Source organism: Coloeus monedula (genome assembly GCF_965178545.1).
Source record: "Coloeus monedula genome assembly, chromosome: 4".
NCBI lineage: Eukaryota > Metazoa > Chordata > Aves > Passeriformes > Corvidae > Coloeus > Coloeus monedula.
Genome location: NC_138784.1, coordinates 66,124,722 through 66,196,810, shown reverse-complemented (window position 1 = coordinate 66,196,810; position 72,089 = coordinate 66,124,722).

Genomic DNA, 72,089 nt, shown 5'->3' with positions numbered 1-72,089 from the left:
TATAGTTACCCACTTCTTGCAATTTCTGTCTCTGTTAGTTGGAAAGAATTTTGATTAAGCTTTGCTGAGTACTGAATAATGACCGTGTACAGAGAAGTTCTGCTAAGCACTTGTCCATTTCTTTGTCTTATCCAGAAAGAATAAAAATAAGTAATTAACTCTGCTTGGTGGACTCTCATTAGATTTTATTCTAGTAACACCTAAACAACTGTAATTAACCATATTTTACAGTTCATGCGGTGATCATACCTAGCAGATTTTACTGTTGTGAAACATTCATCTAATGAGTGAAGTAAAGCAATCATTGATACAATTTTCTTTTAAGAAAATAATTTTTTAAAGATTAAAAAAAAAAAGACAAAGCAAACCCTAGTTTACAAATCACCAGAGATGCTTTGGGGTTCTTTAGAATTAGAGATTATAAAGTTAACCATAGACCACCTCCATACATCAGAGCAAAGAGGATATATTTCAAGTCTGCAAGTTGTTACAATAATTGTACTTATTTCTCTTGCCATAAACACTTTAGGACTAAAATTCATAGCTTCTTCATCTAATTTTTTTTAATATCTCCCTATAATTAACAGTCCCACAAAAGCATGGCCAAGAGCAGGAAAAAACTCCTCCTATTAATGACTGTTAAGAAATACTTAGTCAAATTCTCAGAATTTACTCAAAAGATTGAGAACAAATGTGTATTTTAACAGAGTATCAGACAAACTGTAACATCAAAGGCTCTGGAGATTAATATGCAATAATTCATTAATGATCAGAGCCTTACTGTCTGTGGCACACATGGAATTAAAGGAATAGACACATCTGGATTAGTTTAATCATTTCTCAGTTATACCAGGGAATAAAGGAGACAGCTAAGTTCATTTTTGTTGTTAATGAACATCTGGGGTTCCTGACTGTTCTAACTGTAAATATTATCTGATCCAAAATATTTCACATTCTGCATATTAAAATAATATATCCAAAGATCTAAACAGAATAACTAAGGGGCAATAGCAATAAAACACAGTGACATTAGGAAAGAATTAACTGCTAAACAAGAAATGAGCCTAGCTTCCTGCCCTGTTCAAGATGAATGTAGTCAAAGGGCATTTATGATAACAGAGATGCTGACAAGACTGGTTAAAAATTGTTCACCCAGGAGATTTGCACTGTTTCTTAGTAGAAATCTGAGGTTTTGATTATGAATATTTCTGTGGGATTCCCCATAAATATGAAAGTTTATTTCCCTTTTTTTTTACCTTCCAAGAAAAGCTAAACTTTTCTACTGAAGAAAATGTCAATTAGCTGTAATAATATTCTGAACTGCATGAACATTCGGAAGATTAACACATTTAAACTCCTGAATGATTGGGATGGTCAGTGATTTGCTGCTAGAATATTTTTAAATGTAAAACTATTTAGGACTGGTTCTCTTCATGTTTTCTGCCATACATCTCCCTACAAACAGGATCTAAACTAAACTCCAGGTATCAGCATGAAGAGCTCCAAAATTCCCGCTCCCTACTATGTCTTTATTGTCTTCATTTAGGATCACTGAAGTTTTGGTATCTTCTTATTTTTCCCTAAGACATCTTCTTGAACATAGACATAAACTTACTGCTGTTAGTTTTGAACTTGTCATGTTCTATCTTCCTTGACAACAATTCAAAGAATATTTAATATTTTCCATTGTTTGTGCCGAGGATATATTCCATACATATTATGCCACAGTTTGGTAGGAAATTTTCAGTGGGGTATAATGACATTATGACCTAGGTATAGTGGTTCTATTTAAAAATATATGTGGAAAAAAGGTTTTGGCTTGGGTTTTTTGGGTTTTTTGTTTAGTTGTTTCTTGGTTTTTTTGTTGGGGGGAGGGGAGATTAGCAGAAAAAAAGACTCATGGATGTTTTTCCTTCAGGGGAAAATAAAAAGGATAAAGGAGGAAATCGGCACAAGCTGAAGTAAGAGAAATTCTGGCTAGATATAAGGAAACTTTCACAATGAAGCTGCTCAAACATCAGAACAGGTTGCCCAAAATATCTGAAAATTTATTATTCTTGTGGAAATAACATAACTCAAACCCTATCTGGATAGAACCCCAAGTAAGCTGATCTAACTTGGAAGCTGGTACCACTTTGAGTGGAAGAAGTGGGTTTGGACCAGATGATCTACAGAAATAAGTTCCAAGCTGGATTTCCTTTTGATTGTCATCCTAGTTTTCTTACTCTTGCCAAGGGGAGGGAAGTTGCCAGCGGCCAGCACTGTGGAATCTGCCCCTCTTCCACTAATGCCTGTCCCTTCTGTCCCTCAGGAGAACCAAGTCCAAGTGGCAAGCCCAGCCAAGTGCGTGTGTGTGAGTGTTGAACTGAAGGGAGCCAAGCCAAGCCCCACCGTGTCTGTGTGCCACAGGTGCCCATGCTGCAAGGGGCTGTGGGGACTGGGCTGGAGAGGCACGGAGCAGATGATCCATATTTTGGGGGTTTGTCCATCTTTTTTTTTTTTTGTTAGTTTTCTCAGGCTTGGGGAATGGGAATGCCAGCTGCAGTGGCACTTTCTCCTTTGTTTGGGAGGCTGCGTGGCACCAGCTGTGATAATGTCCACCATTTTGTCTTTGCCTTGGTGGCCAGGTGGAGCTGGGTCATGGGATGAGCATGTTTTTGTGTGTAAACCACCCTCTCTTTTTTACACTTTTTTTGTTAATGTTGTTGCTGTTTCTGTTCATTGCTTATCCCATGGAGGTTTGTTTTAAAGGAATAGTTATCTCACCAGAGGGGGCAGAGGGAAGGGGAGTGGCTTGTTTGGAGTTTAATTCTCAGCTGGTTTAAACCAAAACATTTATGATTCAGCTCAATTTATCTTTAAGGCCAAGTTGGATGGAGCCCTGAGCAGCCTGGTCTAGTGAAAGATGTCCCTGTCCATGGCACAGAGGTTGGAACTAGATGATCTTTAACATCCCTTCCAACATGGGCCATTCTATGACTCTATGATCTTTAATGTGTCACTAAGCAAACCCATTTACAAGTAAATGTCATTACAATAATAATATTTTGCAATTTGCTAAAAACATTAAAGCGCTTTCTTATGATATTTTTTTTTTTTCTGCTTTAGCTCTCACCTCCTCTGTAGAATGCTGTACCAAAGTTTGAACATGAGCTTAACCATGGCAAAGCCCAGACCAGGTAATTTTTGTTAAATAAATAACTGAATTTACAAACTATGTAATTAGACCCTTTCCCTGAGGTAAGTTATAAGGAGAATCGGACAAACACTTTGCTATTATATTATTTCACTATTCAATTTTTTAAAAATTGCTGATATCATAGTCTCATGTAGATGAAAAAGTCATAAATATAACATGAAATAATTTCAACAAAAAAGGATGTCCTAAACACTTATGAAATAGAAATGAAAATTCTTGCACAAGCAATTCCATTATTAATTTTTGATGGAATTCATGAAAGTACATTGAAAATTTGAAAGATTATTTTAGCCAAAAGATCTCACTGAAGTTACTAGCACTGAATTAATACTTATCAGTACCTAATGATTAATCAAAAAATCCTATTTTCCTTTTTTTAATCTTTTATGCAGTGTGAAGAAAGAATAAAAATTTCGATAATTTAGTGAGCTTCTCAAGTGTAGAGTGTTTCTACAAAAGGTCACATTATTCTCTTTTATGAATAAATAAATTCTCCATACTTTCCTGTCCACCATATAGTTACATAAATGAATGTAAGTAAAGTCTCTCTAATGTAGTAATTTCCATGACTGTGTAACCTACTTCTAGACTCAGTAATTTCTTTTTTTTTTTGTTTCTTTACGTGGCCTTCCCCCTCCCTCTGTATAAAGTTTTGATATATTTAAGCTATACTACTTCTCTTAAGCCTGCTTTTAAAAGGATTTATTTATTCCATCCTCTGCTAGAACCATATGTTGATTTAACATGTGTTGTGCAATTACTTTACAAAGGCAGTCCCAAATCCCTCTCTGTACCCTCGATAACTGCCTGGTATTTAGTGCTCCCTCTCGTATTGTATTTCAGTAAACCTAATGTATTTGCAGCTGGTTTCCCTGTCTGTATCCTTTATGCAGATGAGAAACATCAAAAGATTTGGAGTCATGACACCTGTTGGATTTCCTTCTGTATTTATTTGCAGATTGGAACGTTTCTGTTTGATATGCAATCTGCTTTCTGTTTCAAAATAGTTTCCTTTCCATTGACACATATGCTCCTGAATAATTCCCTCCCTATCTCTATTTTCTGGATCAGAAAGCACCGCCCACAACAAAGACACAGAAAGAACATGTATAAAAACTTCTGACAGGATGTATGACAGATTTACAGCCTTCAGAGGAATGTGCAAAAGAAGTCACAATGATAGTACTCACTGTGCCTGTCTCCAATTTTATATACATTTGTACTGTGCTGAAACCAAGACAATTATCATTACAATTATCATCTATGTTGTGATTATTGTTACTGTGACAGTCAATAACAATCCTATCCTTCCCTGTTGCGCAGCTCCCTAAGGTTTATATAGACCATTGAATTTTACTTATTTTCTTTCGACAACAAAAAATATTCCATTCCTTGATAGATAAAATGATTTTATGTAAATTTGAGTTGCAGAAAATGTGCCTCTGTCTACAGTTTTAGACGGAAGACGGATCATGAAACCTTAAAGGCCACATTTTCTACCAAACCCATGCTATTTAAGTGGTGGATTGCCTTGGGCTTGGCCCCTCTCCTAAAGACAATGCATGTCACATTATATAACTTCTTCTACTCCATTTAGAATGTGGTCAAGTATTTGCTTCAGCAAAATGCTTGGTTGATGTTAAACCTTTCACAGTTTGTAAAGTAATGCAAAGCTCCTCTTCTGGTTGGGGCATTCTTTAGATGTGAATTATTTCAAGAAATTGCATAAATACTCCTAAATTTTATATTATGCTTTCACCTGGTTATATTAGCTCTGAAGAATACAAGAAAGCAAATAAATATAAGGGGACAGAAGCCTTAAGAGTACATTATATTGTATATAACATCAAATAATGCTTACTTAGTAATTTGTTGTCTTAAAACAATCTTATTGAGTGCATATATGTGCACATAATTCAACAAAATTTGGGCCCAAGTAGTCACAAGACAGCAGAGAATTTCATCCACTCTAATCTGCCTCAACTTTTCTTGTCCTTTTTCGCATTATATTAGGAATTAATTTCAGATGCAATGAGCTGTTTACTCTGACAAACTCAGTGCCAAAGAGGCTTCATCTAAAAATACATCTGAGACTATAGTGTCTATTAATAGGATGCAAGTGTGATATGCAACGTAAAACATTTAGATTCTTCCTAATGCAACACAGATTTTAAACGATATTGCTGGTACCCTTTGGATGTCCATCACAATAAGCAAATATTTTTTAAAAGTCCTTGGGTGCTTGACTTCAGTGAGGTTGCATGGGGTATAAGTCAGAACAGTACAGGCCCCAGGAGTTTTATGAGGCATGGCTTCTATAAATTTCTATGTTTTTTATAATTCCACTGTTTTTTGACTACATTAAATAAAAATTAGTTTCAAAAAAGCCAATTCCTGTTTTCCAACACAGATCTACAGCCAGAAATAAAATATTAGACTACTTTTTTTTGTGCTCACTTAACCACAATTGATTTCTTCTGTATAAAATGGAATTTAAAACACATTTTAGGGATTACCAAAGATATGAAGACTTAAAAGAATTTTTCATAAAATCATCCAATTCAATTAAGCAATTATAAAGGCATTTTTTCGATTAAATAAAATATTTTTTAAAAAAATGAAAATATATTCATATTCTTTTATTTCATGAATGACACTTATTTATAGGTATTGAATTGGTATTTTTGTCTATTTCAAATAAGCCTAGTTAAATTACTAGAAACTATGTAGAATTGAAAGAAAATGCCTTCTATTCAAGAAAAATGGTCTTGACTAACAGGGTTTTGCACTGAAACCACTGTAGTTATGTTGATCTACATCAGCCAGGGATCTTGGTCTTATAAACAATTTGGGTCTTGCTTTTACTAATGGTATATATGCTCAGTTTCGAAAGGGATACTCACACTTGACGTGAAACATATGTGGAAATATTTGAGATATAAAAATAGCAATAGACAAAATCACTTTAGAATGTGATATAAATGGTCAGATTCTGGAAATATGTTGGGATTCTTTGCACCTAATAAACAGACGATAGACACTCCATGCTGCCACACTGGCCATTCCATTCTCTTAAACTGGAAAACAAGCAGCTGCTAGTTTTTCTGATGAAGCAGAAAAAGAATATCTCTGGCACTACTGAAAAAGTGTAATAAAGGAAATAATTGCCACATAAGAAATGATGACATCGCTGGAGTGCTGTGAGATTCTGTGATTAAATAAACAGATGTTTGATGAATTATGTGCCAGCCTATGTAGAGTAACTGGAAATTTGGGTTCTTGATACTGATCTTATTGTTAATGTCACATGTTATTTATAAACTAATGAAAAAGTTCAACATAAACTTAGGTTAATATTAATTAGCTTTCTTTTCCCCTGTAATAAGAATATTCCTGGGGCACATTCTTCTGACACATTGACCTGGCCTTTTGCTTTCTGGCTTTCTAGTTTTACTGAATTATACTCAGTCCTTTCATAAATCCTGTCTTCATTCAGTTTTTGATTTTAGAGGGTGAATAAAATGCTTCAACTTTAGTTGATAGAACTAGATCTCCATTTCAAGATAGTAATCCTTTCTGCCACTATTCCACTGTGAACTGATTTCTTCCAGAGGGTGTCTTGCTAGCAGTTTGTGGAGAATTCTGTTCTGGATGAGACTGGGGAGATCTTTGTAGAATGACTTCACAGGAATAGATACACTGGAAGAAAGGATTTGTGTAGTTGGGTGGCCATTCCCTTCTCTGTTCAACCACATGACCAGGACATCAAATCCTGCTTCACATCTTCCACACAATTCAGATAGCACTTGAATAATGGAGATTTTTTTTGTCTATGTGACTATGTCAGAGACTGAAATATTATAGTTTATGACTTAAACATTTTCTTAAGGGACTTTTAAAACTGTATTACTGAAGCTGCAGAGAAGACTCCCACACCCTGAATGGAGCCCTGACTGAGGCCTTACACCACTGATGAAGATAAGATAAAGTAACAGCTCAGGGCTGGGGACATTCACAAAGCACGGGCTTAACACCTCCAAGGTGGAGACTACAGCCCCAGGGCTATCAGCTGCCAGGCTCACACAGACCCTCGCACCAAGGGTGGAGGGAGGAGAGGCTTTGGGTATCTGGGAAAAGCCTCTGGTCAGAGGTGCAGTGACTGCCCATCCTCCACTGTGCAGAGGAGCCCAGCTGAGGGGTCCTCACCGGGAGGGGGAAGCTTCTCCACAGCAGGAGGGGGTGACATGGCCCATCACAGGGGCCCCCTCAAAGGGGTCCCCAGACCCTGCACCAGAGCCCCTGAGATGATGCAGCAGACCCTCAGTGTTGCAAGGGACAGTGTGTCAAGCCAGCCCCTGCAAGGGAGACACGTGGGCGTTCCCACCTGGCCCAAAGTGCATATTAATCCACAGCATTCTGTACTCTGGTGTGTGGTGTGGTGGTGTGTGACCCTCACCACGAGCAGAGCAGATGGAGGGGAGCAACGAGACGTCGTTGGGACCCTCGGTTGGGTGATCTGCTTCCATCTGACCCCTGTCACCTCTCCCTGTGCCCCCACCACCCCCCCCACACACACACTTTTTCTTTCTTTCTTTCTTTCTTTCTTTCTTTCTTTCTTTCTTTCTTTCTTTCTTTCTTTCTTTCTTTCTTTCTTTCTTTCTTTCTTTCTTTCTTTCTTTCTTTCTTTCTTTCTTTCTTTCTTTCTTTCTTTCTTTCTTTCTTTCTTTCTTTCTCTTTGCCTCTCTACTATTAAATAAAATACATCTTTTTTTGTCATCAACATCTAACCTCCTTTGGTTTTAATCTCTTTTCTGGGAATATTTTGAACCTTCTTAGTTCCTTCCGGTTAACACACAGAGACTTAGCTTTCTTTGCTTTTCTGGGTTTAAACCAGATCGTAACAGGCTGTGCCTACATTAGCGAGTAAATCAAGAGAGTGGTTTTACAGTTAGTGCTGTTAGTGCAGTGCCCACACCACATGCATTTCAAGAGTTATATTCCAGAATCCCTCTCATCTGGTTTCATGCCCTCAATATGCTGATTGAAGCACTTCATCATCTTTAAGGAATTTCTCTTCTGGATTCATTTGCTCTGTAAGGAATCCAGTTTTCATGCTTTGAGGCCATTTTCTGCTGCCAACCACAGCACTATAATTGAGGCAGCCAGGATATTTCCTTCAAAAATATGTTACTGATAGTGATTAGAATGAGAATACTAGATACACCCTTCATTTTCATTTTCTACACTAAACTACTGGAGTCTTGGTAGCATCAGAATTGACATGATGTTATACAGTGTAGAATAAGCCATATGGGACAATTCTGAAACATAAAAGTCATGATGCTGAACCATTAAGGTATTGCTGGTGGTTTGAATTAAAATTAATAATGAATACAGTTTGGAGTAGAAATATGTGAGCAGCACTTTTTTTTTTTCTTTTTTGCTTACTAAAATGTGATGACTTTCTTGATTTGCTTGTAAAAATAGAGAATTCAACTTTGAATTAGTTCTTTATTCCTCTTTTCATACCATCAACATCTATTGGTCAGCACAGTAGGAATAGAAGAATAGATGATGGAATGTTTGTCCAAAGGACATATGCAACTCCTTAAGAAGTATATTTAGGTCTATACTGTATTATTTAGACACAACCCATATGTAGGGTGTGGTATGGATCTGGACAAGATTGCAGTTTCTTGGCACCTAAAATACTTGGTTTACATTGGCCCTATACAGTTTCCAGATTTCTTGGAAGTTCTCCTGGAGTTCATACTGATCTGGATGAGGAAGAACATATGGACATATTAATCCATGCACTCATGAGAGCTTCATGACTGAAAACATAGCTACATGCCTGCTTCCTCAGGGAAGAGCTGGTATATTTTGGTGCTTACTGGAAACCCAGTTCTTGGTCTTTCATCATAAACCATGTTTCTGGTCCTAAAAACCGCTATGCAAGCACTTCTCTCAAATGTTCCTTCCCTTGGAGGACCATTAAGGTATACCTCTGCCCATTCAGCAGCCCAGTATGGTCATCCTAGCTCAGGAGATGCCTCCAATGAAAAACAGTGAAGTAGATAATACTGTAGGGCCTTAAAATATTTTGGATATTGATTTTCAGATAATTTTATTGCTCTTGTATCTTCTATTGGGGTAGTTTTTAAAGTGCAGTGAGTACATTGAGCAAAATATCTTTATGTGATCTGTGTGTGCTCTATGGGTCACATTGTTTAAGCTTTTTAGCCTCTACTTTCAGCAGAACAGTGGAAATATTCATAAAACTTGGGCCATAACATGTGCCAATCCTTTACGCATTCTGTACTGGCCTATAATTGGGGAAGAGGGGGTATGGGCACAGAGAGCTCCTGCCAAATTATTTAGGAATTCCCAAATTTAACTTCAAAATTTTCTGTCACCCATGAGGCCCTAAACCCAGCAATCAATAAGCCAGATTCTTCTCTCAATTATAAGTAACTTCTGTAAGATTGAAATTTATTACTTCAGTTGAGCTCTGTGGTCAACAGCCAGCATGTCCTGTATAAGTCCAGTATGTTTCTATCTAAGTTTTTGGTCTATATTTGTACACAGGTCTACTTGCCATATATTGTAATTGACTATTACCCTCTTGTAGTCTATGACAACAAAGACTGTAAATCCTACTATATTTCCAGTAAATAATATTCTTGCATTTTTGAGTGCTGCTGATTTATAGGTTCTCTGATTTTGGTGTTGTGAAAGCCACAAAAAAGTGTGAAACTGACATTGCCTTGGAAATAAAATGGAAGAGACATCCCATTCCAGTTGAAGGGAGACTGATGTGTGTGAAGATCTGTATCTACCTTCAAAAGATAAACACTGAAACTTGCAGCATGCTCACTGATGAAGGGTCATTGTTAAGCATTTGAGCAATGATTGTTGCTAAATAAATTAAACATAGAACTCAGTGAAACAAGATTATGCACAAAGTACTTACAGTAGGTTTACTTGTGCTCAGAGTTTTCCAGAACAATGAAGTTTGTTGTTACAAGACTATAAATGACCCAAGTCATCATTCCTTACAAGAAATGGGAGCTAGCTGTCATGTCTAAGACCCATCTTTCAGACAACAGTGCTTTTTTTGCCAGGAATTATGCACTGAATAACGTAATAATGTACTAAATTGATGAAACTTTGATTGATTCCTCTTTTTTTTTTTTTTCCTAATTACACAACCTTCTAGTCAGCTATGACTCCACATTAACAAAATCAGCTCTTGTCATTTACATATCCCTGGTGAATGAAAAGAGTTTTAGAGAGAAAAAGTATCACATACATGAGCCAGCTACCTTTTTTATGCATCATCCTTGCTGCATGAGTTTGTTCAATTCATTTTTAAGTAAATCTATATATCAATATTAATACAGCTCTGTTTAAAAGATTCATGGAGTTTGAAGGCAGGGGTTACCTACAGATCAAGTCTGAAAAATCTCACCTAGTAATTTTGTGTGGAATCTATAACTGTAGTCTGAGCTATCTATTAGAAAGATCCAGTTTCTTTCCCAGAAAGTATCGAGTTTCAATTCTATATGGAGAACCTTCAACATTGCAGAATACATACTGTCCATGGGAAATTGCCTTTTTTCAAAAATATTATCCTTATTTTAGTTCAGAATAGATTTTTTAATAAAAAGGAAACACAGACATAATTTTCTGGAATACAAACAACAAACTAAAAACTCAACCAATACAAAACCTTCTATTTCATTGCATAATAGAGATTTGCATGCTTAATTTCCTTCTTCTGTGACAAAATACAAGCATATGATACTATCACATCTCATAATTAAACACAAAAGACTCACATTTTCACCTCTGCTCAATGCTTGAGTATACAGTTACTGTGCAAATTGGACCTATGACCTTTCCTTACTGCCTTGAGCACACCCCTCTTGGGCTTCTGGCTGTTAGGTATTGCTTAGCTTAATACAGACTCACACAACTCTTTGCTAAATCTGGGTCATGGTACCAAGGATCATTTTCTGAGCAGATCTATCTCAACTTCAAACCCTTCAGTCTGCTCCCTTTGGCCAGATAGCTTCCTTCAAGTTAAATATCATGTATTTAGAAGAAAACTCTAACTCAAAACTATTTCAGCAGACTGTGGAAATTTTCAAACTATAAGATATGATGCCTTCCAAGCTGGTACCCAACAAACCAGTTGCCTACAGCCTCTTCCAGTTTGTGCAGTCATTTGACCTGGTAGGGCAGCCTTTGAAACAAGAATGTTTTCAGCTACACAGAAAAAGAGGCAAAGTCTAATTTGGTGCTTTATCTTCCAGGCATGTTTTTGACAAAGTCTTGGCAGTCAGTGTTAATATGTTTATTCGTGATGATTTCATGCACAACATCTGTAAAAAAAAAAATCTCAAAAATCATTATAAATGAATCTGAAGTCACACAAAAAAATAGCTAACAAGGCTTCATACCATCACATTGCTGCCATGGCACACCTCACGTGCTGTGTCCATAAAACTGTGCTTAGTGATACTTGGAATATTCCTCTGGAAGAGCTCCCATCTGTTGCACACCAAGATGCCTGTTGTTACCTACATTAAAAGCTGATCTATGTGATCACATTTTATGAAAAGGTTACCTTCCTAGAACACCTAGACTCATATAACAATCTGTTGATGCTTCAGCTGTCTACAGCAGGGATATTTAAAAATTATAGTCTTAAGACCACTTCCAACATGCAAAGCTTTTTGTTTTCTAAGGAAAATTTAAGATCTTTCTCTTGAATATAAAGGTATTCCAGTATACCTAAGTTTTGTGCAGTTGCCATGGCCTGAAATTCTGATCTTATTTAGTAGCTCAACAAAGCAACTGATTTTGAAAAATGCGAAGAAAATAATTCCCATTTAAAAAGAAAAAAACTCCACCAAAACTGTTTTAACTATGTAAAGAAGCAAATAACAGGGTGTACATACATGTTATACTGTAACAGTCATGGAAACATAAAGGGGTAGAAGACCTAGTTTCCAATATATACCTATGAACTTAGGCTATACTTGCTGTGCTAAAAGGCAACTGTGTAGGCTGGAAGGAGATCAGGATGTTTTCTGACAGATTAATCTAGCCAGGAACAACCAGGTTGTAAACCAGGGACCAGACCATTCTGAGAATACCTTTAGAAACAATGTAAGGTAATTTTTAGATGCTGAATTCAATGGACATGGCTACCTTCAAGACCTGAAATTTCTTCTTAGCTCTTGGAGGCTGAGAAAGAAACAGTCATAAAGGATGCACTGAGTTTCTCAGACATAAGAAAACTATGGTTATTTGCCATTTTTACCTGATATTGACATAAATATATGTATAATGAATCTTAATGGAAGTAATGGACTGTTTTATTTAAAAATGGACTGTGTAACTTGCCATAAATATTCTTTAGCCAATTTGAACATTACAAGTTGGGATTTGTGAACACTTCATATTTAGACAGTCCTATTCAGACATGCCAAAATGCATGCTTACTTGCTGGCAATGTGTTTTTACTTTCTGTCAAAATATGAGCTCTTACAGAGGTAAGAAAGCACTTTCCTATGTGTCAGAAGTCTTTTGAAGATTTTTAGAACTCCTGGGCCTTATTTCCCTTTTGCAAACAATGGAGTAAAACAGGCAGAACTCCATGGCAACGGGTGGAGAAGAGGCAGCTCCATTTGGACATGCGGAAATGGATGTGATTGCAATAGCAATGCAAAACTGCTGGACTTAACTAATGTCAAAAAGAAAAAGCTGCCAGTAACTTCTCAAACTTGATGACTCTCCATTAACATTTCTTCTCTCTCTACTTATTCACTGCTATCTCTCTCCCTGGAAAGGTTTGAGAGAGCACAGAATGGTCAGATAATTTGAAAACCAACAGTTCTTGTATATGTACTCATAGAATGAAGTACAGACAGACAAATAACAAAATCCATCTCCGCAATCACCTGAGACCTACACCATTATGGTTTCATTGTATCTAATGATTTATTAATGATATAGGTGATGTGATAAAAAACCCATATCTATAATTTGGGACTCACTGTGAAGTTTAGAGAAAGGCCTAGGGGCCAATGTCAGTAAGGACTTAATGTCTCCAAGATCCAGATCTGAAAACCTCCAAAACTTTTGAGCTTCTAGTCAAATGCAGATGATAAAAGCCAAGCTTAATATCTGGAAATCCATGTGCTGCAAGGGATCTGAACAGGTATCAAAATTGCAAAGAGACTTGTTTATGAGACTGTGGTGCTTTCACAGGCTCCATTACCTCACAAACCCACAATGGCACATACAGCATTTTCTGTCTAAATGCAGTCATTACATTGCTACACTTCTTTGGCTGTGTCTTAGGTTACAGTGTAAGGTGTAACCAAAAGTATGTATTCTATCACCATCTTCATGAGCTGTTAAAACCAGGTCGGGCAGTGTTCTTTGTCTCTTCCATGACACATCCCTGATAACTCCCTCCAGAAGGACGTCTTCTATTAATGGGCTATCAAACCTCACTTCATGACTCATAAAATTACACCATCCCATTGGGAGATGCTCTGCCCAGGGGGAGGAACCAAGCATTCCTACCTGGCTGTAATCTGAGGTTTGGAACACCACACTCAGCCCTTACCTATTGCATTCCCAGAGGACAAGAGCTACGTAACCACCACTGGACCTTCAGAGGAAGACCAGATCCTTCTACAGGATCACTGCTTCAACAGAACCTCATCTATCACTTCAGTAGGACTGCAGGCACCATTTAATGGGACTGCTACCACCACCCTGCCTGACAGGGTATCAGGTTGTACCCTGACTCTGTCAGTATTTCTGTACTACTGCATTTAATTTTTCTGTTAAATTTTAATTCTGACTTGGAGTCTCTCACTGGTTTGTTTTCAGACTAGCACAGGCTGTTATTAGAGGTACCTTTTACAGCTTCCACAAAATTTTTTGTATATGGTTTCTAGTTGAGTATGTTTTAGGAATTGTGAAAGTGCAGCCTATGGTCTTTTTTGCTGATTGTATATCTTCAACTAATTATAAGAAAGTTGATTTGTGATTGAGAGTCAAAATATAACTAGAAAAGTATCATCTCATTTCACACTTTGGATTGTGACAGATATTCAAATTAATCAAGCTAAAAATACCTCAGATTCCACTGGGTGTCTCCTTCTTTCAAAGGATTTGCATCCATAAATTGGAATCTTGAATTAATAAAATAAATAAATTAAAATTGTTATCGAATGGTCCTTGTTTTCTCCTGTTTCCATCTTTTTCTTACTCTATAAAGTGATGTACTATTTCTTGTTTAATTATTTTAGCCTTCAGAATTGAACTCCTCTTATTCTGGGCTTTAAATGGTCAAATACAAAAAGTTTTGTCCTTAAGGAGCAGTGTACCCAAAGAAATAATTGATGATTTACCTCTTTTTGTACTGCACAATTTTTGAAGAGTAAGAGGTTTTTAAATGGAAAGCTGACTATATATGTGGAGTCTTTAGATTTTATAAGGTAAACCATTTGGCACTGCAATAGGTTCAATGGGTTTATTAAGTCAGTGGGAAAAGTCCAATGTATGAGACGTGAGAAAACACAGGTTTAAAATGCTGTCTTGAAAAATTCATCATCATTAATGCTTGAGAAAAATGGGCATCTGGAAAGATGTCTCCACAAAAATTACGTGGATATTGTTTTGATGTAGGTTTGAGTGATTTCTTCATCTTGTCTAATTTATGCTATCCACATTGGGAGATGGAGAAAAACAGTGTTCAATCCACCTAGCAGCATATTCTCCTGTAACAGGATTGCTGCAGTTTCTTTCCAAATTAATACTCTTGAGCATTCTCCACTTCCTGACTATCACATTAAAGGAGCTAAAAATATAATTTAATCCAGGTATGGATTAAACTGTTAATCCAGTTATTAACTGACAATTTGGGCTCAACTGTGATGTAAAGCTAATTTGAATATATTTACATGATAGCTAATTAATCATCTGAATTAGAGCATATAATTTTCAAAAAAATGCATAAACTAGTTCAGAGCACTGAATTTCAGGTAGCACCATGTCTCAGCTATGTGTGCTGAGATCATAATAGGTCAAAGCAAAATAAGTATTAATATGCATATGAAGAATATTCCACCTATTTTTGACTAATTTTTTAATGATATATGTCAGCATGTTAATTGTTAGGTGGCAGGGATTTCATTAGTATTACATCCACATGTAGGTGAGAAGGACAAAAAACTGCACATTAGCCAGCAATGAATGATTGCAGCCCAGACAAACAAAAAATCCTGGGCTGCATCCAAAGCAGCGTCATCAGCAAGGGTGAGGGAGGTGACACTGCCCCTCTGCTTGGCTCTGGTGAGACCCCACCTGCAGTGCTGTATCCGGATCTGCAGGACCAGAAAAACATGGATCTCTTAGACCAGGTCCAGAGGAGGGTCAGAAAAATGACCAGAGCCCTGGAGACAGGCTGGGAGAGTTGGGAGTGTTCAGCCTGGAGAAGAGAAGGCTCTGGGGAGATCTTGTTGCTTTTCAGTACTTACAGGGTGCTTACAAGAAAGGTGAGGACAAACTCTTCAGCAGAGTCTGTTGTTTTAAGACAGGGGGTGATAAACTAAAAGAGCATTGCTTAAGAATAAATGTAAGGAAGAAATTTTTTACAATGAGATGGTGAAACTCTGGAACAGGTTGCCCAGAGAGGTGATAGGTGAACAGTCCCTGGAAACATTCCAAGTCAGGTTGGATGGGGCTCTGAGTAACCTGGTCTAGTGAAAAATGGCCCTGTCCAAGGGGTTTGAAACCCTAAAAGATGATCTTTTAGGTGCCTTCCAACCTGAGCCACTCCAGGATTCTATAACAAGACTGAAAGGCATTGCTACATACATATACATACAAAATCAATGTGCTGCACTGCTTACTCTGCATACTTGTATACTGCAATGACTATTTACAAAGCTTATTTCAAACTGTAATTGCTCAGTGTCCACCTGTGATGGACCATGACTAAATGCCAGGTGTCATCTCACGTGGTGTTTATACTTGCATGCTGTTCATCTTTAGAAGTTATTTTTCATTCCCAGCGCCTGCATTCACAGATGTCTAGCCAGTAAATAATTTTTGCTCATCCTTCACAGGATAACTTGAAAAATATGTTATTGTAAGCAAGTTCCAGAATCAGCATAATACTTTTCTGAAAGTGGATTTTGCAGTCAACCCAGGGAATTGAGGAACAGAAAATATACCAGTCTGGATTTCACGAGAGGACAAAGAATGTTTCTGAGGCACATACTATAATTCTGCTTTCTGTTTCTCTGCAGACGCCTTTACAGATAAATAAAACCACATGCTACAGCTACATGATACACTCTTGGTTCACTAAATAAATCTAGTTTAGGTTCACTCAACCTGTAAAGTATAGGTTTAGTATAGGAAATACAGGATTTTTTACATAGTGTATGGACACCTAAACCACAAAGAATGCTTTACTCTGAATGCACTTCTGAATTAACTTCTTGGGACAGAAGGTTGGTCTGCACACCAGTGGCACTCTGATGATTTTAATTCATCTTATCTTGTTCATTCCATGTCCTCTTTAAAATGGTTTCCAACCACTGAGCTGAAAAATGGATCAAAAGAAATCAGGATAATAAAACAAAAACCTAAATATTTATCTTGTTTAAATGATTCTTTCCTCCAGGAAAACATCAACAACAACAACAACAACAACAAAGATAAAAAATAGCAAGTATCCTTTCAAAGAAATACAGTAAAAATGAAAGTAGAGAATTTCCTGTTATTCACAAAATTAGTAGGACTGTGATTGCCTTTTTTTCTGTTTCCCAAGCAGCCCACTTGCAGGCAGGATGGAAAACTAAAGTTGAAAGAAGACATTTCACAGACATTTTGCAGGCACTCTGAAAATGCAATGAATCCTTCTTGACAATGTTGCATTGCATACTTGAACAACTATTGACAGTTTGATTCAGATCTTTGCTCTGAATCCAGCTGAGTACATTCCATTTACATGCCAAAAATGTATTGGGTATCAATATCAATAAGGTATAGCATGTCCTTCTTTAATGTATACGTGTAAATTAACTGTTTTGATATTTTAAACCAGGATCAGAAAGTAGGTTGATTTCTTTGCTCAGTGTTTAAGATATTCATGTGTAAAGTAGCATCCTGCCTTTTTCTGAGATAGCATATCATAGAGAAGCTGAAGTTTTTCCTACATAGTGGAAGATAAATGAATAAAACTTCTCTTAAACTAAGGAAAGAGTATTCATCTCCAATATTATAGCTAAGTGACATCCTGCTTTAATACAACAGTACTAGAACACTTATTGAGGAATAGGTGATAACTTACCCTTTGCTGCTCTTGAACAAAAAAAGAAAAAAAAATAGTCCAAATGTGGATTATATTTTTCTTTTTTTAAATTCATGTATGGTTTAACTCTATGGCTGGCAAGTAAATTACTGACAAATAAAGTGATCTCTGTCCTGCTATAAAGGCAAAACCCCAGCATGTTGCTACTCAGAAAACCGCTCTGTAAAATCTGCATTATGAGGCTCTGTATTTATTGCCTCAGGAACTACAGAGAAAGTTTTCTTAGGTATTTTCCTAAGTGTCAGTCCTGGAAGCCATGAGAGCTGCTCTGATTTTTTCTGATTTATACAATAAAAAAAGTATTAAAGAGCCTGTCAAGCCAAGTCTACTGGGAGCACCTTCCTGTCTTCGATTTCTGCCTCTACTTTAAAGCAGGAAAGTATAAGACTGAGGACAGAATATGTTATTGCAGCTAAAAATTTACACAGATCCTCAGATTGTAAAATAAAACATGACTCATTTTTCCATAAATATTCACTCTTCAATGTTTCACTGAAGACAAAAAGCTCATTTTCGTCACTAATATGTTCAGCTCTAAATTATTATGAACAGGTATATTAGGTTTAAAAAGAAACATGAGGACTCATACATCCCTGAAAAAAAATCTATCTGTAAGCCTAGTGACTAGAAGAAGTAGAATATCATCACACATATTTTTATTACTGTTTTATAGGTCATAAATATATCACATATTTCTGATACATAAATACATCAGATATTTGTGTCATTGGTGTATACTATGATTTCATATTGAACTTTTTCCCTAAAACTCAAGGGTCCTTTAAGGCTCATCAGGAGGTCAAAAGTATAATCTTAATCACCAGTAGTGCTTAACAGAACTTAGAGGCTGAACAAGAATCCAGACACACACAACCTGTGATGAGCATCTTATGTAGAGAATAATGTGAAGGCATCAAGGTGCCTGACATGGTCTGGAACAATGAAATAGATTTGAGGAATGTGGTGTCCTTCCTTTCACATCTCACAAAAGCTCAGAACCAGAATATGAGAAGCAGCTAAGAAAACCAGAGAGGAAAGTGGTCAAGGGGAATATTGAAGTGACTCAAGGGATGGGATGAGAATCAAAATTATCAGTAAGGGAGAGATACTATATCTAACTAGATCCAGAAGGATTAGGAGATTGAACAAGATAGCGGGACTGGAGAGGAAGAGCAAGCTGTTGAAACTGAGGTGGAAAAGTACTCCCAACAGGTGTATTTGGGCAAAATTTGCTTTTACAACTATATCTTACATATATTACATATCATATATGAATGATTAGTGAGAAACAGTCAGGCTTGAGGTTTAGTCTGACTGAAAAGATCTGGCTAATCTGAAATTGATTATCACCATTTCTCCTTCGAGGTGATGTCTTGATACTTTCAGATCAACTGAACAGTGATTTCCTCCTGCCTGTGTCAGTAGACCTTGCTCTGGGAAGAATGTTGATTCACAAAAATGGTGCAGCCTAAGAAGTCTCATGTCGTCCTACTCATTTTTTCATATATTTTAGGTCAATTGAATAGAATGTATCATTAACCCACAATACATCTAAACATGCATTGAAGTTGGAAAGCAGATTGAGTTCTTTGAAGGGAATGTAAATGCACTCATGTTTGAATAAAAGCACCTGCTAAAGCACTCTAAGAAAACTGTGGCTTGCTTTTCTTTCTTTTTCCTCTCCATTGTCCAGTTTCCCAAAGTTATTACATTTGTTATCTACATTATCAACAGTTGTTAAAATAAACACATAGGAATGGAATTTATCATGCTCTCAATTCCCTACAAGAATTAAACAATGCGTAAGACTTTGCTTTTTTCCAGGGACTTTGTCATTCTGAGGTCAACATTAAACCGTCTGAATTCATAGATATGCAAGCTAAAATGAATTTGTATGGTAAACACATCATCTATCAAAGTTTAAAATTTGTGTAAGGAACCCTTACATGTACATGACCAACAATTCTTTTGTGTGTGTTGGAAGTCAAAAGTGTAAACTTCACCTGTTTTTTTTTAAGGGATCATGTGCTTTGTAAAGGTCAACAGTGGAAAATACTAGACACAGAAGATATTGGTATTTATGATGTCTTCAATTTACTTTAATACAAATATGAACTCGGTAATCATAAAGAATCTTATAACTCTTTTCTCATTTATTCTAGTTTTGTTAAAACCTGTTTCCGTGGAATTTAGTAAAACAAATTAGTTATATTGACATAAAGTCCTAGAAATGTGGCAAACCATCTCACTCTTTCCTGAGATCCGATACACCTAGACATCCACACTGGTCTAATTTCTTAGCAACAAAAAACTTGGTTAATTTCTTTGGAATTTTTTATCATTCTTGACATAGTTTCTCCGTAAAAACAAGAAATGTATCCGATATGAACTTTTAAAGCAGAAAAGTACACTGGAATTGCACAATTTCTTGAAAGTTAAGATTCTCAGTCACCCTATCATTACTTTTTAGTGCTAAAGTGTAATTTCCCCTTATCATATTTTCTGTTCACTTCTTTCATCTTATCAGGATCAAGCCAACCTTCAGCCGTACAGAAATTTTAGTTAGTTAAAGTGGTTTACTTTAGCATATGCCTCTTTCAATATTCAACCTTTTCGAAGCAAATATATTACCTTGAATCTTAATGAATTATCCTATTATTTTTTGAATATCCTATTATTATTTGAATGTCCTATTTTTTTCCTTCTCCAGAAAGGAGTCGCTTAGAACTGCAAGATGCAATTTTACTGAAACTTGCATAAATTAACCATGGTTGCATTTTGGATTATTATCCACTGCAGAAAAGCTTATATGAACTTTATAAAGGAAACCTTCCTTGTCTTTTTGTGCAGTTCTGGGGTTTATATAAGACCTTAAATTTCTGGAGTTAGTGAAACTTTGTAGTATAATCTTAGGTATTGATTGTTTATGCTTATGGACTTTCCAAATTGCTAAGTGAAACACATTAACCTGGGCTAGAGCTAGTAATGAGAATAATTTAGATTAAATGCACCTTATTTCAGACCTCAGGTGAGGGAAGAATATACAGTCATCTCCTATTGCACAGATGATGAGTGGTAATTCATGAAGATGCAATTACTTTAGACTGTGTGGCTAGACCTGAGGGAATTCTTTCAAGCAGTACCTGGCAGTAGCCCTCTGCCTACCTCTTTAATGTCATAATTAGTTTCAAAGAAACTGAAATGTTGGTGAACAACGTTGAGCATATAGAAAATTTATACAGTAAAAACAATTCCAGAGTGGAAATGGAATAGGACTATTTTTTTCCAAAGAGAATATATTTAGAGATTCACAGAGTAGAACTCATTTTTTCCCTGCTTCCAGACAGTTCTCTGTGAACTCAGATAGACACTTGTAAGATTGACAGATTTTTCCAGTGATTTTAAAGGTTCTCATTTGTGGTAAAACATGAGTGGTTTAGGGCAGTTGATTGTTTAAGAACTCTGTATTGTACTCTTACAAACTTACTTGATCTAATATGCTTTTTCTTAGCAGGATAGCTCCCAATTGTTAAAAGGGCAAAAGAATATCATATTAAGTTATTTTCTCTACGGGTCGTTTTTTCCATAAACATATGCAGTTGTCCAATGAAAAAGGGGCAAAAATTGAGGAAAACTCTGTTTGGATTTGATGTGAGTAAACAATCAGAATCTTTTATTATTGAACAAGGAATTAATTTGTTCCTTTGGGCTTTTTTTCACCCTTGAACTCATTCCTCTCTTGGTCCTGAACCTTGGTTCTCCTGTAACATTCCCCCAAGTTCTAAGGCTCAATTTATCTTCCATTTAGACACTTGTGAACAACATATTTGTTTTTTTTTTCTTTACTTTTTAAGAAGGGCACTGCAACAAGTGGCTTCTAAACTCCATTCAGCCAGATCCCATTCTGCTCTTACATTCTTTGTGCTTTGGCCAGCATACTTCACACCAGACAGAAACTGTAGAGCCAGATAAAATCAGCAGGTCCTGCTGGGAATGTGGGATGAGTAAGAAGATACTGGTATGTCTGTCAGATTTATGGCTGGGGTTCCTGTCAGGGAAATTATTGTACCTCAGCCAGGGTAGTGCATCTAGACTTCTAACACATTGAGGTTAATAAATATTCCACATGAAGCCAATTCCCAGTGTTTTCCAGGGAGCAAATCCTGCCACCTCATTGCATGGAATGTCAGTAATAATGATTGTTACAGTAAAGTTTCATCTCAAGACTGAAACACATCAGTGCTCAGAATACAACACGTAGTGAAAAATTTAATAAAATCAAAGTTGCATTATTGGATTGAGAAAGTTTTGACGTATCATAAATATATTCCTTGTAATCAAAAATGAGGTCTAACCTATATTCCCTTAATAATAAGGAGTGGTTTGCTCTGGACAAAGCACTGGCCGAAACTCTTCTGGATGTTTTTCTTGAGTAAACATCCATTGATAAAGCCTTCTCTCACCAAGATATTTTCATATGATAAAAATACTTTTGACAAAATAAATAAGATTAATAATGATGTGGTTTATTTTCCCAGTTATTTCAAAACTAGTGATGTTTATTTTTCATGTTAGTGCATAGCTATATGCTGTAAATTCACAATCAGAACAAAATCTTTTTGATTATAAAAAATATTCTGACTGAACGTAAAATACACTGGTTTTCAGTGTAGGTGTTTCAGAGATAGATTGATATATATTTTTGTGTTGAGATTTTTTTCCTACAGAACTCAAAAATTTAATTTTTTTGTGACTACTCTGTAAAATTATATTAGGAATGCAGACAGAGACACATCAAATATATGATTTCCTGACTGTAGGAGTTTAGAGTCTAAGTTATAGGCTTGTGATGCACCCATTTACTTCTGAACTTATTACTATAGGCTACTTTTCTAGTCCGTGGAGCACAGTGGGCAGTTTGTGGAAATAATCTTCCGAATACTAAGATGGCTTCACTGAAACACCCTAAAATTATTTCTTTTAGAGAGAGATGGTAGGGAAACTATGGTCAAAAAAAGACATTTACAATTTTTTGAAGTGCAAACATCTAAACATAAACTTCTGTAGTCTACAGGGAAATGATTTCACACTGTGTTTCTAATGTATCAGTCTTGGTGTGAAATCTATTAGAGATGTTATGTTTTAAAAGTGAATTAAATCTGAATTTTAAAGGTAAAATAATGTTGCAATTTTATTTCAAATGCATTTGCTTTTGAAAATTTGCTTGAAATACTGCATGGTCTAAATGTATGCACGTATGAGAAAGGAAATATATATATATATATAAAGATGAAAATGTGAAAGCGTGAAGGAAATATTCAACCTATATTTATGGGTACGTGAAGGAATTATATCTCTATAAATATGAACTAATCTATATATATAGTGTACATATCTCCTTCATAACCATTGACCTTTGGCAAATCTGTCTATATTGGCCATTTGGTTTAGCTTGTGTGAACTATGCAACAACTGTTTTAAATATAACTAAATTTAATAGGATACTTATTGTAGAATAATTATGTTCCAAATGTTCATTGAAAACATGTATGATTTATAGAGCTCTGATGATTCTTTTGGAAAACTGTATCTGTTAAGTTTCAATGAATACTTGTTTAAAATCAGACATTGGATTTTCATATACATTACTGCCAAGCTCTATATTAAGCATATTCAGGCAGTGACTGATTCACCTCTTTTATTTTTTACAGAGGGAGGGTACTGCTTATTTTCCTGTGACCAGGATGTGTTAAAATGAAATAGCAATTCAAGCAGGACAATAATTCCTACATTAAATGTTCATAATTGACAGCAATGAAATGATTTTTTTTCCCCACAACTATAATAGAAATTCTAGATAATACATTCAGTATCTTTCATCAGTTCTACCACAGGTTCTATAAATACACAGAAAATAAACTATGACACACCTTTCCTGGTTTCTGTTCAATGCTGCACTACACTAAGCTACTCTCTGGGCAGATATAAAAAATCAGACAGTTTAAGTCTACAAACATCCAAAACTGGATATAAAGGTACATCTGATATTCATAAGAATTTAAATTCAACTGACTATGTGAAGAGAAAAAATGCAGGCTTGTTGTTCTTTACCACTCTAATAGCTTCCAGAATAAAACAGATGCGTCCTTAAAGTGAAACTTCTGTTGTCACTTACCAGAAGAAAATACCAGATCAATTCTGTTTTCTTTGGTTTCCTGTAAAATTTCTGACAACTGCTGTTCTCACATAATGGAAAACACTTTCCTAACATTGATGGTCTTTTCCAATCTTTCTATACATTTTATTTCTCTAAATGAATGAAGAGACAGAATAATGATATATGAAAAAAACCCAACCACACATTAACATTGCACATTGTTGAATAGGATATTTGGCTTATTGCATTTGAAATACTGCATTAAGTAGATTCTTTAGAGAGAGAGAATGTTGTTCTGACTGCTTGTGACCTGATTAGTGAAACATGCTTCAGTACAATTTATAAATAGTAATACATGGAATTGACTTTAATTCAACAATCAGGTTGGCAAAGAAATTGTTACTGATACAGTATTCTTTATTATTCTTTAATTTTGCCATTGAAATTTCTTCATCAGGTAATTCTTTGATTATATTTTTCCCCCTAGCCTGATATTCTTTCAAAATAAAGACAAGCCTAATTTAAAAGATAAACTGATTTCAACTTATAATTGCTTATAAGCAATCATTTATTATTAACGTATTTCAGATGTAATTCAAAACAAAGTTTAAGGGAAAGAAATAATAAACTCATCTGGTAAGATTATCAGGTAAGGTTTAAAGCCCTAATAAACTAGGAAGTCAGTAATGTAAGTAAACTGGGCAAAGTCATTCAAAGTTTTGCAGTTTCTCTAAAGCAAACATGCACAAAACATCTGGAGTTATCACCACAAAGAGGATGGGCAGAATGGAGAGGAGCACTCCAGGCATAACTCCATGAATCATCTCAAGGAGGATATTAGTAGTGAGGAAGGAATGCTGCACATGAGAGATCAGGAAGCACAGCGAAACAATTCATTACAGAGGAATAAAAGCCAATGACAAGTGTTTCTGTAATGGTAAATGGGAGCCAGATAACAAACAGAGTAATTCAAAGTCAAGATTGGTAAATTTCAAAATACTTTTGATAAGATCTAGTAATAACCTTTTGGTGTCTGTGTCCAATAAGAATGCTGCTGTATGATATGGGAGTTAAAGTGAGCTGATTGATAGAAGATGGAAAAGTGATATTAAATCATTAAAAAACTCACAAATCTTAAAAGACTGCTGTGAGTGGCCCCAACAAAGAAGATGAGCACCCACACAGCCACTTAATCTCTTCACCTCCTGTAGTGGATTGACCCTGGCTGGATGCCAGGCACCCACCGAAACCTCTCTAACACTCCCTTCCACAAGTGGACAGGGGAGAGAAAATATAACTAAGAGTCCATGAGTTGAGATAAGGACTGGGAGAGATCACTCTCCAGATACAGTCATGGGCAAAACAAGCTCACATTGGAGATATTAGTTGAATTTATTACTAACAAAACCAGAGCAGGATAATGAGAAGCGAAATAAATCTTAAAAACACCCTCCTCCCACCCGTCCCTCCTTTTCAAGCTCTACCCCTTCCCCACCAGCAGCACTGGGAGACAGGGAATGGGGGTTCCAGTCAGCTCATCATGAGTTGTTGCTGCTGTTGCTCAGGGAGAGGAGTCCTTTGCCTGTTCCAGCGTGGGGTCCTTCCTACTGGAGACAGTATGTGCCAATACCGAAATTGTACCTTTTATACACTGTATATATGGAGAGCGTATATAGATACACACCAATGTGCCAACAACAACAAAAAAAAGCTCCATTGTTTTCTATTGCTTCATTTTTTGTTTCCAATAAACTGTTGACACACACTGGAAAGAAAAATTCCAACAGCTCTTCCCCAATATCTTCAGCAATGTCTTGTTTGAAAAAGAAATTTAACTGTTACTTTGCTTCAGATCCTTTTATAGTTTTGGCCTACAGAAGTTTTCTTACACCTAAAATGTCCAGGGGTGAATAGGTCAATCCTTCACACTCAATGGGCACATTCAACATCTAAAGAGAAGAAATCTATTAAAAATTCTTGAAGAAATTGGAGTATTCGTGGAGGGGAGTTGTTAGACAAGAGGGAATTCTGTTACATGTTCTCAAGTTCTGCAAACATTCGGGGACAATCTAATGGCTCCTCTTTTACGAGGAGGTTGCTGAGGTAACCTGCTCAAGATAGATTTGATGTTTACTTTTGGTAGATGTCAAGCCATGAGGCCTGTAAAAAGAATTAATGATGTTTCAGCCATTTCAGTATCAACACAGTTGGTGTATCTATTACCTTAGCTTCTTTGATGGAAGCTTGAGGGCTTCTGTTATGAACTTCCTCATATTTCAAACACCGGGTGAGCACACATCAACTGTGGATTTTCCCCATCTGTGTATTTTCATTTGCGAAAGAAAGAGAACTCTGTTTTCTGGTTCACCTACTGAAGAAACAGGATTTAACAAATGGAAAATGCTGCTAAAAGGAAACTTGGAGGATTTAGGGGTTTTTTTTGAGAAATGTATAGATTTAATTATAATCTTTCTCAGACGCTCTGATTAGAACTATGAAATTATCAGGTCTCCCTTTTTTGTGTCATATGATAACATTTCTAACATGATCTAACAAGTGCTTTGAAGTGTGTAGGTCTCTGCACAGCACCTGGTTTTAAGAAAAGGCTTTGCTAAAGAATTCAAAACTAGTCAAAATTATTGCATTTTTACTTCAAGATAACCTATGCTAGAAGAAACCCTTGTCTCCTAATATGAATTTAGAAAGATAGTTGTACAAATCAATTATTATATTTAACTATTTATTTCATGAGGGAACTCAAGAAAAAAGCACTTGCTTGCTTGAGAGAAAATCACTTGAATCATTCAGATGCCTCCTGCTGAAATTTATTCACCTACATTTAAAGAGAGAATTGGCATGATAACATGAAAACTGTGAACTGTGTGGAAAATTAAATCTTTTAGAAAGCCCTAGATGTCATCAGATATCAAGTCAAGTAAGCAGGGGGAATCTGAGGTCTTCAATAGGACCTACCAGTAGGACTTGTGTAATGCATACAAAGTAGCTGTGAAGTGTAGTTTGGAAGCCCACATAATAATCCATGCTTTAAAAAAGCTGATTATTGCTCTGTTAAAATATATTATTTTTTCTTGTTACTAAGAAGAAAAAATGAGTTTAAAATTTATATTGTTATTAAAATCCTCAAGTTTATTAAGCATGCTTGAAATTATCTTTCTAAATCCAATCTCCCTTTAAATGGTATTGTAGGAAGCTTAGTAAATGGAAGAGATATTTAATTTATTTTTGTTTCATTTTGTTTGAATTTCAAGGAAACACTGCATGAAATTAATTTACTCAATGGAAACAAAACTGTAAATTCACAGGATGCAATATAGCAGGTCAATAACATGGGGAAGTTGTTCTGCTCTTGCCATCAATCATCTGGTAAATCTCCATATGACCAAAACACAACTTTTTATTTACCTGCTTTCTCATTTCCTACTATATAATGTCTTTAACTACAGCTTTTCTGTTCATTGTGATAAAAAAAGGTATGTAAACTCTTTTTACAGATTAGGTATATGATATTGTCATGTCCTGTTCAGTGTCCTTGAAAACCAAAATCTTCCCTGGCTAATATCTTTACGCTGCTACCGTTTAAATCTTTCTGCTCTTTCATTTTCCCCTCATGTGTCCAACATATACAGCAAGGAGCAATCAATCTTAGGATCTTAGGTACTTAACTGGATGACCTAAGGCTTTTTCATTCTCTAATCATTGTCTCTGGTCCAGTAAATCTGTTAAAACCATCATTTACTGTATTAAATAATTAGGCTAAAGTTTTTGAAATAGAAAATTAACTTGTGACATCATGTTCTATAGTCCTCTTGTTCACTTCATGAATGAAGATAAAAACTGAGTTTTAAATGAAGAGTAATAACAGTCATCGATCTTCCTTTTAGAGTTACTTCATGTTGAGTCTATGAAATTTTGTATTTTGAAATGTCTTTAAGGGATTAAACACAAACCAGAGGAAATTAATATTTCAATACAGCAACAGTACAATTCTTTGTATGCTTTTCAGCAACTAGTTCTTTTGACTTCATAAAATAATACCAAAAAAAAATAGTGAAGGCAAAGAAATGAAGCCACAGACTGCTACTATTGTGGAGTGAATTCTGTCACTTTTGGTTATACAAAGTGACATTTTTCTTAGCTAACTGAATTAAAATTGAACATTTTTTCTATACAGCTATTCCTCCACATGAGCAAAGACTGATGACTTTTCACTGCTCGCATCAGTCACTGGTTCCAATCCTTGAGACATGGGTGGGACCACACAATGGAGGGAGAGCTTCCCTCTGTGAATAACATTCATAATCTGGCCCAGTTACACTTTGACTAAGAAAATGCAGCCACTGTGTATTAATGAGGCCTAAGATGCCATAGGATCAGTGTTCAGGAAGTGTATGCAGGAAGCATGTAAACAGCTTATCCCAAATCATTCTCAGTGAATTGCTCGAAAGGACCTCAATGACTCAAGTCCTTCACTCATTCTGTTCAGCTGCCTATGGCTGACCTTGGGTAACTTCCCTCCTCCTCTGATTATGCTATTACTGCTGTTCACTTGCTGATGTTGCTACAGGTCTCTCTTCTACCATTTTTACTTGGCATAAAGGTGTGCTTTGAGTGTGGAACAAAAAGACATTGTCACTTTCATTTTCGGGCTTTGTTGGTTTGAGCAGAATCTCCCAGCTCTAGCACAGAAATGGACCTTCTTTTTGGCCACTGCCAGATGCATCTGTGAGCACCAGGTGAGTGAATTACAAATGGGGAGAGTCAGAAAGCCAATCTGATACCATAGCAATGGTAGGAGTATGTTAATGAAAATAAAATAAAACTTATAGATCCTAATTTAGTCATCACATACACATGCAAAAAGTATATTTTATTCTCATTTAAATCTTCAAAGTAAAGCTTAAATAATATTTGAATAATCCTTCCTTCCAGTAGTTCTCTGAATACAAAAAACTTTCTGCTGCATGAGACAAAGTACTGTAAACTGAATAACGCCTCTCAGTATCCTGCATCTAAGCCTAGCCAAACAAACTACATTCCTGTTATATATGTTATTGATGGAAAATAGAAGTTGCTTTTCTCTGTCTCTTGTAACAGATGCAGTTTTTTAAAGTGTTCTTAGTTGTTCTTTTATTTGTAGAAGTTTCTCAGCCATTACAAATAATAAATAAAAAAAGCAAATAGGCTGATAAGTGATCTACACTTACAGGTTGTGAGTGATGCTTTTATGAATTTTATTTTTTGAAACTATTGAACACATTTTGAAGACTATTATTAGGGCAAAAACATCTGTCAGAGCTGAAAATGCTACATTCTGCAATTATATTTCTATATATGCTATAAGAAAGCTGTTTTGCCAAGAACTGATAAAAAATTTCAGTTGTGCAATCTTTCAAAGAAAGTCTTTTCAAAAAAACCTGCTGAAACAAAATTTCATGTGTTTCAGTTTGGTCTCTATGTCTTGTCTTGAATTCAGGAGCAGTAGGCTGAGTTAATTCAGGTATGGACAAGTAAACTGAGTCCCAAGTGGCATGCCTGATTTACAGTGATAAAGGGATTTTGTGGAACTACAAAATAATTTCCAGAGCTAGTGCTGGTGGTACTTATATTGTTTCCTTACCTGGTCAGACTTGGAGTGCCAATTTCATGGTCAGTACTTTTGTGGTCATTTGTGGTCATTGCTAAAAATTTAATTCAAATTTTTCCTTTTTTATTTTCTCTAATTGTTTCATTCCTCATAGAATATTATGATATTTGGATTGGTTCAGATTATTTCTTCACCTAACCCACTCATTTTTTTTCAGAAATATTCAGGATAGTTAGAATAAAAATGGACCTATGGAAAATTGGTTGTACAACTTGTTCAGTGCCATAAAAACAGATAGTAGTATATCCTTCATCTTCATAATTTGTTTGCATTTGCAAGGGAAAAGGTTAAATATTTTTCCCCTGTGAATAGATGAGTAGCCTGCAACCATTTAATAACCCTTCTGGCTAACTGGCTCAGATAACTGAAGTCCATTAAAGCTGTTGCCAAGAGTTCCGTGCACAGTCAAGTTTTGTTGATCAGAGCAAATGAATCATTAATAAACTAAGGAATCCAGCAAAAAACCAAAAGTACAACCAGCTGGTAACTGATTCCTGGCTGATCTACAGTGTCTGCTGGGTCTGTGGGCTTGTTTTGCTGGTATAGTTCACTTGCAGTGTAAGACATTGAAAGAAAGAAGAGTATCACCAGTACCTTGGTATCTCTGACCTGCATAGTATGATTAAGGGCTGCATTATGTACAGCAAGCTATACTGGATACTCACACTACTTTATATAAATCAAACAATGTGGTTAACCTTTCAAAAGTCCAGCTTTATATAACAGCACAGGTAGTATATGCTGCTTACTACTTTAATATATAAAAGTACAATGTCTGCAATCTGGAACATATATCCTCAAAGATCTGAAGTTTCCTGACTTTTAGGGTGTATCACATTATATTTCCTCCATGCGAAGTCCAGCTGGTGCTAAATCAACCCTTTATAGCTTGTCCTGGAGACTTGGCCAGAGAATCTATTTCTGCTTGGAGCTGAAATAAACAAGGTTTCCTTTCTCTGAACAGAATGATCTTTTCTAAGCGTTTTTCTGCCAGATTCTGAGTCTTGGTCCCAGTCCAGTGTGATGGAGATCAAGGAAGGAAGCTTTCTTCTCAGTCAATAGAGATTCCTGCTGTTTTGTCAACTCACCAAAGAAAGGTAGAGTTGGTACAAAATCAAAGTCTATAACAATCATGTCTGTGACAAATACTGAATTTCCTGCTACTTGCTGTGTACTCTGGTCTACGGCAGCAGGATAGAGGTTTGTCCTTAAGAGATGCCACTGAACTACTATAATAGAGGCTTGTCCCTTTTATTTTAACTTTTCTGGTTATTTATATCTTGTTCCAAAGGTTATTCAGGATGAGGATATTACATATAACTTTCTCCAAAACTACCAAAATATTAATGCTGTCTTCACTTTTCATCATCAGCATTTTGTGTTACCTATTTTTTAGATTAAACTTGCCATTGTCCTTCTCTCTCTTATTTGCCTGTTATCAAATCCACCAAGAAATGAGTAAGAAACAGTCTTTAGTTAAGGTCCCTGCCTGAGCTATGGAAGGAACTGAAGAACAAAAGGGATGTCTAGCCTATTTACAGCGTGATTTTGTCACTAATGACCAGACAAAGTTCTATTATTGTTACTACAAATTTATTATACAGTAAAATAGAGTGGAAAGTGAAAAATGCCCTGGCTTTACTGTGATAGATCTGTGATTCCCCAGATAATACCATTTCATCTTCATGCTCATTATCACCTAAGCTACTCCATTCTGTTCCAGTCTCTGGAACTAGATTTTATTTTCACTCAAGGTAAAGTCTTAAAAGAAAGTAAGATAATGTGCACAACCATGATCCAGGAACAATAGCCACTGTTTAAAAAAAAAAAATTTAGGCTCAGTAAAACACATTTTCTTGAATCTGAATATTTCATTTGAAAAATAATCCTGGATCTGGAATTAAAAAGAATCCTGGATAATAAAAAAGGCCATGGCTATTTAAGGAATATATTTTTCCCATTTACTCGACTCTTGAGTCCAAATAATGTCAGTGATATAGAAACCACTAACAATCAGCATTTTATGATCCCAGTCTGCCCCATTTTCCTTTTACAGTGTGGTACATGTTCTGATAGTTTAAAGTCAAAGTAAACTCTTGTTACTTATGAAAATGAGCAAAGGAAAACCTCAGTTAAATGTCAAGAGGCATTTTAGCAGTTAGGAGGCCATGCTCTTCCCTGCCTTATGGGGTACTTTTTAGAACAGCAGGCCTATAAAGAATCCAGTATGTAAAGGAAAAGAGAATAACGATTCCTGGGGATATTCCTTGGCTAGGGATGTGTAATTGGGCAAATGCTGTCCACTTAACACACTATCATTTGTGGTTGAAAGATATCAAGCAACTGGATGAGCTTTGGAGATTATGGTTTCTATTCCCTGTTCCATATGCACATTTCTGCCTCAGTGCCACACAGCAGATGCTGCTGGATGATACCAAGTCTGAAACGTACCCCATTCTTCTTTAAAAGTTAAGGAAAATGCATGTATTAGACGTTGCACTTAACAAAAAATCCCAGCACTCGGAACTTGTTAGTGCCATGTCCAGCTTCAGTTCAGAGCTCTTGGTGAAGATGGTAGGACCGACCCTAAAGGGGAACAGTAAGTGCCATAAAATGAGATCTGAAATAGTTTCTTTTCTGAGCTGAGAATGCCCAAGCGTAAGGAGCTGGAAAATCCACATTGTTTGAGCTTGACATACCTGATTGAGGGCTTCAGGAGTCTGTCCTTATCCACTCAGGATTATCATCTGTCAGTCCTCTCCAAATGAAGCGAGACTCTCCCTTTAGTAGCATGGCTTACAAGAAATGTGCCATTTTCCCAATGCTATGTGCTAATTATGGCACTGACACCATCTAGAAGATAATACCATCCACAAGCAAAAGGAGTTCAGACACAAAGCACTGGTTCACCTTCAAATTAAACCACACTGATTTGAGCACCTGCAATAATTCTAGTTCCACAACAGCAAAAAAAAATGTGTGGAATGACAAAAAAGTAATCTAAGATGTCATTTTTATATTCTGCTGGAGTCATCAACATAGAATTCTTTTTCTAAAAGACATTGTGTAGTTTATCAGAAAATCCACCAACTGTCTATGCTTATTTCAAGGATTTTGTTCAACCGGAGCGTGTGAACAGTCAGAGGTATATTTCCATATGAGACCTTTTCAGTAATTTTTTATAAAGTTCAGGTCTTTCTCCAAAGTGCCCATAATGTATTGGTTAAATCATAAAAATCTTATATTATATTTACAGTGTATTTTAGCCAAACTTTGTATTTTGTTGTGGTTCTTTTTCTAAAGCAATTTCATTACAAAAGAAGCTTCTCAATTGAGAAGGGATCAGAAATTGTTTTGTAAGAGTTTCCATTACTTTCTTTTATTTTGGCAATGAGGGCATTTCAAAGTATATCTCAACAGCCAAAATCTGCAGCTGAGTGTTTGTTAGAACAAATTCTTCTCATGCAAGAGGAGCAAGTGCATATGATATCGATCAAATTCCTGTTTCTTTCAAGGCCCAGATAAACAAACAAACAAAGAGAACAGTCTTTGATTGTTCACATAGTTATGAAATATTCCATAATGGAATATTTTAAAATTATCTGATTTAAATTCAATGGCTTTAATGGTCTGATAATGAGTATAGATGTTGTAAATAATGCATGACAGTATATGGCAGGTGTAAGAAGTGGACTGCAATGGAGAGACAATTAAATTCTGTACAAGCAAGGAACACAGTTATTGGTAGAAACCCTTCCATGGGTCAATATTATGTTCTTGATCTATCTGGCATCAGACATGGATTAAAAAGCATGAGTATTGTGCATGACCAGCCCCATCAGGAAAAAATCTCCTGTTGGAAGAGATGTTTCTGTCCCCACCCTAGGGTCATCAGAGCACATCACAGCATTGAGTTGTGTTGAATCATTTTGATACAACATCACCACATAACTGTAAAGGGCTCTAGCAGATTCAAAGCTCTGTTAACATCATTAGAGTGGCATGCCACTAAATATGTCTTACCAATACAGTCTTAGAACCCAGTTCAGTGTTTAGAGAGCCTGACATATAACAAGAGAAAGTGAGAAAGAAATGCCATGTTGCCTAGGATGCCAAGAGAAGGAAGAAGAATGTAAAGTGAGAGCAGAAAGTAAGGTACAAAGTTAAGTTTATAGTATGGCTGCCTGCCTGCTGCATGCTGTTATATTTATTCGTAAGTACTTTGACAGTACATAAACATTTATATGTACTTTGACTTACTTCAGCAAGGAAAACTGTGAACTAAAGTGTCACAACTGCAGACCCAGCATTGTGCTTCCTGCCATGACACACAATACTGTGGGGAGGGAATTTTTAAGGTCATTAAAATACCAGAAACAACCCTAAGCCATGAAAAAGGGGAACCTCATGTTCTTGCACTGATAATAACAATCCAAGATATTTGTTAACTTCCTTTTCTTATTTATAAGGAACACCTGTGATTTAGCAATGCAATAATAGGTCCTAAAGAAGCCAAATATCGAATATAACTATTCAGTATGCTGTCACTGCTTGGATGTGACTCTAAGAAAGGGTTTGATTGAGAAGCAATCAAACAATAACTCCTGCAAATTTTCTCTCAGAGCCAATATGGATTCCAATGTAAATTATCCTGACCACAGATAGTCCTGATTTACCAGTGTAATCACAGTGCTTATTTTTTCACCCTATCCTAGAGATGGAAAGAACTATTTCTTTCCAAGGGAGCTCAGTGGAATTTAACTTCAGGGCAGGAAATCAGCTGAAAGAACTATAATGAAGCAGAGTTATCTGTCCCTAATTTTAAACATTCCCTTTATTTTTACAAAGTACTAAATGCATGGAAATGGTTAACTTGGAGGCCCATGCATGACTGTTCTATACCTTTTTACTAGGACTCCTCTATGTCACTGATTTCATACACTCACCAATAGTCTACTGCAGCTTTACACAGGAGTCAAAAGGAGTAGAAGAGAAAATTCTGAGTCTCGAAGACTTGTCTCAAAATTTGAATATTGGGAAGACATCATATTGAGATATTTTTCCCTTTCATAGAGATTCAAGGGAAAAAAATAGGAGGGGTTTGGACTGCACATTTAAGGAACAAAAATAGACACAGTAATTTATTTCCCTGGTAGGATGTGATCTCAGCTAGGGTGGCTATCTTTGCAAATTTTCGTTTCTTTTGGGCGTAGCATCTGTTTTTTCCAGCAGAGGTTCTTTGCCTACCCCATTTCCTTTCCCACTGATCTGTCCATCACACAATTTGACCAATCGAGTTCCACTCCAAATACTCAGTTTGGTGATATTTTGGCAAAAAATGGCTCTGGATTTGGTTTCTAAAAAACCCCATTTTTTAACTTGATTTTTCAGGGAGATTAGGTTAGAAAAATACCCATTGAAAGGGTATTTATATTCCCTGAACTGGAATGAATGCAGCTCAGATTTGTCCTGATAGCTCTAATCAGAATGTAGTCCAAATTCCATTGCTATCTCTAGCAATTTGGCAGAAAAAAGACTAAATCAGAGACAAAATGCCATCAAACACATAAAAGATTTTCTTTTTCTGAATGTGTTAATTTAGCCACAGATAGCTAATCAGTGCAGCACAACTGGCTAAATGCAATATTTGCATAACAGAAATGACACGAGTCACATTTTTTGTGGTGCATTTATGCAAGAAAATGGATGGCCCCTGTATGAGCAATTCCAAGATGTTATTCCTGAAAGTGTCATCCATTGAACATCTTTTCTTTGGGTAAAACTACTATTTTTTTTTCTGCTACCCAAGCAAAATGTATTGCGTAAAATTAATCTGAATAAAAAAATCTAGATGTTGCAAATCTGCAGTTGTATAATGTCTTGAGATGAGTGTGTTAGTCTATCAGACCTAATAATTTGTTAAGGCACATTTTGTCTCACGCTTACCTGCAGGAGACAGCCATACCCTTCTTTTGAGAAGCATTTCACAATTGAATTATAAATCCTTATCACAGTGTTTGCTTCTTCCAAACATGAATAAAAATCTCCACAAATTTTCTTGCTCTTTAAAGCCAAAACTTCCTTGAAAGACTTTGCAACACTAACAGACAAAATGTAAATTGTAGTTCAGCACCTTCAATAACTTCTCCTTTCTCCTTTCTTGAGCTTTCCAGTGGCATATCAAGCCTTGGTGGTAACTGCCTGGATATTGTTGGCAGCTTTGCAAAGTATAAGGGAAAGTTTTGTGCTACAATGGTGACTGAAGCAGTGCACTGATTTCCAGTAAGTCTCCTAAAGAGCATGAGGGATTATTAACTTTTTGGTCACTATTACTGGCTTGGAACTGATTCTAACAAATAACCCATATTCAATTAATAAATATCTGAAATATCCAGTCCTCAGTTTCAATAACTTCTCCACATATAATCTAAAATATTGAGAACATATTTATAATTTAATACAGTTATTGTGATTCTGTGCCAACTATTATCTCATGCATATAACTTGAATGTAAAGTTATAGAATAACCCAAGCCAAGAGAAAGGTAGATTTCTTTACCCACAAAATCTCTGCAAATTATAACTTTGTGTCATGCTGTAAATAGACCTATTTTTGGTTTTACACTTAATATAAAATAAGAGTAATAATATTTCTATTAAAGCAGTACAAAAATGCAGGAAACACTGCCATCATGTGAGTACACACATACAAACAAAACATTTACCATAAGATTGATCAATAACCTTTTACTGCCTCCAATGTTAAAAAAAAACCTCTATAAAGCAGCTCAGGGTGCTTTGATAACATGCACAGTGCACTTGCATTTTGGGTGTGTATTCAAGTAAAATGGGATTTATTTTTCGCTCATGAGAGAAACCTGGACCCATCTCAGGTCCATGGCAATTTTTATTTTGACTTGACTGTACTGGAGCCAAGATTTTATCCAATACCTTTAAAAGGAAACTGAAGAATGTAGCCTGGCTTTCAGCACTATGGGTTGTCATACAAGGATGATGGCAGCAGCAGTACAGTACCATTTTCTTGAGGACTATTCTAAAGAATCCCAACAATCTAGACATGCACAAAATGTCACAGCTGTTGCATCTGTCCTTACCCAAATATTTTTTTCCCAATGCAGAATGCACACTGCATTGTGCAAATTGCCCTCCAGTTAGCAGTTGGAAAAGGCCCTGCAACTAATTTATAACACATTTTATTAAGTAAAAATCTCACTAACACTTATTTTAGTTTCTGTGTCAAAATAGGACTTGGTCTAGCTTCAGCAAAACTGCAGATTAGAAAGCTGGAGAAAAGAGCATTCACTTGCTGGAATGTTTTCTTTGTCCAGGAAATGTAGTAGAAATTGTAAAAGCCAAATTGATTTGCTCCAGTGTTTAATGCATTTAATTACTTGAAACTCTTTTGTACTTGCCTTTAATTTTAAATAAGGTCCTGCAATGCAGAAATCAACAGCTTCCCTGAAAACACATCCTTAAAGGTTAGAACAGAAGGGTCAAAAGTCATACTCATGTTTCAGAAGACAGTTTAACCTTGAATTGGTGAGGTTTTTTCCTAATTATACAACCAGTGACTGAAATGCTGCTTTTACTATGTATCATGATTTTTCATTTGTCAGCTGGAAGTCACTTTCATGTTCCACACAATTCTGTCACTGGTCCCAAATTTCCAGATTGTCCAAGTATTAGTTCTGAAAAGAAATTACTTTCCTTATTTGAATATGAATAGCAGCTATGCAGTATTTTCAGTTACTTAGAACACTAACTTTTTCTTAGTGCAGAGCTTTTTCTCCACCTCTTAAAAAGTCACTTTTCACAACATTTACAATTCAACACAGGAGGCTGGGTGGCCTGATAAAAGGGATTTGTTGCCATTGAATACTGGAGAAAGGATAATAACCAGGAGTATGGGAAATTGGAATGTATGATTCAATTCTCTATCTTTTTATTTTTTCCATTTTATTCAAGGATTATTGTCATGATAAACCTCCTGGTTATTGTGTTTTCTTATGAAAAATAAGTGACAGTAGGCATCTCAAACCTTCCTGTCACAGTTTGAATTTGGAGATCCATTTTAATTTCTAGAGTATTGACTTGCCAAGAATAATCTCTACTTGTCCAGATCTGTTTGGTACAAGAAAGTTTTCTTTTCCCTTATATATAGCTTGTCTATAACATCTTATTTATTTTGTTTCAGTGTTGAGGCTACAAAAAACAATTTCTTGAATTTTTTTTGGAAAAACTATGCTGTTGTACTCTAGGAGAACAACTCTAGGAAATTGAGCTGAAGCTCAAATTCATGCTGAAGGCTGTAATCATTGTAGCATTTTTATTTCTCTTTCTTTTATTTTCTTTAAAGAAAATATCTTAATTTTCAATGCAAAATGTCATTTGAAGATCTCAGCATGCTCTGGAAGCATATCATCTCATTAAGCTTTACAGCAGAAACTGCCATTTCAAATATTTCTTTAGGACTGAAGTCAAAGAGGAGAGGGACAATATGTCCCTGGGTGCCTGTGTTGTGAAGAAGGTTTGAAAGACATCGTTACAGTAGTGCAGTTGGCCATCCACTGCACAAGGTGTACCACTTCCACAAAGAAAATTCTTCTGAGTCTCATTTTGAAGGAGCTCAGTTAGGCTCTGAGAGAGACTTGTGAGACTGGGTCTGGGACGTGAGGAAATCTGCAGATCCTGCAAAGAGAAGAAATAGAGATTAGGAACAAAATATGGGGTCCAGGGAGGAAAATACATTGCCAAGGGGAGAACAGACTTATAACATGACCTGCCAAAGATTTAATGCAACACACAGTTTCTCCAAAATCTTTCTTAATTTGCAGAAAGTTGAGGTTCAGGTCATTGATCACACTGCCTTGTGGTTTCTTGTTTGAACTTCAACAGCTGCACCAGCTAGTCAGAAGTTTCCCACAGACTACTTTATGTGGAAGCCCAAAGCTCTCTAAGGTGTCTCAAAGAGCAGAGGGTATCAGTGTATGGGCACCTGAGAAAGGCCTTCCAGGTCAGGTTCAGGTCCAGACTCAGACACATGAAGATGTCCTTATTACATGTCAGCTGGATGGGCTATGTCTGCCCAACATGGAGGCCAGAGCACTGCTCTGCTCGCAGCTGCTCCAGCACCTCACTGCCTGGGGTCTCCACACCTGACTGACTGTACTGAAAAAGGTTTGACTCTCTTGCCTGGGCCTGGGCAGGCAGTGACATTTTTTCGTTCTCACCACACACACCAGCTGTACAGGAAGGGCCTGCAGGAACCCTACAGCAGCCCTGGCCTCTGCAGCACCAACAGGAGACCAGGCACCACAAGCCAGGCTTGGAGCATCTCTGCTGGCAGTAACCATCTCTGTGCTGGCAACTGAGTCATCCCCATGGACATCCCCACTGTCTCTAATAAGAGCAGAGGTGTCTAATTTGCATGCAAATATCTATACATTGGCATTTAAATTTGGGCATTTTTCTTTGCATGGTGAATCCTGATCTTGATGTTTCCTCTTCATTATTTGTCTGCACTGCAATTAAAGCCACCATGGAGACTGTTGCTAGCCAGAGTTAGTGTAGCCTCCCACCTCTTTGTATTCTCCTAAACTATGTCCTGCTTGCATTGTGGTACCCAGGACCTGCAATAGCAGCATCATTTCCGTTCCTCTTTAGAAGTAAACAATAAGAGTTCCACTCTTGCTGAAAACTGGATCTGACAACAGGCCCTAGCCATGTATATTAGTGCCTGTTGGATGTAGGAAGATAGTGCATCACATCAGAGTGGTCATAACATCACAACAGGAAAAGCTCAGTGCTGCTCCTGTATGGTTGTTCTTTTGCATTGAGTACAGTGCTACACTCCTTTAAAAGCAATCAGTACCTTAAGATGAGCATCAGTGGGCAAATGTAGGCACAGAAATTTTGAAGACCTTTACCTCCCACTTGATTCGTACTACTCTGGACTCCCTTAAGTTAGGTTTGGGTATGTAAGCTACAAAACAATCTTCAAAAATCCTCAGATCTTCAGAAGCTGTACACTGTCATTGCTGTTTGTTCTTTTATATAATATTCATGAACATTTTTCATAAAGAGCCTTTTTTACCTTTTGATATAAGGAAAACTGACTTGTGTTTTTTTATAATGGAAGCATAATATTTGTGTGAAGGGGTAAATCCCTATGAAGAACTGACACTGATTATTTTTATTTAAATAGATTAGGTTAAAAGATTTTTAAGTGTTTCTGTTTTGGTCAAGGGACAACTGAAGCAGCCACTGACTCCTTTTTTTCTTTTTTTTTTTTTTTTCTTTCCCTAGCTGTCTCTTCTATTCATTACTGTTTGTTCAAAAAAAAGGCCCGTCAAGGAGAATAAGCAATACCATGTGGCTTGGCTTGTCCTTTGCTGATGTCAAGCCAAATACTGAACTGTGGCAGTCCAAATAAATAGCTAGAAAACAACAATTTGGCTCTGAAGAACAAAACTCTTTGATATATCATTAATTATTTCAGGGTTGAATTTACACTAATAAAGTGAACATGCAGGAGTCTAGGTTCAAACAATGGAACAGGGCACTGCATTCTGGTGAACATGCCCTGTGGCACAGTTTTGCCTTGTACCAACTATTATTCCCACAGATAGTGCTGAGAACAGGACTTCCCCCAAAAGACAGCACATATGAGAGTGCTCTGTCTAGCAGAGGAAAAGAATGTAGCACTATGGACATGCACTATGTAAATTTGGTGCCTGAGGGTCAAATGACCCCCTAGACTCTTTAATTTTCAAATACAGATGAAGTTTAAAGGGAAATCAAAGAGGATAGCTGAGGCTGAAAGTAATAAAACTTTTACAAATAAACCTTCACATAATCAGCATTTGGGTTTTCGTGTCAGCTGCAAGTTTAAAAGAATTGTTTGAGGGAAACTCATGGTCAGAATAAAAGCTGCATTTATCAGACAAAACTTTTTTGTTTGTAATTTAGCCAATAATAAGTGTGGTTCTTAGCTTCATTAGGAATTAGGCTTGTTTATCTGAGGATAAAAAATTGTAAGTGTTCCAAAGAACTTCATGAGGGAGAATTATACTGCAGAAATGTTGAACATTATATACTTCCATCATTGTGACAAAAGAATGTTGTGCACAGTGGTAAATCTTACATTCAAAAAGTGATTCTATTGTTTAAAATTTATTTTCCCTATAAAATTGAATATAAATTCATAACTTTTAATTAAAGCAAGTTCTAGATAATTTGAGCATGATTTATTGTGCCATCTTCATACATGTGAAATGCTTCAAGGACTAAAGGAAATAAAAACTGTGTTTAAAACCCAAAACTCTTCAGTGTATTTAAAATATTCATGGGTGGCAGATGCACTTTGGGCTGTAATGATCCTAACAGCTGGTTCCAACAGCTTCTTCCACAATAGAGAAAAATTTTTCCAGTCAGATGAGATTTCTTTCTCTTTCAGCTAAAGACAAAGTTCTTCCAGATTGCTGCCTAAGCTTTAGGTAAGTTGAGTTGATGCCAGTGGAATTTAAAAACAATCAAAAAAGGCACACATTTTTATTCATGACTACTTGTTGAATGTTTATCATGATAGCTGTGGTTAATCTTAATTGAAAGACAACCTTTTCTAACAGGAAAGTCACTGTTACGCATTTTTTTAAAGTAATCACATATTGAACCAGTACAATTTATACCCTTTTCCTAAAAACATGGTAGAAGGGGAAAAGAGTAAAATTATCAGATGCCATAGTATCCTTTTTAAAAGGCACTCTTAATAAGATAAGTAAATAAATCAAGGAACAAACTGCCTTGGGATATTGTGAAGTTTAAAAGTATGGCAATTTCAGGAGGTATTAGACAGACTCATGGAGGAGCAAGGGCTCTGGGGACTCTAAAACATGGGACAGATTTCCTACGAGGGAGTGACCAAAGCAACAGCTGTCAGAGGCTCTGTGGCCACAGCAAATGTCAGCCTATGCTTTCACTGTTCTTTTATGCTTTCCACAAACACTGATAGTGGCACCATTAAACATAAGATACTGGAAGAGATGGGCCTTTCCTTGAACAGAATAAAGTTGATTTATGCCAGTGAAGATACTCATCATTTGCTCTTTGCCTGACATCTGTTATATGTTAAAATGCATGTACCTATTCATTTTGAGTGGTGAAAAAATATATACAAAATGTGGTACAGCATACTCATAAGCACCTTCATATTCAGTATGCCTCTGATTTTATAAATATAATCATTTTATAAGTGAAAATTTAAAATGAAATATTAAATTTAGGCAAAAACCCCTTTGTTTAGGAAAAAAAATAACTCGTTAGAAGAAAAATAACTAAATAGGTCAACTATTGTCTAAGATAGGGATAATGTTGAAATATACGTCTACCTGACCACCAGTGGAAACTCTATAACATAAGACAAACAAGAGATTGACAGAAAAGTTGCAAAAAATTAAAATTGAATTCCATTAATAATTTACTTTTTTAATTTATCAAAAGGAGGAAGCCAGCAATAGATTCTATGCAGCCAGTCACAGAAGGATAACAACCTGGGATCACGGTGGAGGGAACTAGTTAAACCAGAATTTTTCATTGTGAGAGATTACTCACAACATCTGCCTAAAATTTAACTGACCACAGAATATGGGGTATATAAACAAAATCAAGAAGAAAATTCCAGAAACAGAGCTTAGCAATTACTCAAGATTTCTATGGGCACTCTAAAAAAATGAGATGGTTGAAATGCTAATAGTAATGAGCAATCACCTGTAAAACTTGCTGTGATGTATGATGACAGGAAGTGGCAAAAACTTCCAGAAAGCCTCCAGGCAGTTCTGAAGGATACAGTCCTCCAAGCCTGATACTTGGTCTTAGAAAATTACTAGAAACTGTAATAAAGAAAATAATCTACGTATACCTTTATACATAGTCTGTTTAGAAAGTGTCAGTAGTGCTTTTACAAAAAGATTTATTGTCCTTAAAACCTAATAGAATACTTTACGAGAGCCAAAAAAACTAAGGGAAGAAAGGTGTGTTGTTGACAGAGTTTTGCTTGGATTTCCAAAGGCTCTTGGCAAAGCCTCTCAGCATTTGCATCTAAGGAAATAAGGAGCAAAGCATAAAAAGAATGTCTTTGCATAATAAATCATTTGGTTAAAGGATAGTAAACTTAAGGCTGAAATACATGGCCTGACCTTGTAAGAGAGGGACATTGGTGCAGTCCTGCAGGGAGCTGTACTGAGATCTGCAGGTTTATCTTACAAATAACTGAACCAGGGGGCATCAGTAAGAAAAGAAAATTTGCAAAGGCTGCTAAATTAATCACATGAACAGAGATGTGCAGTGGCTGTAAAGCCATGCAAGAAGGCTTTATCAGACTGAGCTGTAAAGTAATAAAATGGGAGAGGGAATTCAAAATGGATAAACATAAAACAATGCCCTCAAGGAAACAGAAATCCAACATCACATATAAGAGGATGGGCTCCGAGCTGATCATTGCAACACCAGTTGTAAGAAGTTGGGGTTGTGATAGAGTCATAAAAACAGAAGTTCAAAGCTCAGTCAAAAAAAAAAAAAAAAAGTCAAAAGAAGAAGTGATTAAGAATTACTGAGAAGGAAATAGAGAACAAAGCAGAAAACACTGTATACATTTCTCTTGAAAACTATATCTGATCTCTGTGTCTTCAAAGTTACATTAATAAAACTGGAAAAGGTGCAGAGAAGGACAACAAGGGTGTTCAGGAGAGTGAAATGGTTTCCTATAAGTATTCTAAGACCCTTTTTGTCTCAAAAACTGATGGCTTGGAAAGTGCAGCAGAAGTCTACACAATCATAAGTGTCAGGAAAAAGGAAATTAGGGACAGATGGTTCATTTTCTTTCAGGATAACAAGGTAATAAAGGTGAAGTATGGAGAGATCAGTTGTAAAACAAAAAAGGTGATACTTTATGAAGAGAAGTGTAGAACTCCTCTCTAAAAGATGGTGTGCATGCCAAAAATTTACAGAATTACTTGGAACGTTCATGAAAAAAAAAAAAAATCACAGAGAATATTTAAACTTCATGTATATTAGAAAACTCACTGAGCTGAAAATAGCTATGGGCTGAAAGTATGGAGAAGTTTCAATGTAATGTTTCCTTGTTCTTGCTGTTATCTTGGTTGGTTTCAGTTTGCATCCACTGCTAGAGGCCAAACACAGGGTTAGGTGAACAGTATTTCTAGACTGATACCATAATTCTCATGCCTCCTTGTTCACACATATTTGCAAAAAGGAATAGTATGGACCTAATTCATGAAGACAATGAGATACTCACATCAGCAATGAGTATTCATATGGCAGCACTGAAATTAGTTTTTTTGGTAGGATTTCCAGTCCTTTATCTCCCACAGAATGGTCTGCGTGTGAATGAACAGAAATTTGTGACTTGTGCAATTTCCTGACATATTTCTTTTAATCATGTCTCCATAGAAGCAAATTCCCCAACTGTCGCTGCTGATATGACAAATTTCACAGTAAGTCTGTTTAAAGTCAGTTTTGCATGCACTAATCAATGTAAAACAAAAGGTATCTTTCTTATTTCTTGTATATAGAAATTCATATGCTTGTTAGTTTAACTGTATTCTAATCCCATTAACCAACATTATCATTTTTGCTCTCTCATAAACAAAGAATTTGGTAGCAAAGAACATAAAAAGACAATTAATTGATTTAAACCTCATAATGTTTCAATGTCTAGACTGGTTTTCTTTTTTTTTTTTTTTTGTGTGTTTCATTATAGACAGTCCAGGCACATAAAATACAGGACAGCAAACAATGGATCAGACACCAAAACACCAAAACTCAACGAGTACTGTGAGAAGTTCATAAGAAAGGGAAGGCACATAACATCTTGAAAACTCTCCACTGTTTAATAGTATAATTTAAATGTCTTGTGTTTCCATCATTCTGTTTTACAGGGTCATTTGGTTTTTGTCCCTAATAGTGGGGAGAGGTAGTAAAAAAAAAGATTCAAAGGCAGGGAAATGCATTTCTTATTTTTTCCATTATACATTTTAATAAAAGCACAACAAACATTAATTCTATTCCAGACATTGTTCCTCACTCATTCAGAATGCTACCACACTTGCTTTTTAAAATGAGATATTTATGTGCATGTATGCATATAAGTTTCTGTTTAAAAAACTGTATATAGGGCCACTTTCACTATTTTTAATACCTCTGCAGAAGTAAATTGCAAATGTAGGAAAAGGCTGAATAAATAATTTTTGTTAACAAGGCATTACATTTGTGCTTCTCTTTTTCAGCTTTACATCACTTTTCCAGATGCATAGAACTACAAGCGACAGTCTTACCAATGTATTTCTAGTGGCCATAAAATGTGTTTTTCTTGGCTATTTGGAAGTAAATGTGCTAGTAACATAAAGCTATATGTAGAAACAAGGTTAACTGTAAATCTGATCAGAATTAACTATTTATTTATTTATTTATTTTTAAGTGTGGCATTTGTACCTCTTGTGTAAGAATCTGTGGCTGCTTGACTCTTTTTTGGAACATTTAGTGCCTTCAATGTTAAATGTCAGGAAACAGCTATGAAAGCTGTGGATGTAGAACTGTGCCTCTGCAGTATGAACAATTATGTCACATGAATGAGGAGAGAAATATTAGAAATCTAGACAGCTGCCTTGTTACTTTCCTTGCCTCATCCATGAGTTACAATCCAGACTGTGGTATCAACTCACTGAACAGCATTTTTAAAAAGCACTGTGTAACTTATCCTACTTCCATGTGTGCAGCAAAAAAGTCTGGAGTCATGTTTCTTTTTTTAATTCCATGATCCTTATGGGTCCTTTCCAACTTAAGATATTCTATGATTCTATGACTCTATAGCAATATTTTTCATTTGCAAAAATAATTTGAGACTGGATAGGTTTCAAAAAGATACAGAAAACACATATGAGTTTGACATAGAACTTGCAGGGAAAGATTCTGCAGTCTGTGTCATGCAAGAGATGATACTTCCAACCGTAAAAACAGCACAAATCAAGCAGTCTCCCTCTCCTGTCCTTGCTGCCATCACCTTTAGGCTCTAAGCTGCAGCTGAAATGTAGCAGGAATTGAGAATACATCTTTATGATGGTTACATATAATTATCTAATTTATGCTGTGTCAGGTCCTCTCAGTAAGACTACCTTTAGAAAAATTCAGAATTAGATGTAGGTACCAGCAAGGTACCTACATTTGACCAGCAAGTCAAATGAGATAGCAAAATGCACACTTGTAAAGAGCTACATGAATAGAATATTTGCAATAGTGTGAAAATTAAATATAAGTTCTACACATGATAACCTTTTCTCCATACTGCATTCATGTTTATCTGAATGCAACAGGATGAAGAAAATAATTCTTATACTCCATTAAAAATTTCTTTATAAAACGTAGGGCATTTTTTATAATAATTAACTCTTCTATAGCAAATAAGCAGGGAGCCAGCCCAGCTGATTTATAGAGAACAGAGACAGAATATGCACACACAGCATATGCACTCCAGAAAGCAAACCTCCCTCTCTAAAGTAGGGCAAATTGCTCTCTGGACACTCAGCTTTTGACTGAAGAAAGCATACTTTGAAAATACTGAAATATTCTGCTTTTTTCTTTTTAAATGTCTCACTGCTGCATTTTCCTTATTTTAATGACAATACTGCACACAAATTGCACCAATTACTATCCATTAATATCCACCTCTGCTGTCACTAGTATGTGCCTCATGCATAGCCTGTGTCAGTTCTCTGATTATTGATTGGCATATGTTACCCTGAAAGACCCCACAAGCAACTGAAATTAGAGTCTGTAGTTCCCTCCCTGATTTTGAATCCTTTTACTAGCCACAGAGTATAGGGCCACATTTCCAAGTTGCAGCTGTGTAAAGCTCAAGTACACACCTTCAATTTCTTTTGAAATAGTGTTCTCTGTGAAACAAGTTAGTCTAATTCAGCAAACAGAGAGCTGTGAAACTATAGTATCAGCTATTTCTGAACCAAACTACCTATGGCTTGTGATTTTTTGTGGTTGGAACATGTTTTTCACTCTTGCTCAGCATGCTAGTTTTTCTCCCTCCTTCAGCTCCCTCTCCCTGAGGCTACTGCTTCCCATTCACCTTTTCAACAGTGACTCTTTTTCCTGAGCCACTTATCTTAATTCTTTAGACATAATGTGTGTTTTACAGAAACATGGATAATTGCATCTTTACAAAGAGTTTGTAATTGCACCTTTCCTTCTTTTGTAGCATTTTTCTGTTTATATCTTGAAACATCTCAACGATTTCCTAAAGAGTTTTTTTTGGTTTTTTTTTCTGGTGTGGAGCGATAATGTTTACTTTTTATTTATACTTGTGATCAACATAGAATATGAAATAAAGGAATGAAGAATGTATGTGATACTTATTTGTATGACCTCAAAGAGCTTCGCTTTCTCCCTTTTCCAGTGCCTTTACCAATCCCAGCCTTATTTCAAGCAGGCTTCCCTGAAGTGCCATAAAGAGAGTGGCTTTTTGGAGCTGGACAGATAAAACACATAAATCATAAATGCTTCTGAGACTTCCCTACAGACATTTACCCAAGGAGCATGCAGTTTTGCCTGGGGAAGTAATTCGATGGAGAGCTGGCCAGGTCAAGTCAAGAGATCCTTTCCAAGACTCTGATGACATCATCATTTTAATATAGGGGACCTTGGAGAGATCCTGGATTGAGTTTAAAGTCTGGAGGTCTTGTAAGGTTTTGGGGGAGAAGACAATGATGAAGTCATCGGACAAGCTCTCATTTCAAAATTTCAGCTGGAAATCTGTTTTTAAGAATCCAGTTTATTTCTCAAGGTGAAATCCTGCTGTGCATGATGTTAGATCACTTAAAACACTACAGCAAAATTCACAAAAAACACTACAGAAAAAAATTCACTAGAGAAATTATCCAGCCTTATTCGAAGGACAGGACATACCTATGGTCTCAGCTTTGAGCAAATTAGTTGGTTGCCCAAGATTTCAGAAAAAGAGGAAATGAAAACCTATTCACAGTCCTGACTCTCTCTCCTGACACCATCTGACTCCTTCTGCCCCTTTCCCATCCCAAAGAAAGGGGAGAGATTTTCCTCTGTTGTTGAATGGGTTTCTAAGCATCTTTCTCTGTGCTGTGACCCTGCAGCTGGTGAGGCAATTCTGATCTGGCAACAGCACATTTATGTCATGCAGCATCCTGACAGAGGAGACTGATCCTAGCCTAGGGAGAAGTGTGGGGTATAGGAACACACTTACATTTCCATATGTCTGCTGACAGCAAGACTTTTTGTTTTGTTCTTGTATGAAATAATCTCATTCGTAAGTATGAAAATGAAATGCCAATATGTTTATAATTTTTAAGTCTCTTCATGGTATTAGGCAATGTCTAGACACACATAAAAAACCCCAATGCAAATCCCCTCTTTTACAGTGGCTAGTTCTGAAAGTTCAGTAATAGCTTTAGCAAAATGTAAGATCTAATAGTTTTTTTGAGGGCAGAACTATTAAACTTCCACTAGCTGATGGCAAGTAAAGTTGTGCTATTGCATCTTTTAAAGGCATTAATCTCCAAATCAATTTTAGTGATTTTCACTCAGCAAGTTTAAAATTAGATACATAAATATATTGTTACAAATGCCATGTGTTTAGATCTGTAGGAGTTAAAAAAGCAGAGCAGCTGACTGAAGCAATTACAAAAGATTTTCTAAATTGAGAGAGGGTGAAGAGATGGGATGATATAAAGGCATTTGAAATTTAATATTAGAGGAGAAAAATATCTAAATCTATCTCTCTCTATATATGTGTGTATATATATATGTAGAGGTATAAATAGATATAGATGATATAGGTATAGATATAGATGATATAGATATATATGGATATATAGAGATAGCTGTAGATAGCTCACATATTAATAATGCACACATACCAGTGTTGGAAAAGCAAAACCTGAACTGCAAATCAGTCTCTTATAAATAACTATTTCCTATTGGTATTACAAGCTTGAGAAATTTGGGATTCAAAGATGATGTTGAATAAGGAAGCAAATCCAGTATATAATCAACACATACTGGTTTAGAGGTTACTAATGTTTAACTAGTGATGAGCCCACTGAAAAAAATCTCAATTTCCTGGTAACCCTTTGAGGAAAGGGAAAGTCTTTAATGGAACAAGAGAATTAGTGAAATTAGTCAGGCTTGTTTTCATAGAAGGGTGCTTCCATCTGCAACTGCAACACTTGTATCCATACTACAGTGACTCAAGATCTCATGGTTTTGCACTAAACCCAAAGTAATGTAACAGGATGATAAAAAAAAAAAAAAAAAAAAAAAGACAAAGGAGGAATTTTTGTGCAAAATTTAGTATCTGATGAAGGATCTGATGTATGTACATGAGTGAATGGTATGTCAGAGAATGAACAAATGCTTCATCCAAAATTTAAAATGTTTGCTCTTTTTTTCCCAAAGCATCAAGATTTTTGAAAGAGTCTGGGATCAGGAGCTCCTTAAGGCCATCTGCCTTCCTGTAGCAGAGCCCAGAGGCTGCTTTAGCCCTACCCAGCCCTGTTCTCTGAGGAATTGTGCATCAGCTGGGAGATGAAAAACAGGCCCATGTACACTCTCATCTGTCCCAATATAAAGAATGAGGAATTGGCTGGCTGCCTAGAATATCTTCATAGAACAAAGAACATGGAGAAGTTTTGCTTGTAGATCTGACCATGGTAAATAAATAGTCTGAGAGGAGCAGAAGACTATATGACACTAAGATTTAGACAATACAGACTGCACAGGTTCATTGGAATATCACAAGACAGCCATAATTATTTACTTTCAAAAACACATAAAATAATAAATAACAAAATAATGAGTAAAAGAATGGTGAAGCATGCATAGCCTTATTCAGTGATGAAGTCATCACTATACCTTATTCAGTACCACTTTTGCTTTGAATTTGCTGATATTTGCAAAGATTCAGGATAAAACTGGTGAAACGTAAAATCATCTAAAAGTGGTTTTGAAAGGCATTTGATTCACATACCATTGACAACTGGAAAGTTTCATAGAGAAAGAAAATCTTATAGACTAGGGATAGCACTGGTCGTCATCATTTCTTCAAACTAAAGATGATTCTAAAACATTTTACTTATTATGTTCATTACTTTTTTCTCCAGAAATGGTCCCTATGAGCAATTATATTTCTTCAGCCTTTCCTGAGCACAGTATTATATGTAGCCCTGTATAATGCAGCACTGTTTACCTAACCTCTCCCTGTCTGCTGCTGTTGCATTTTTATTGGATAGCTTCCAAAAATCTTTGTTAAAAACTGTGCACAACAAGATCAAGAGAACACTTGAGTTTTGTTGGACTACTGGTTGGGAGGCATGCATGAATTGCATTCCCTGTATAAAAACATGTTAAATATGAAACTTAATAAAACAGAATCCATGATGATAGAATACAGTCACTCAGCTGAAATCTCAAAGGCCGCAAAATCACAGGAGCAGTGAAGCTGCCAATGTCCCAAAACCAAAAAAAAGTACAAAACTTGCACAGAGTGGTGCCAATTTCGAATTCTTGGTTCATATTTTTCTGAAGAACATTAAGACCACAGAGAGAAATTGTGCATGGAAAAACATATCAAAGAAACAGAAGTCACTGTTTTAGGAAAATATGAAAATTTATAATTGATTTCTTAAATGTATGGTATGGATCCTGATGGATCATTCAATCAAACACTAGAGAAAAAGATATTAAAATAAAGGTGGGTCTAGAATTATTGAATGTTGTGATAAATTTCATCAAGCTCAAACTATTAAAAATAATAGATGATGGGTTATTATTCACTTAAGTGTTCAGCCACTCTAAAAATCTCCAAATTTACCATTCCATGGACAGTCACCACAGTTCTTAGGCATCCTTGACAAAGTAAAAAGTATCCATCAGAAAAGGAGAGAGAGGATTTTTCGGATCTAATTCAGCTGTCTGAAAGTTAAGCATCTATTCTAGTCTTGTTTAGGATCAGAGATCCCTCAGCACACTGAAATAGGCTTCCTAGAAAGGCTGACAGGAATCTAAGATAATCCATATAAATAATTATCTGGAGCTACTCATGAGGATGATATGGTTAATTAAGCCAGGGTAGTCAAATATGTTCAGAATAAAGTAATGAATGAAACCCAGCTGAATATTTGACCTCTCTGTCTCTACTGAGTCACTGAATACAGGGTGTCTTCATCTTTCATCAGAGTGCAATAAATAGGGTACTTCAGAGGCCAGTGCTGCAAGTTTGCCATTATCTATCGTAAACTACTAACTCACAGAATCAGTTTGTGGTTTCTCATAGAATCAGAATTCAAATATAAATACAGGATTGATTCCTCACCAGGGGTATATTTTCCTAATATGATGAGGCAAGAAAACAAGCCCACCATCTCCTTGAGAGTTTAGAAAAGAAAGAAACAAGCTGTAGAGCTTTGTACATTTCACTTTGAAACAACAATGGAAGAAAGTTGGAAATCTGTCCAAAAGACCAATATAGTAGTCTAGACAGGAAATATTTAGGGCATGAACCACTATTTTGGCCCTCGATAAAGTAAAAGATCTGAATTGTTGCTTTACTAAGCTTATTTAATGTGAATGATTTGGCAACTGTACTAGTAAGAGTAGCAACATTTAGACTAGTGTGAAATCACAGATTCTTAAAGATGAAACATGAATTAGGTGTGAAGAAATGAGTTTGAGAAACTGTCTTTGACATTGCTGAAGCCAGGATTTCCCCTGTGAGTGGAAGCAATACCACATTCTAACAGAAGCATTATACATCTGCTTACACTCATTTTACGCAGGTGTGAACTGATTAGAGTTGGATTCATAAGCATTTTCTAGGGAAAAATGTTCACTCAGCATTGCAAAATTGCTTTGTAAATTTGGATTCATCTTGTTAAGAAACAAATTGTTGTTTCAATACCCTAAAATAAATCCCTTTGAAACAGTTTTCTAGCTGAGTTTCTTAGAAGTTTGAGATGCTTTTAAAAGCTAGAAGTTGAAACAAAACATTTGTTCTTCACAAAACAGAATGTCTTAACATATTTTAAATTAATCTCTCATTCTTTTTGCTTTGTTAGAAATCTCAAACCCCCTGGGTCTTTTCCAGAAGAAAAAGTTTATACAGTTTGAAATTGACTATGAATCTCCTAAACAGTTTTCTTTTCTTTTTCCAAGATTTATATCAGATATAAAGGTTCAGAAATATCTGACTTTTAATAGAGATCTAAAATTTCCTTATCTTTTTTCTTTATTTTTATTTTATGAACTAAATTAAATTGCAACTAGAAATATTTAGGTGCTTTTTTCTATATGTGGAACTGGAACAGAATGTACAGAAAGTACCAAAAAAAACTTTTGAAAGTGTTTTAACTCAATACTGTGAGCACTATTATACATTACTTATTTAGCATTTAATGTATCCTACTTACACAGGACCGAAATACATTTTCTGAGGAAAGGTCACAGTGAAAGCAGTTTTTAATAGAGGTTTTGTAGTTAAAGATTAATTGGATATTGGCCCGAAACTTCTAAGAAAACACCCCCGTGCGTGTGCATACATCTGTGCAAATAACAGCCTTGCCACAGCTACTGAAAGACTTTGCTTGACTAAAGGCCCAGAAAGTGGGTCTGGTTTTCAAGGTGGCAGATGTATAACTGTGGCTCAGCTGAGCTGTCCCTCAGCTAAGCCCTCCCCAGCACAGAATGTCCCTCGGTGACTGCTGAGACAGCTACCCCAGTCACATCAGATAGGACAGGAGGACTCTCAGCATGTCCCACCCTTAAGCCCAATACTTGCTACTAATAGTGGAGTATTTCTCTTAAAACCACGGCAAATAATAGCAGTTCCATATTCATTGATACTTGATCTCTGCAGTAGGAGCAGCAGCAATTCGATCTCGGTGTGGTGTGAGAGTGTGATCGAGTTTCAGCTGTGGTGTGTGAGCTGTGCCAGAGCCCACCATATGGTGCTGGGGCTGCTTTTGTGTAGCTGCTGGAGAACAGATGATACTTGATCTGATCTTGAGTCTGCCAGGACAAAATTACCCTATCAAAATATTTTGAACAAATTTGAAGAAGCAGTATGAACTTGCACCAGTTCTGCACTTGGTGGTGTGTGGCTTCAGCTCTTTCAGTTGATTACTGGAAGTTGCAAAACTGTCTTAATACTCTTTGAGGGGCAATTTAATTCTTTAGAAAAGCAGACTCTGATGCTGAGTTTCATGTGTTAAAATGCAGAATATGATGTTTTCATTGTAGAACTGGAAAGAGAGAGAATACTCATGATCTAGCTAAGCTACAATTTCATACAAGAAAAAAATCAAATGAGGACTTCCCACTAGATACAGATCCAAAGTGAGAAGTTCAGATTTGAAACCTAGACCTCATTTCTTAAACGACAAGGCTTTCAGAACTGTATCAGATCTCCTAGAGATTAGGGAGAAATTTAGATTTGTTCTTGGGTCCATCTCCTTGTAGAGAGTTTTGGGAAAAGAACCAAATTAGTATTTTCTTCTTTGCCTGTTGTTTCTTCTTTTTGCTTTTATGCTTCAGTAAGGACCACAGAATGAGAATGTGGAAGCATGGAAGAATACCTGCAACTCATGGATACAATCTCCTCACCTGGGATTTCCAGACCTAAGAGAAATTCTGATTTCTTTTCTCTCACACTTCAAACCTTTAAACTTTTGTTTAATTTTAAAACATTTCAATCAGTGCTCAATGGAGAATGGGAAATCATGTTGGATTTCAGATCTGGCATTCCTGAGAAACTCAGGGACAGATCACACCCAGGTAGAACAGGAATTTAGGGTAGGTGAAATATCTTCAGAACACATCTCTTTTAACAACAGCCCAAGTCATTAAAGGGATTTGTTCTTTTCTAAACATACATACTGATTTCCTTCACTCCATTCTTTTGGTATTTGACTGTTTTATAAGAAAGTCCTTCTTAAGAGATTGAAATGCTCATATAATCAGTTCCTGGAGGGATATAGCTGCCAAGCCCAGCTTCTCTTAGCTGCTGCTCATTTGTTTCCACTTTTTCCTCTTCTCCATCTTGTTTATTTAAATGCTTTAATGACCTCGATTTTAGGATCTACATATTTCCATGTGTGGTAGCAAGACAGAATTACTTCTCAGGTCATCCACTAAAGAGTCTGGACCATTGAGTATGGTGGTTAATGTCTCTGAAATCTAATCCCACTTTTGTTCTGTCAAGTCTTGCATGGCTGACAGCAACTCAGCAGTGACGAAAGGTCAACGTGGAAGTCAAAGACTTAAAAATTCTAAGTCTCATTTGTCTTGAAGCCATGGAAGTCCTAATACTTAAAAATGAGAAGGCTTATTCAAAAAACCTGCTTTACAAAAAGTCCATATTCATTCCCCTATACAAATACAATTCTGGATTAAAATGGAAATAAATTAAAAGGGCTCATGAGATAAGTTAAAACTGACAGCCAAAATTTTTGTTACTGTGGGCAGACACACTGCCTTCTAGTAATTCAATGGAATTAGATTAGTACTCAGTTGTCTACCCATGGTTTGAGGTAAAGTCCTTGGCTCTCGGTAATGTGCACATTGTACAGCACTACTGGTGGCCTCTGTGCTTATTTTGCCCTAGAGAAATAAACTTGCTGTATCTTGCCTGTTCTGAACTGCATTGACGGGAAATTACAGCACCCTTAGTTGTTGGATTCATTTTTTCAGTGAGTGTGTTTGAGGTGGAGTGGAGGCTCTTCTCCTTCCCATCTTTTTTGCCCATTTGCTTGAGGAAAAATTGTTAGGTCAGAAAAATCTGAAAAATAATATCCTGGGACAGCTATGTGCAAAAACCAGATGTAAGAGACCCATAAATATCCACACAATTCACCTCCCTATAAAACTTAGGACAATATTAGCTGTTTCAGGAACAAACCTGAAACTGGACAATGTCCTACTTTGCACCCGCAGGTATTCAGGGAATTTTGGTAGGGTTTGGACTTTGTTCTTTAATCCTGATGATTTGTATGAGTTCTATGGAGATCCACAGAGCTGAGGAGATACAAAAAGGGATGCACATGTTCCTTCTGCTGGTCACCCTGGAAGCTGTGTACACACCTGAGGACAGACACTGCACAGTGGTTGTTCCTGTAAGGTCTTTCAAAACAGGTTTATTTTCTCTGCAGTATATGGAAGTTGCCTTTAATTCCCAAGACCTCTTACAAAAGGCTTTGTATGTGCACTCAGGCTTTTGGCAGAACAATACACTTCTAACTAACTGGAAATAAACAAATAGATAAAATAAATGGTCTTGTATTTTCCTGTTACCCACAGAATAATTATTGCACAGAATACCCAGACAAAATATATCCTTTCCCATTTTTTTTTCACTTCTATTTCTTTGACACTATATTTTGAACCATGATGAAGACAAATAATAGAATTTTACAAAGTGAAACAGCTGCACTAGAATCAGGATAATGCCACGGTGCATTTCAGTCATTTGTTCAGAAAAAATATTAATGTTTTTTCCCTCCTCTAGTGGATGTTTAATTTGGAAATTATTTAATTTAATTATTATAAATGATCCTGTTAAATAAAGAAAAGCACCGTGGTCCGAACAAATCATGACAGTATTACAGCTTCTTAATTAGAACAAATCACTGGTCTCAATTAAAAATGAATGTGGGTATCAAGAATCAAGCAAGCTTTTATTCCTCACTCATCTTTACGTTTAGGAACACATCTGGTCTAGTTTAAATGCACTTTCAGTGGTAAAAAGGGTAGAATCTTGTCACTAAGGTCTTTGAGTTCCCAGCCTGTCTTTTGCTATGAAGCTCTGAGCAAGCTGTGATCCCGTAATGAACTTCACGGGAGAAGGGTCCTACAGAGATGCTGCTAAGGAGTAAGCAAGGGGCAGATCTGCACAGGGTGGGCACCAGGATATTGCCAAAACAAGAACATGCTGTGTCCACTACACCACTGTGCAATGAGGAGACCCTGAGCTCCTGCCCCCTGTGCAGGGTCAAGAGCTGGGCTCAGTTATCTTGATGCATCCCTTCCAACTCAGCATGTTCTATGATTCTGCCATTGATTCTATGATTCTCTTCCATAGCTTGCTAGACTGGGCCTCAGGTGCTACAAGACCATGTACAAAACAATTTGCTTTCAACCAGTTTAGTGCAGAAGAGTCTTATGGATTTCTAGGAGCACACCTGAAGAAGATAGGATTTTAATTTTTTTTTTAATAGAGGACTGAGGCATAAGACTAGAAGGAAAATTAAAGCCTCAGAAAGACTCTTTTAACAGATAAGAGTTTAAGGTGGTGAAGAGATTAAACATAACTGTATTAATAAGGATTTGGAGGTGTCTGACATGTGTGGACAATGAAGTGTTTTCCTGAAAGAGCAAGTCAAATCTGCAGTGAAGAAAACATGGGAAAACAACAGGACATGGTGTGAAGAAGTGTGTTTTCTAAGGAGAATAAAACAATTACACTATAACAAAATACATTTATGCCTCCTGTAAAAAGGAAAGAATGTGAAAAACTTAAGTAAAAGAGGCAGAGGTGTTCTACCTGAAAATGAATAGCAACACACAGTGAGGGTACATTTTCAGGAGGAAGAAAATGTAGAAACAACAAGAATAAACCAAAGTCAGGTGGTGAAAGCTGACTAAATGTAAAATAAAGACAAAAGGAATCCAAACCAAACCTGCCACTTTTTTGGATGGGAAACTATCCGACAAAAGGCTTGTGTGTAGGAACAGCAAGGCTTGAAACTTTGAGGATAGAGAGATAAATCGATAAATATGTTCTTACATAGTTAGAGAGACAAGTAGGCAGATGGAAGGCCTCTGTTCTTTTATTTTCAATCACTACCAATACTGCTTCAATGCAGAGCTTATGGAGTCACTTTTTGCATGGGAAACTATAAGCATGTGAAATGGAACAGATTAATTTAGATAAAAAGACATGCAAGATGTTTATTTAACTAAAATAGATGAAATGTGTCATTTAATTCCTTCTGCTAGTACTGAAACATATGGACTTTCCTGAATAAAACTTCACAAAAACCTTCCCTTGGGGTAATCTAGGTCAGCTATAAGTCCTGATATAAATACACAAATGTTTACCGCAAATCATTTCCCGCAAATATTTCAAACTAAATGATTCCTCCACTAGAAACACTCATTCATCTATTCCTAGTTTGATCCTAAACTTCAGTAGTGAAGACTTTATGGATGAAAGCAAGACTTTATTAGTTAAATAAGAAAGAGGTACTATATCAATATCATATTCTGAGTTACTAAAAAAAAATATTCTGTATAATACAAACAACAGGCAGGAAATATGCGGGACCACACACATGAATGAATTAACAGAATAATCCTTGATACTCTGCATGATATAATGCTGTTCCAGGCCACATGGCTTGATCACTTGACCTTAATAGATGGCTCTGATCATCCAAAATAGCCAGGACGGACTACCTAGAGACTTTAGTGCAACCAAGGAGGGAGGGTGAAAACAAAGCTATGTAAAGAATGCTGGTCCTGAATATACATTACTCATTTGGGGTTTGTATGTGCTCTTGCAGCCAAACTTAAATGGAGAGTCAAAGCTATAAGCTCTATCCACTTGAGCATGAAGATTGCATTGCGACTTTCAGTGTTTCATTACTTTTTACAAACAGGTGACAATTGGGAAGTCATCAGATACTGAGAAAACAACCATCCAAATATAAAGTGAGAACTTACAAAAATTAAGGCAGGGTATTACATTTCCCTGTATATGAAATTCCCATGGAAAATAGGCTTTAAAAACTGTATTATAACTGGCAAAAGTGCTACATATCTACTGCATCTGTAATTGTTATATTGATTATAAAAGTTTATTTTCCCCTGAGGATAAGGAGGTTCTTAGGAAGCTTTGACAAGTACAGGACATTCCATGGACACCATTTGACTTAGCAAGGATTATGCATATATTTATAACTCTATTTACATTTCATTGCAGAGCTCTACGGTGTCTATAAATTCCAAATGCTCAGTGACAAAGCAAAAAACTGTATGCATTACCTTCTTTATCCAGACAATTTCTATCTGTACTTTTTAGGTAGTTGAGGGTAATAGATATCAGATTTTATGACAACAAAAGTTTTTTTCTTGTAGGTTGACATACACTGCAGGTTATAATTTGATCCAGAACTGAAAATTATAAACTCTGTTAAAATCTTTAATTAATTCTTTTCTTACTGGACTGCCTGGATCTTATTTTAGACAATTTCCTTTCTGATATATTCTAGCAAAAAAAAAAATTAATCTTTCCAATTACAGACTCAGTCTCTGCCATGAATAGGTTCATTTACCTTAAACACTCAGTGGGCTCATGGTTGAGGAAGGAACTAATTACATTCTGTGCTTTGCTTCTCATGATAGAGGTTGGGAAGGCCACACTCTGACCTCTTACTAAACCCTTAGTTAAAAATGGATGAGCTTTTGGCCAGGGCTTTCAGGTCCAAGGTCCTTGTAACATGAAAGGCAGCTGAGTAGGCAGCTGTATTTGGTCCATGTAGTGTGTGCAGCCAAACCCTCTCCATCTCCCCAAAGTCAGGATCTGGAAACCTTTTGTAGCAGCTGATCTCAATCTGAAACACTCTCATATTCGGTGGCATTATATGGGAATGTAATACTCAGAGACACTAAGCCCTACATTCACCTTTACAGCCCCTGCACACTGCAGGACAGAGATTACCCTGGCAAACACCTGAAAAACAGGCAGAAAACTGCAGGATTGGCCTGCCTGAAGGCAGTACATCACACCCGTTGAAGGTGTTAGACCAGGCTGCACTAAAATGAGAGATGGAAGAAAAGTCCATGCACTGGCCTGGAAACTGCAGGAGTTCTTTGCCCTTTGTCCACCCTCCATGCTGTTCTTTTTCCTGGTAAGTAATGATACCTGCTTTAACAAATGCCACAGACAACTGCCAAAACATCAAGCAGATCAATAGATTGTAACTGTTTGTATCGTGCACAGACGTGCTCTCAACTGTTTGCAATACATTGCTTGAATTGCATCACAGATAATAAACAGCTGTTAACCATTCATAAACAACATATGAAAATAATATAAAGCATGAGGGATTTTTAATTCTAAACATAATATAAAACTGAACAAGATCAAAATGCAACTGTAGAGATATGTTGTTTTTCCCATTCAGGGTAAGGATACAGAAGTATTTCTGAAGCTTTCAGAATGCCAACCACCCTAAAATGAACCACCATCAGCAGCAAACTAAACACCACTGGTTTAGAGGTTGCTTTGATCCCATCAGTCTCTCTTATTTTGCTGTCCTAATATTATCCCTCATCCCGAGCTTCGTTTGAAGCAATTGGTTGAGGCTTACTGATTTCTTGATATAAATACTTTAACTTAGACACTGTTTATCCCAGCATATCAGTTGTCAGACCCACTTAGATAAAACTCACACATTGTCATAAAGTGTGTGTTGAGTCCAGGCTTTGCTTTCGAGCTGTGCTTTGGAGTCAGTGTTGCCATGTACGTGGTGAACCACAAAGCTGAGCTGTGTTACTCTTGCCTTGTTTTCAGTGTGTGGTTACACAGTGCAGGACATATTGGGGTGGGTCTGAGTGAGGAAGATTGGCAATGTGGAAAGAATGAAAAAACCCATCTTTACCCATGATTTAGGATGCATTCCAAAACTGTTACTAGGCATAACATTCTAATCCAAAGGGGTATGGCTACTATCAAGTAAAAAGCATTTAAGAAGTTAGAATCCTTAAATCCAGTGTGTTTCGCTCCCTGCCCCCAGTCATTTGGGTCAAGTTATGGGGACTTTCGGCCTTAGGCTAAGGGGTGAGGTTCTTAGAATAGTGGTACAGCACAGAGTCCCTGCTGCTTTTGTAGCCCTGGAGCTCAGATTGCCTGTGAGGGAGCAGTCAAGTCTCCTACACTGAGACTTTCCTCAGACCTCCTGGAGGTATGGCACTCCTTCATGGCAAGGTTAATCAGTTTTCTGTCACTCATAAACCCAAGTGTTAAATAAGTTCTTGGTCTAACAAGCTCCCAGTCATATGGATAGACTCACAGTGTCATTGAGGTTGAAAAAGACCTATAAGATCGCCAAGTCCAACATTTAACCCAGCACTGAGAAGTCCACCACTAGACCATGTCTCTAAGCACCACATCTACAGGGTGTTTGAACACTTCAGGAAGGGTAAATCCACCACTTCCCTGAGCAGCCTGTTATAATGCCTGACCACCTTTTAAGAAATTTTTCCTAATATCCGATCTAAACCACCTTGGAGAAACTTGGGGCCTTTTCCTCTTTTCTCATTATGACATACGTGAGGTCAGGAAGTAAAACAGGGATGCAGCTTCCTCCAGCAAAGGCTGTGCCAAAGTCAGGCTCTGCATTCCGTTCCTGTCTGTGTACGGCTCCCAGCTGTATCCATTAGAGTAAAACCACAAGTGTTGCCCAATTTATGGCCTTTTGACTGGGAAAGTAGATAACTGTGAAAGATATGTATTGAGCCTGAGCTGCTCCCAAAAGTCAGAATTGCATCTGTCCTCTGATGGCTGCACAGAATAGGGGGCCACATCTTAGGATTAATGCCAGCGTGTCCCAGGATCACATGCTCCCAAGCATCACAGGTAGCACTGCAGGGGAAGCTGTGGAGTTTGAAACAGCAGCCCCTGAAGGCATGCCCAGAGGCTGACAGCAAGTATTTGGAAGCACAGCTCTTAGGGAGAACCCACAGTTTTGAGGCTGAAGTGTGGAGGGAGAAAAGTTTCCTTGGTGCAAAATCTCATTCTGGTTGTGGAAAGCTGTGAATTCTCTAGGGAAGTTACAACTGTTTTGAGGAAACAGGCAGAAAAAATAATGACACTGATAATAAAAAGTTATGGAGTAAGAAAAGAACAGATTATCAGTAGTGAAGAAATCCTTATGAAAGGTCATTTATTAGAGAGAGAGGAAAGAACTGAGATCAGAATCATGATCTTAACAAGATACAGTCCAGGGTGGTACTTCTTAATGGAAAACTTCTGTCAGATCACAAGGGGAAACAGCCTGAAAACTCAGCTTTCCAAAGGCCCTCATGTGATTTTGATTTGAGAGTATGAAAAGTGCTGAACCCAAATGGCAGGACATCTGCTCTCTAAAGTTTAAGAGAGTGTTTTCAATCTCCAGTCATTTCTTAGTTGCAATGAATTTCTTCATAGTTTATAACATTTCTGCTAATTACTTTGCCTCTATTCTCATATATTCATGTTAATGTGAAGTCTTAGAAAATAGTTTCTTTCACTACTAGTGTTAATTATTTACTAGATAATTATGGCTTTTCCACCATCTCATATCCAGGTTAGCAGTGTTGTGAAGCAATGTCTACTGTTAACTTACACACAACATACTTCACATTTCTGTGACAAAATTTGTTAGTTCCTTAAATAACATATAGCATAAAAATATCTGCTGACTGGTGACTGAGCAGTTAAATTTTCATTCTGTATTGCAGATCCAAAAGTGATGAAATTAAGTAGGCTTTCACATTAATTTCAGCATTCAGCTTGTGCCTGAGCCCAGGCATATGCACCTACATTTGTTATATGCTGATGTTTTTGATGTTGTAGATGAAATATGCATACACAAAAATTTGCAACAAAATTGTAAAGCATGCTGCCAGTATGTCCTAGCAGTATCTAGAAGTTACTAGATGCGTCTTTTATCAGAAACTTCTGATGGGCTCAACAGTTTCAGTTTCATAGCATGGTTGTAGTTGTGACTAATGAAAGAAACACAGTATTAATCTTCATCTATAGTATCTTCTGATGAGCTTAACACTGAGTAATTGCAGCAATCCTGTTCATTACAGCCTTGGGCAGGTCTGAGACATCTACCAACAAGCGGTTTTGCTCTGCAGACCCCTGGCGCTTGTACAGACCCTCTCTTCTGACCCTGTCCTATCTCTCCCTGCCTCTACACCCCCTGCTTTAATTACTGTGGGACCAGATACCTGCAGAAATGACAATTAACAAAGGCTTCATTTAACAAGAGAAGCAGCCAGTGTCTGTCTGTGAAGCCAGCAGATGGACGTTATTTGATTATTTGCACTGGTGATATGCCACTGGGTGAGTGGAGAAAGTGAGAAGATAGGAACCAGAAAAGAATCCAACTCAGTGTATCTGTGGCTGTGTTTGTTCAACAGTTAATGACTGCCAACTACAAGGGACCATAAATTTTCTGAGACAATCTTATTAGGGCCAAGCCTGAATAAAGTCCATGAAAAAACAAAACAAAACACAAAACCCTCACACTGCATCTCAATCCTCCCCCTACTCCCCCAAAGAGGGGAAGGAGAAAGGGAGTGAAAAAGAACTGAGTGCTGCAACTGATTCTTAACAATACCTTTCCATAAGAGTAAAAGCAGCTTTTACAGCAGACATTGTGATCTCCTTGGAAAAATTGCAAGAGTATGTCTGCCTTGTAGTCAGATACACACAACACCTTGATAGGAAGGAATACACCCAGGACTTGCTTTGTGCCTCAGGGAATTACTATAAAATAAACGAAAAATGGCACTTTTGACACTGAGTGCTTGCAAGCACCCATCAGGAATTGCATGGTAGCAATGATGGGATGGTGTAGCTCAGAAAAATTTTTTGCAGAGTTTCAGTTCATGGTTTTTGTATGTTGCCAACTTATTTATTCTTAAGTATAATATTATATTTTTGCTGCCTAAAAAATTCAAACAGAAATTTAAAGAAAACACAAGGCTGTATTTATCAGATTTCTTGCACCAACCACAATCAAAGTGTTTGGCCTATTTTATTCTAAACAATCAACATATAAGAAAGCATCTGTTTACCAGCTGGCTTGGTAGCTGCCCAAACTAATCTGAATGACCTCAGCTGGAAGAGGCTGACCTCCATCAAGTTGAAGAATCGATTTCTCTCATGCATACATATTCTGCAGTGGTTTTGAACTACAGCCTAGAAACCTGTCTTCTGCCTTCTGCACCATATTAGTTCTATACATTATTTAGGAGTGTTGCTACTTTTCTTACCTTCTAAACCTACACTTTTAGGCATAAAATAAATGGACAATTTTCTTATTAGGAAAGTCATGTTCCTATAAAATGTTCTTCTGTGTAAAAAATAGCATCTAACTTCATCCTTTAGTTACTATTGCCACAGTATAGAGATCTTTTAATTATAGTAATAAACATGATGTTAGGCAAGGCAGAGAGAAGCTTTCACAGCATCTGCCTTGGGATTTATAACAGTTGTGTTTTGTTCATTGAGTAGGAGGAGAGGTTCACATTCCAGGTGTGTGTTATTTCCTCTTTGACAGAGAAAAGAATGGAAATTAAAACAGGACAATGTTCACCTTTGTGCTAACGCATAAATCCTTACTTACTTATGCAGTGATAATAAATGGGAAAGTAGTGACTAGTAAATTTAGAGTTTTAAAAATGTCTAAGACTAACATCAGCTGCTATTCAGGCACCTTTTGCATAGTGGCTGCTTCTAGATTCTGATCTAATTACTCACAGTCATGAAAAGTTTTATTCTTAAAGACAAGTTAGCACAGGGTCCTTTATCTTGACAACACTGTCCAAACACATTATTAGGTTCTGGGGGATGATCCAGTTATGAGTAACCTCATAACTCCCCTCTCTCTCACCACTGCACATGTGATCGAATGTTTTGCACTGGTAAATGACCTCAAAAGTTGCAGAGTCACAATTTCCGTCCATGCATGTGAAGCATACATAAAGTTAGAAAATTTCAGGTTTGCCTTCCAGTTCATTAAACACTTGTCTCAGAGTTGCAAAACTGATTGCCAAAAAAAAAAAACAAAAAGCTTCAACAGAATATTTTCAACCCCTTTTAGACAGGAAATTCTTATTTTACAAAGTGTAAAAGAGAGAAGAGGTCCAGAGTACGCTCGTTTCAGTAACCACCATCGTGTGCTTACATTGCTGCAATAAGTAAGACTGTCACATTCAAAGCACTTGGGTTTTCTTTGAGGTGTTGTTTTTAGTTTGGTCTGGTTTGTATTTTTATTTTATTTTCATTTTGAGTTTTGCAGTTTTGGTGCTTTTTCATGGAAAAGTTGAAAGAAAAAGGGGAGTGAAAGAACAAAGGAAGGAAGACGAGAGAGTGAAGAGAAAAGCAAGGGGAGAGAGGGAAGAAGAGAGAAAAAATAAGGAGAGAAAGAAAGAGAAGGCAAAACGTCTTTCAAGGAATATGTCTTGTTTCAAGCAATGCCTACTTTTATTAACTGGAAACACACTACAAAGTTAAAAGGATCCTGCAATAGGAGATTCAAAAAAGACAACTAACTCAAAATGCTGAAAATGAAAACCAGAAGAAAGTTCAGTATTAAAACCTTTGTTGGCTTTAGCTGGACATGAAGTGATCTCTTACGTTTGTTCTTTCAGCTAATCCTGACTCCCCAAAGATTCAGGAGGCTTTGCTGGATAGAGGTTCAGCCACTCAGTGACTTAATGCTGAATCCTGCAGTATGGAGTCATGGTTAGAAAATCTCCACTGGTGGAAATTGATTCTAAACAAGGGCAGCTCCTTTTTTATTTATTGTTTGAATCTAATCATATGGTTTCCTGCCTTGCACATCTGGTCTTAGATAGATCTGGAAATGTTAGCTTTTTACATTGTTAACCCCACCCTGTAGTGTTGTAAGGACTTGATCCAAATCCCAGTCAGCGCCTTTTCTACTGACTAAAGTGGAACTGGATCAGTCCCCCACTGAATTGCTGCCTCCAGTGAATTGGAGGTTAAGAAGAAAAGATTTGAGGAAAAAATCTGTGCTTTCTTGTACTGGTGAGAAACCAGGCATTCTTAATTGAAGAACTAGCATTATTTTTGTGTCACAGAAATCTTCATTTGTCCTTTGGTGTTTGTTAACTTATCTCTGTCTACTGAAGCTCTCAGTTTCTGCTAAAACATGATTAACCTAGGATATAAACAACAGACTTGATGCTTTTATTATATGTCATTCTATGTTTGACTTGTTTGTCTCATACACAGATTTATCTTATCAATGTATTCCCCTTTAAAAGACTCCCAAACCCCATCATAGTTAAGTAAAAAAAGTAAAGTCAATTTAGGGAAGGCAAAAAAAAATAAGAATCATGTTTCCTGATGCTCCCAGTTGTATCACATGACTATTAATTTAGGGTATATTTAGATGGAAAACCTAAGTCAGTTATGTTGACTCAGAAGAAGACTGAGAATTGGTGGGAGTGCCACAGTTTCTACATGTGCCCCTATCATGACATCACTTTTTACAAGTAAGGAGTACTCTGCTTTTAGGAGCAAGCAGATCAGTATGAGCAGCATCCCACTGGATAAGACCTCAGGTTTGGTTGGTTTCTGGGTAGTTTCTGTTCCTAGGGCAAGTATTCAAGGTTGAGGAAATGAACGAGGAGAGAAAGCACTACATCCCTCTGGAATTTTTCGCATGAAAGAATAGATGCATGCAATGTGCCTAAATGAATGAATATCAGCAGACAGTTAAAGCCAACAAGCATGAGGTTAACACTGTTCCCAAGTCACTTGAATGGAAAGGAGAAAAAAAAAAGAAAAAAGAAAAGAAGAAAACAAAGTCTAATTTTGTTGTGTAATAATTTGATGTTGTTTTGAAGTAAAATTCTATGTGTTTATATTACAGACACAGTACAGGTCCCATTTGTAAACCATTCAGCATGGTAGTGTCTGGTACTTTGGAACAAAAATTATTTTCATGTTTACCTGGGCTGGGGTTCAAAAAGACACAAAATTTGGCTTTGAGGCTCTTTCTATCAGATCCAAAACTCTGTGACCACATGCCACAAAGAACTGATCCAGTATAAACCCATTCTGCTGGTTCAGATTTGTTCAAAACATTTTGAAGGATTAACCAGGGAGCTGTGTGCTGGACCAGAGAGCATCTGTTCTTGTACAGCCAGCAAAAATCTGCCATAAAAGTACAAAATGCCAGTTAATGCAGTTCTAGCTGGTTTGGCTTGCACATGTTCTGAGTTACATTTGTGTGTGGAGTGCACTGGAATTGCCCCACAGTGCAACCAGGGACTGTGGGACTGCAGTAGTGAACAGGCTGTTCACTATCATGGCACAGCTATCTTTGAATAGTTTTGCTTCCCCACCACCACCAAGAAGTATTTCCCTTTTTCACTTGCCCAGTAAACATTCCATGCTGACGAAGTGTATCAAAAGTGGGACAGTCTGTTCACAAAGGCCTTTGACCAAAGAGATACAGTGAGGCAAGTAACAGTGGCTTCTGAGATATGTGACTTTATAAATCTGCTTATTTTCAGCTTTAAGTCTGTCTATGACCTGACCTTGATAACTGAACTATACATATTTTGAATAATTAATGTACTTTTTTATCCCTGTCCATATTCTAAAAAAAATTTAGTTCACATCATTTGCCACATATTCATTTACCCTCCTGTTATCTCTGGCTGGAAATAAAGGTTACGAATTTCTTCTACATAAAGAAGATCAGAAATATGGGATATTTTCCAAAACTCACTTAAATCATTGAACATCTTCCTACTGACGTCAGTGAGCCTATAGACTTTGGCAACTACTGAACAGAGCAGTGGACCCAACACTTTCCACACACAGACCTCAAACAGAAGGACTGTGAGCAAGTGCAAGCTCAACAAGCTGTGTCTGTGAGGGTGAAATTAGTTTAGTTGCATGACATTTGTTTGCTTGTTTTCCTGATTTTTTTTTTCTTTTTTTTTTTAATCCGCTTTAATCTCCTTCTTGAGTGCCAAGAAAGAACATTCAGCTGTTTTTATAACAGCACTCAAGACTTCACAGAAACTACTGACTCACTTTCATACCAGTAAAATGTTTTTAAATATTGCACCAGGGGCTAAGCAGGAAAAATGTGTTGTAGTTCTGGTGAGTCAACCAAGGATTTCGTAGCTACACATCATTAACACTATAAAATGATCTGTTTCATTTAGTTTTTCATTTCTATTTCTCTCATATCTCCTGTGTTAGATCTCCAGAGAATTTTCTTTCTATTCCCTGTACTACTAAAGCTGGAAAAGAATAATTTTACAATCATTATTTATTCACCTGAATGCAAGTTTTAGCTCTTAGAAAAGGGAAAAAGCTGAAGTGAGCTTTTTTTTTGCACATGCTTATCTCTGTCTATTCTATGGCAAATTTTTCACAGGTATTTCAAAAGCAAAGAATAAAAATCCCTGTGTTAAAAAGAAGATGAATGCTATGAAGGAAAACTAAGAAATTTTGAAGGAACACACTGACATTTTAAGAAATGTATAAAATATGTTGAAAATTACGTTTTTTTAGTATGCCAACATTTTATTTCTGCTCTCAGGTCTTGATATCTTACTGGATTTATTTTACTTTTACTATTCTTACATATATTTATAAAATGAAATGTTCTTGTGTTACAGGGAAAGCAACCCCGAAAATATTATGGCAGATCTCAAACAAGGAGTGATATACACTAGACACTGTTCCTAAAAAACAAGAGTTGTCATTTATTACCTCAGGAAGACCTTTGCTCTCATATGATGCTACTACTTTGGGACAAGCTGATACTGTTCTGGGATGCACAGCGTGGTGCTCTGCACCTTCTGCCCTAGGGATTCAATTTTCTTGGGTGCCCATGGAACACACTACATGTGTACACAGCAGAACTTACAAGTTATATTTGCAGGCAAACTGAGGTTCTTCAATAGGTTTTATCTAGGAAAAAAACCAAAACCCACTTGTGATGCACAGAGCCCTCTTTGTATTGTGTAAACACTTGCCCTTATTCTCGATCAAGATAATTAGTTTTCCATGTTATTTTTCATGTTTAGGTCACACAGATTCCTATTTCCTTTACTGTTTTCATATTCTGTTATAGTTTTCCCTCCACCATTTCAGCTGTGTTATTCTGCAAAGAAATTCATGCAAACTGAATGATTCCAAGTGATTCCTGTAGGTTCACAGATCTACTGGTGATGTCAAAGCCTGTACTCTGTTGAATGTCTAAGAAAATTTGTATAACACCACTGCCTTTGCAAAGAAAATGGTTTTACTATTGTAATGTTAACTACTATTGTCTCCTCTCTGAATATTTGTCCAGTTAAGTAATGATCTTAAGGCAACAATCCCCTCTATGTGTGGAAGGTGCACTAAACAGGAGTTACAGGACAGTCCTGCAACAAATTAATCCAGTATGGACAAATCTCATCAAGAGTAGTTTCCAAAAGCCTGACACATAACCAGTTTTACAGTTTGGGAACTGAGAACTTTCTTCTAAAAGACTATTGGAGATCTTGCTTACCTAGATGGAATTTGCCTGTCTCTCTTGCTCATTTAAGGTAAATAGAAATCCACTTAATAATCTTTGTTTATTGTTTCATGCTGGTTTTGAAGGCTGAATCAATGCAAGCCCCTTTCTTTCCCACCTCAACATGCATTTTCCAATTTTCATATCACACCTTTCCAGCTGATCCAGCCAATGCCACTGTTTGTATGGCTGTGCTGCAAATTGGATTAGTTGAATTATCCGGGTTAAAAATAACATCAGACTGAATTGTATTAAACTTTTTTTGCTGCTGAAGCCAGACTATTTTGAATATAGGTCTTTTGTGAGCAGTGGCTTGACCTTTGTGCTTTTCATGTGAAGTCCAGCATGTGTCTGAAGGACTTTTTTCAGACATTCTGAAAATGTCTGAAGGACATTTTCAATACTCCGGACTTTAATTTCCTCAGATTCTTGCGAAGAAAAACAAAAACGTTGTGGAAGAATAATTTGGTTCACATTGCTCTCAAAGACGACATCAGAGTCAGAAGAATCATGATAAATAAACATCTGTCCATGGCCCTTCTTGAAAGGGTTGTTCATTGTCTGCAAACCCTCTGTAAATCATAATCAGAAAAAGGCCCATTAGTGAGTAGATTGCAAACCAAATATGCAGGGTAGGATGTGTTTCAATAGATGCCAGAGTGAACATGCTCTTTAGGGGACAAATAGTGCTGAAGCTTCAATCACAGAGCGTGGTACCCTGCGGCTGGTAACCAGCACGGCTGAGACTGCACAGGATGAGAAGGGAGACCACAGGCCTGCTCCCAGCACCTAGGACATCAGAAGCGTCATAATCACAGAGATGGTATGCTTTCGAATTGGCTTTTGAAAAGATTAAAGCTGAAAAATCAGTGCTAGAATTCTTTGTGCCCTTCTACACTGGCTGACAAATGGAGAGCAACGGGTCCTGATCATTGTGTTCCTCGAGTCTGCAATCTGCTGCCTGGATTCTGCCATATGACTGATTTTGTGCATGTTACATGCAGCACCTGCTGCTCTGTGCAGTACTTTGGGGAAAGCCAGGAAAACTGAATACACATTTTTTCCTCATGACTTCATATTAACTAAAAGCCTGTGACTTACAAAACTTGATGCTGTTACAAGCTCTGCTTCTGAGTAATAACCTCTCCCTCTCTCAAGGGGGGAAAAAGTTTGAGCTTGAAACCAGGGCTCCAACTACCTCCTAATCTGATATTTTGTCACTGACCCATGCAAAAAATGATACTTGTTTGCAATATATCAGAATTGTCACATTAATGCACGGGGATTTTTTTCGTAACAGCAATTAGAAGTTGCTCAACAATTAGGTTAGGATCTAGAAATAGTGGCTGGAAATACTCCTTGTAAGAGCAAACATTTTGACAATCCCTAAGTGTCTTGCAGATAATAATTATGTTAAATTCTTATTTTGTTTATACTGACAAAAATTGATAGTAACAGGAAATGGATAATGTAATAAACCATGCCTTTGTTATATAGACAGGAAAGAATATTATAGTTTTATTATCTGGCCTTTCAAAAACAAGACTAGTAGTGTTTGCAATCAGAAATGTGTCTCATCAGCATTTTTGCAGTCAGATTAGAAAAGCTGCGATGCCCAAGTTGTAAGACCACAAATCAGCATGAATAAGCATTCTAGTGCTAAAAACCCGCTACAGTAGTAAAGATTTTTTCCTAAAGGATAAAACATACTCTTGGATTCACAAAGCTTGTGTAGACTTTTATTTTTCTTCCTTTTTCTTATATGTACAGAAAAACTAGTTTTCAGTAACAGTGGTTAAACCAACAATCAACAACCCTAAGCTGCTACAATCTCCTGGATAAAGAGACAAAAGATTTTATTCCACTTCTGTCCCTTGCTGGCCCAAGAGTAAGGCTGATCCTGCTGATCTCTGCAGCTCTGTACACAGAGTTTTATATACATGCTCCCAAATCTTGGAGTTATGGTGTTACAAATGAGTGTTATGAGTATGATGGGGGAGAAAGGCAGATTTAACCATCAAGGCTCTACAAGTTCAGTGTGAGAACTGGATATAAAATCACACCATAAATCCACTAAGTTGGGAACTAGAAAAAAAATGTATTTGCCTTTTTGACAAAGATGAAGAGTGACTAATTTATAGCTATGAGAAATGATGAAAGCCCTGTTGTCTCTAAACAAAACTCAACATAGTAAACAACCTTCTGAAACAAATTCTTAATACCAAGAAGACAGGTTGGATAATCCATTGTGTTTTTCTAAAAACTTGTATGACTGTGGAAGAGCCGTTGCATAATAAGGGGCCGAAGGTTCATGTAGTGTACAGTGGATGCTTACAAAGATATAAGAAGAGCATTCAGGTAACATTGCTCCATTGCATTGCCACAGACTGTACCTTCATGTTTAGTTAAAAAAAATACAAAAGAATCACAGAATAAGCTGTTTTGGAAGGGACCCACAAGATCATCAAGCCCAACTTCAAGCCCTGCACAGCACCATCCCCAAGAATCCCACCCTGTGCCTGAGAGCATTGTCCAAATGCATCTGGAATTTTGTCAGGCTGATGCTGTGACCACTTCCCCAGGGATACTGTTCCAGAGTTGTCTGGGTGAAGAACCTTTTTCTAATATCCAACCTATACCTTGCCTGCTAACATTTAATTATTGAATAAATAGAAACGTAGCTCTTATGGATTGAACCTCCATTAGCTTTCATAAATTAAGCCACTGACCCAGCTATGGGCTGAGTCCATCTATTCCATGAGACATTTTCCTGTCAGTGAGGCCAGAGCACAGCTGGATTGGGGCATGATGTCTAGATAACAGGAGCAGCCCATACTCACCTCTCCTTTGGGGCCAGGAGCTGGAGGTCTTCCACTGCCAGAGTCTCCGTGAAGCTGTTTCTGCTGGGTATTTGCAGGTAGGCTACTTCTGCTGCAGCAGGTAACCTGCACTCAGCATCATCAAAATGAGCCTGTACCCCTTCAATCTGCACTGGTAACACAATCTCCTCTTGCAGCAGAAAGAGTAACAAGTCTTGATTTGGAATTAACAGCATGGTCCAGAACATCAATTGCAATACTTGACACCAAGAGATTACAACCATCTGCATTAAAAAAGGTAAGAAAGGGCACAACAAATGTTTAGGCATCACTATGTAGTTCCTCAGAATAACAAATTCGGTGACCTGAATATCCTGCCTATCAGCTTCTCCCTCTCCTTCAATTCTGCACAGCATTTCTAATTGTGCTCCACTACGTCTCTGTGTGCACCACAATCATCATTAAAAAGTCAGCATTTCTCAGCAATGCCACCCAAGAGTATCTGATACATCATCTTCTTGTCTCTCATAATTGCTGAATCACTGCACTAAAGTTTTTTTATGGCAGCTACTATAATTTCAGTTCTACCCTTGATGTGTTTTAAAAGGCCTAGCAAAGACAGATATTTTATGTGTTTAGCCTATTTCTAATTTACCAAGCTAATATTAAATTTAATTTATATGAGAGATAAATGAATTATTGCATCCAAGAGACTAATAAAATCTCCTAATTCGTTTTCTAAATTACAGCATTTGCTCCAAAATAAGTTTTAATGGAAACAGATGACACTAGATAAAAATGTGTTTCTATTCATGCAGATATCTAGCACCTTCCTTTGGAGTGCTGCTCCTCACTGAACTGGCCATGATGCAGGTTCTATGTGCCTTCCACAAAAATGCTTGTCTCCTACAGGATTCAGCATACAGTTTCATGCTCAGGCAGTTTCATGTTTGAAAAGAGAGTTCTTCTAACACAAGCTTAATGATTTGGAGTGAATTATCACACCCAAAACTACATTCAAAGATGATGTCTACTGAAAGATATTGTCATCTGTTTCCTTTAAAACTTATTTGGAGCAAATGCTGAAAAGGAATTAAAGTACAAGCACAGTTTTTAAAAAAATCAGTATTTTAATGATAAATTTGGACTTCAAAATACTTTGGGAAACAAAGTCTGATTCAAAAACTTTTTCTTTCTAGACCCTCCTGTCCTCATCTGGTTATACAGTTCACAGAATCAATAAACAACCTTTTTTCAAAAAGTTTTTAATATATAGACTGTGGGTTTGGTTTGTAAGAATCAGATACTTTAAAAAAAGAGAAGCTGAAATCTGCAAGATATCTTTTGTCCACCTCTGTGTAATAAGAAAGACTTAGTC